The sequence below is a fragment of the Ranitomeya imitator genome, chromosome 2 (assembly GCF_032444005.1).
Source record: "Ranitomeya imitator isolate aRanImi1 chromosome 2, aRanImi1.pri, whole genome shotgun sequence".
Lineage (NCBI taxonomy): Eukaryota > Metazoa > Chordata > Amphibia > Anura > Dendrobatidae > Ranitomeya > Ranitomeya imitator.
The window spans coordinates 274640302-274712390 of record NC_091283.1 but is presented as its reverse complement, the minus strand read 5'-3'; the positions used below and the strand labels follow the sequence as shown (position 1 = coordinate 274712390).

At 49.2% G+C, this 72089-nt stretch overlaps 1 protein-coding gene across 4 annotated transcripts; it reads left to right on the top strand.

Annotated features, from left to right (window-relative positions):
* The first annotated feature begins 44375 nt into the window (after positions 1–44375).
* Positions 44376–68638, top strand: LOC138666906 (gastrula zinc finger protein XlCGF53.1-like). 4 transcript variants are annotated; one of them, XM_069755086.1, is made up of 7 exons: positions 44376–44484; positions 64124–64273; positions 64403–64582; positions 64666–64789; positions 64871–64968; positions 65167–65257; positions 67314–68638. In XM_069755086.1, the coding sequence occupies exons 2-7, from the start codon at positions 64202–64204 to the stop codon at positions 67673–67675; spliced, it is 927 nt and encodes a 308-aa protein (XP_069611187.1). In that variant the 5' UTR covers positions 44376–44484; positions 64124–64201; the 3' UTR covers positions 67676–68638. The 4 variants fall into 4 exon arrangements, with proteins under 4 accessions (XP_069611187.1, XP_069611189.1, XP_069611188.1 ...); XM_069755088.1 differs by having other exon boundaries at positions 44394–44462; XM_069755087.1 differs by having other exon boundaries at positions 44394–44466.
* Positions 68639–72089: the final 3451 nt, after the last annotated feature.

The following is a 72089-nucleotide window of genomic DNA, read 5'->3' as shown; positions in this document are numbered from 1 at the left end:
CTAAAGTGAAGGCCCGCGCATGCGCAATGATGTCAATTATGCTTTGCCCACAGATGGGCAAAACATAATGCGCAGGCGCCGGAGGCAAATTCACTGCGCAAGCGCTAAACATAACGCCAACGGCGGAACTAAACTTCGCAGGGAATCGCATGAGGTGGGGGAGGAACCGCTATTTTACAACGCCCATTCGACCTGACCAACTTGACTGACAGGACAAAACGGACACTTCACAAAGGTATTTCAGCAGCATCCCGGGGGAATAAAGGCACCAAAAGGACACTAATGTAAAGCCCAGCTCTGCCCCTATTTCACACTATTTATATCTCATCTTTCAAAAACGGGGTGACAGGTTCCCTTTAATATCATAATTGCTTGGTTTTTGATTGGACCATGGCCACGCCCCCAATGAATATATTATTTTCTCTTGAGATCCTTTGTGTAAAAGCTCTCCCAGAGATACTATCAGGCCGTAATTAACATCTCTCTTCCAAGAGCTAGGAGGTGTCAAATGTTACCTTTCTTCTTGGCTTCCAGCAGGACCCCCTGGTGAGATTGGAGACAGAATTCTACTAGTCCCAGGAAAATACATAATAACCCCTGGGTGCGAACCTGCAGCCTTCAGGACAGATGTTCCTAGTCACAGAATTCTTATACATAAGGTCACTGCACACATATATATATATATACACATATTTCACCACACTATTGTTAGACTCTTTTTGTATCTGCTTGAGAAACTTGCACAAACGCTAAAGTCTGTCATAATCGGCTGGCCAGGGAATTGGTTCTACTGCCGATTCCAGAAAGATTGTGAACTCATTTTCCATGGATTTCATTACTGGTTTGCCTTTGTATGGACGGAAGACTGTTTTTTGGGTAGTGGTTGACCGATTCAGTAAACAAGCTCACTGTAACGATCCATGTTTGGATCTGTAGCAAATCTGGTTTCCTCAGATTAAAACTTTTTTCCTTTCAGGTCGTCGGGGGTTAATGCAGTTTCCCTCCCCCCCACCGGTGGCCGCTGGTGTAATTACATTGCTGCCTAGTCTGCTGATGTGGTTGGTGACCACTCCCACCATCCTTCAAGAGGTCACCTGATGCATAAGCTGACTGTCGGTGTTAGAGTACATTCTGCAGCGACCAAGCTGGGAAAAGGAGCTTGCTGGGAAAAGGAGCTTGCTGGGAGCAGTTGCTTGTCAGCCGAGTCATTCCTGCTGTGCTTTTGCAGCAGTGAGCTAAGTGTTGTTTTTCCTTTACCTTGTCTGTCATACCTTCCCTTTGTGTTGTTTTAGTGCAGTGGTGGGACCAGTGTCCTCACTTGTCAATTCCCTGCTTAGGGATAGGTGCAGGGCAAGCGAGGGCTTGGGTGTCCTGCTCGGTGACAGGTTGAAAAAACCTGTATAGGGACGTCAGGGAGATCAGGGCACATCCTTAGGAGAGTGCAGGAGGTGTCCATCTCTCCGTTCCCTATCGCAGGGCCCACCAATGTAATTATGTCCCCAGTGTTCCCTTGTTTGCTGTGCTGTTGGTTACCACCGACCCACGGTTAGGTCGTGTCACACCGCTTCGGTCACATCGTGACACTCACTTTGTTCCATTATCAGGGTTACCTAATGCTGAAACGCATTCCAGGCAGTTTGTTAGTCATGTGGTAAGATTGCATGGAATCCCTCTGAACATTGTATCTGACAGAGGGGTGCAATTTGTCCTTAAATTCTGGAGAGCGTTTTGTAATAAAAATTGGGGATTGATTGGTCATTCTCCTCTACGTACCACAATGAAACCAACAGTCAAACGGAGAGGACAAATCAATCATTGGAACAGATTTTAAGATGTTTTGTTTCGGCTCAGCAGGAGGACTGGTCTTCATTTTTACCTCTTGCCGAGTTCGTTTTTAACAGTTGGGTCAATCAGTCCACTGGAACCTCACCTTTTTGTTGCAATTATGGTTTTCATCCCCATTTTGGTGAATTCTCCAGGATGATGTCTGGTTGTCCTGGAGTAGAGGTGACCCTACAGATACTTAGGGATATAATAACATACCAGAACTGATCATAAAGGACCATGTTAAACCGGAACACTCCTAAACAGCAATAAAGAACATACGAAAAAAAAACATGGAGTTTTTAAATTCCCCAATAATAGCTAGTAAGGATAAAGTAATGAATGCCTAAGCAAATAACTGTAAAAATATAACACTCTTTATTAATTATATAGCAAAGGAGTGCTCCAGGAGTGATAGGGGTGAATCCAACCAAATTAGATTTATCTCGACATATGTAACGCTCGCGCCGAGACTGGTTGGCGCGGGCACCTGGGGGTGTGGCCCCACTGGACCACAGACCGAACTTCCCTGGAAGGGGCGTAACTAAGTAGCTTCCTAGGTGTTCGCTGGAGCCTCTGATGGTGAGGTCAGACTTGTGCAATAGGAAGCTACCAGGTACCACTCCAGGGTGGAGTCGGACTGTGGATGCTGATCCCACCGGGGACAAGACACGGGCAGGCAGGCACGGCTGTGACACTGGCTGACAGACGGGTATGGCAGAGGCCCTGACGGGCGGACTGGCTTGACGGAGATACAGGCAGGCAGACGGGCACGGCTGGCACTCAGGCAGACAGGCGGGCACGGCTGGCACTGGCAGACAGGACTGATACTCTGGTAGGAACTGGTATTCAGATGGATGTGTGGAAACAGGTAAGAACCTGTTCAGACTGGAGAATATAAAGGAACAGGTAGAGACCTGTAGGGAAAGTTGCAGAATTAAGATAGAGCAAGAGTGGAAGAAAAGCTGAATCGCAGGAGGCGGAGTACGAGTAGAAGGTGGAGCTATGAGCAGAGAAGGAGAAGGCAGAGCAGAGAGTAGAAGAGAAGGCAGAGCCAAGGACGGAGCCGCTGGAGGCGGAGCCAAGAGCGGAGACGCTGGAGGCGGAGCCAAGAGCGGAGACGCTGGAGGCGGAGCCAAGAGCGGGGATGCTGGAGACGGAGCCAAGAGCGGGGATGCTGGAGGCGGAGCCAAGAGCGGGGACGCTGGAGGCAGAGCCAAGAGCGGGGACGCTGGAGGCGGAGCCAAGAGCGGGGACGCTGGAGGCGGAGCCAAGAGCGGGGACGCTGGAGGCGGAGCCAAGAGCGGAGATGCTGGAGGCGGAGCCAAGAGCGAAGACGCCGGAGGCGGAGCCAAGAGCTAAAGACGTAGAACTGCAAGGAGCGGTGCCAGGTGGAACCGCAAGGAGCGGAGCCGTAGAGCAAAGCCACAGAGAGCGGAGCAAGGTCAGAGAGCAGAGCTGAGAGAAAAGCTGAGAGACACAGAGCCACAGGTTGTGGTAGAACTGAGCAGAGAGAAGCAGAGCCACAGATAGTGGCGAACAGAGCAGAAAGATAAGGCAGAGGTACACACAGCTGAGTGGGAAATGACTAATGACAAAGAAGGAGCAGGGACGGACATAGACCAGAGTACAGACAGGAACGGATACACAAACAGAACACAGATGAAGGCCTGCAATAGTGCAGCCCTCAGAGACAGGAAACACACGACCTGGCAGCTCAGTAGCAAATGCTAACTGAGGGGAATAGTTTGCTCAGGCATCCTCCAATGGGTGAGGATGCCTTAAGTATCAGAGGCCTCAAGGCTATTGGCCAGAAGCACCTTAGGGAGGTGCACACAGTCTCAATAAGAATCCGGAGTGGCTGGCGCCGCCCCCCTATGCACACAGCCAGGAAGTGTACACAGAGCAGGCCGCCATGAAGCACATGGCATGGAACCAGCAGCAGACAGATCTCACAGCATGGCACTGGGTGAGTGAGTAGATGTAACAGGCAGGTGGGTAATGGAAGGCCATGTAGTGATGCCGGCAGGGTTGTTACAACATATAACAACAGATGGCATACTATTCGAAATATTCTTAATAGACATTGGTCCATTCTTAAGATTGAGCCTGTGTTGGGTGGGTTACTTCCTGAGAGACCGCTGATGACAGCTAGGCATAGCAAAAACTTGAGGGACCTCCTTGTTAGGAGTCACCATGTGTCTACCCCCCAGTGGCGTATCCAGGGGGGGGCAGCCGGGGCATGTGCCCCGGGCGCAGCCGACAGGGGGGCGCCAGCGGGCCGCCTGATGATGCGGCGGTCCAAGGAGGCTCGGGTGGGACTGCACTTGTCCCGCAGCTGAGCAGAGCCCCTCCACCGCAGAGAGCCGCACACCACAGCTATTGCCTGTGCAGCTCTGTGCTCACAGGACCTGTGATGAGGTCACGGGGGGGAGGAGTCAGGAGTCACATGATGAAGGGCTTCTGTGTAGTGCAGGACTCTGCTGATTGTCATGGTGCTCGGTGCTGGACGAGGGTAAGGGTCAGGAGTGGTTTGTGTGGATGTAGCAGAGCCATGTGTGTACTAGGTGTACAGAGCGGAAGCCGTGTCTGCAAGGTGTACGGAGCGGAGCCGTGTCTGTGTACAGAGCGGAGCCGTGTGTGTGTACGGAGCGGAGCCGTGTGTGTGTACGGAGCGGAGTTGTGTGTGTGTACGGAGCGGAGCCGTGTGTGTACGGAGCGGAGCCATGTGTGTACGGAGCGGAGCCGTGTGTGTTTACGGAGCGGAGCCGTGTGTGTTTACGGAGCGGAGCCGTGTGTGTGTACGGAGCGGAGCCATGTGTGTACGGAGCGGGGCCATGTGTGTACGGAGCAGAGCTGTGTGTGTGTACGGAGCGGAGTTGTGTGTGTGTGTGTACGGAGCGGAGCCGTGTGTGTACGGAGCGGAGCCATGTGTGTACGGAGCGGAGCCGTGTGTGTTTACGGAGCGGAGTTGTGTGTGTGTGTACGGAGCGGAGCCGTGTCTGTGTACAGAGCGGAGCCGTGTGTGTGTACGGAGCGGAGTTGTGTGTGTGTGTACGGAGCGGAGCCGTGTGTGTACGGAGCGGAGCCATGTGTGTACGGAGCGGGGCCATGTGTGTACGGAGCAGAGCTGTGTGTGTGTGTACGGAGCGGAGTTGTGTGTGTGTGTACGGAGCGGAGCCATGTGTGTACGGAGCGGAGCCATGTGTGTACGGAGCGGAGCCGTGTGTGTTTACGGAGCGGAGCCGTGTGTGTTTACGGAGCGGAGCCGTGTGTGTGTACGGAGCGGGGCCATGTGTGTACGGAGCAGAGCTGTGTGTGTGTACGGAGCGGAGCCATGTGTGTACGGAGCGGAGCCATGTGTGTACGGAGCGGAGCCATGTGTGTACGGAGCGGAGCCATATGTGTACGGAGCGGAGCCATATGTGTACGGAGCAGAGCTGTGTGTGTGTACGGAGCGGAGCCGTGTGTGTGTGTGTACGGAGCGGAGCCGTGTGTGTGTGTGTACGGAGCGGAGCCGTGTGTGTGTGTGTACGGAGCGGAGCCGTGTGTGTGTGTGTACGGAGCGGAGCCGTGTGTGTTTACGGAGCGGAGCCGTGTGTGTGTACGGAGCGGGGCCATGTGTGTACGGAGCAGAGCTGTGTGTGTGTACGGAGCGGAGCCATGTGTGTACGGAGCGGAGCCATATGTGTACGGAGCAGAGCTGTGTGTGTGTACGGAGCGGAGCCGTGTGTGTGTGTACGGAGCGGAGCCGTGTGTGTGTGTACGGAGCGGAGCCGTGTGTGTGTGTGTACGGAGCGGAGCCGTGTGTGTGTGTGTACGGAGCGGAGCCGTGTGTGTGTGTACGGAGCGGAGCCGTGTGTGTGTGTGTACGGAGCGGAGCCGTGTGTGTGTGTACGGAGCGGAGCCGTGTGTGTGTGTACGAGGTGTACAGAGCTGAACTGCGTGTGTGCAAGGTGTACATAGCGGAGCCGTGTGTGTACGAGGTGTACATAGCGGAGTCGTGTGTGTACGAGGTGTACAGAGCTGAACTGCGTGTGTGCAAGGTGTACATAGCGGAGCCGTGTGTGTACGAGGTGTACATAGCGGAGTCGTGTGTGTACGAGGTGTACGGAGCGGAGCCGTGTGTGCAAGGTGTACGGAGCTGAGCCGTGTGTATACGAGGTGTATGGAGTGGAGCCACGTGTGTACGGAGCGGAGCCGTGTGTGCAAGGTGTACGGAGCTCAGCCACGTGTGTAGGAGTAACTAGGTGTGGCCATTACATTACTGTACTCAGTGTGTGTGTGTGTGTTTGTGCGTGCATGCGTAGCGCTGCAGGTGAATGTGCAGAGACGTAAATGGTTTTGTGTGTGTACGGAGAGGAGAGGCGAGGGCAATGATGGGACTGACGGGGAGAGGGCAATAATTGGGATGGAGGGGGAGGAGGAAATGATGGATGTGGTGGAATGGGCAATAATGAGGGGGGGAAGAAATGATGGAGGTGGTAGAATGGACAAGGATGGTGGTGGTGGAAAGCACACTGATGATATTGGAGGGGGAGAAAATGATGGAGGTGGTGGAATGGGCAAGTATGGTGATGGTGGAAAGGACAATGATGATGGTGGTGGAAAGGGCAAAGATGGAGATGGTGGGGGAAAAGAAAATGATGGATATGGTAGAAAAGGCAAAGGAGGAAATGATGGAGGTGGTGGAATGGGAAATTATGGGGTGGTGGGGGACAAAGCAATTATAGTGGTGGTGGAGAAAGTAAAGATGGAGGTGGTGAAGAGAGCAATGATGGGGTGGGGTAGAGGAAAATAATGGGCATATATGAGGAAACAGTTCAGGAGAATGGGGGGCATATCTGAGGAAACAGTATGGGGGATGGGTGCAGACAGTATGAGGAGCGAACGGGGGAATGTATGTGGACACAGTATGAGTAGCAATGTGAAAAATGTATGTGGACAGAGTACGGGGAGTGAGGGTGATGGGATGTGTGCAGACACAATATAGGGAGTCAGGTGAGCAGGCAGTATAGAAAGCGAGGGGGTAAATATATGAGGGGACAGTTTGGTGAACAGGAGGGATGTGAGAGGAGACAGTATGAGGAGGGAAGGGAATAGTGTGAGGAGACAGTATGCGGGAGAAAAGTGAGTGGGCACAGAATAGAAACTGAGCAGTAGGGGTGTAGAATGAGGGGACAGTGTAAGGGCACAGCCAGCAGAGGACGGTATACCAAGGAGGGGGGAGTGTAATCAGAGTACAGTACAAATACTGGGCCCTATAGAGGGGGACACAGTGTGAGAGGACAGTGTGAAGAGGGGACCGGTATGGAAAGGAGAGGTTAGAGTGAAGAGTATGTACCATAAGAGGGACAGTGTGGGGGTCATATTTTGGGCAGACAATATAGTGAGGGGCAATTTTTTATTCAGGAGCATTATAATGACACTTGTATCTTTAAGGGCGTCATGTGGAGATTTTCTGCAAAAGAGCGGACAAGATGGAAGTCTGCAGAGACGGCTGTGGATGAGAAAACTCATCATGGGGTCTGGACAAGATGAAGAAAAGAAGTAGAACGACTCCAGAGATGACGACATCTATAAGGTACCTGGATGTAAATGTTATTTGTGTGTTGTGAATTCTGTGGCAGAGCTCCCTCCTGTGGTCACAAGTGGTACTGCGGCTTCTGAGTTTCCTTCCTCAGGTGATGTGGTGAAGTCGTAAGGTGTTGCTCTATTTAACTCCACCTAGTGCTTTGCTCCTGGCCTCCAGTCAATGTTCTAGTGTTGGTCTTGCTTCCTCCTGGATCTTTCCTGTGGCCTGTCTGCTCAGCATAAGCTAAGTCTGCTTGTGTTTATTTTGTTGCTATATTTTCTGTCCAGCTTGCTTTTTGGGTTTTGCTTGCTTGCTGGAAGCTCTGAGACGCAGAGGGAGCACCTCCGTACCGTTAGTCGGTGCGGAGGGTCTTTTTGCCCCTCTGCGTGGTTGTTTGCAGGTTTTTGTGTTGACCGCAAAGCTATCTTTCCTGTCCTCGATCTATTCAGTAAGTCGGGCCTCACTTTGCTAAACCTATTTCATCTCTGTGTTTGTATTTTCATCTTACTCACAGTCATTATATGTGGGGGGCTGCCTTTTCCTTTGGGGAATTTCTCTGAGGCAAGGTAGGCTTATTTTTCTACCTTCAGGGCTAGCTAGTTTCTCAGGCTGTGCCCGAGGCGCCTAGGTCTGTCAGGAGCGCTCCACGGCTACCTTTAGTGTGGTATTATAGGATTAGGGATTGCGGTCAGCAGAGTTCCCACGTCTCAGAGCTCGTCCTATGTTTTGTGGGTTTTGTCAGGTCACTTGTGTGCTCTGAACTTCAAGGTCCATTGTGGTTCTGAATTACCTAATCATAACATTGTGATACTGACTAACTCATGTTTTTATTTATGTTAGGAGCATTAAAGGGGTTGTCCAGGTTTGTAATGAGTCTGCAGTCATTCTTTGTGACTGCAGACTTCTGAATTCTCACAGTGCGCCCTGCACGCTGTCAGGATTCTCTCGTGCTGGTGATTTACATACATGCGGTCACGTGCTGACTAGACATGTGTGGCCTCACTCAATGAAAATGAACTGAGCGAGGCCGGCACGTCTAGTCGGAATGTGGTCAGAAGTATACAAATCACATGCTTTTGCTGACATGACCGTCCACCGGCAAGGGAGAATCCTAAAAGAATTCAGAAGCTGCGATGTCAGGATTCAGCTCTGCAGGTTCCAGTAGTCGTCACATGGACACTTCACTCACATGCGACTTTCAGACTTGTGGTCCTGTGACAACGAGCTTCTCTTCTGCTTCTCTCAGTTTTTCACTGAATATTGAGAGCATTAGGGAGAGGAGCTCGTGGGTACATGACTAAGTGTGAAAATCACATATGTCCTGGGGGGGGGCGCCGAAATGAATTCTTGCCCCGGGTGCCAGAAACCCTAGATACGCCTCTGCTACCCCCTCTCTCCCATTCTACACAGGGAAACCAAGACAAGGCTGTTTTCCGTGTGGGTCATGTTTGGCCTGCCGTAACATTATTCGTGCCACAGATTTTTGCTCATCCGATGGCAAAAGGAGTTACAAGATCAGGGAATACATTTCATGCAGCAGCAGCTTTGTTATCTGCATAGAAAAAGGTGTGACCAAATTAAACCAGTGGCCGCCATCTTTGAAAATACCAGAAGGAAAGATGGCACCTGCACATAACTCACGTCTGATGCAGCGGTCATGGTGGGAATGCTACTTGATTGCGTGGCAACACAGGAACCGTTTCCATTTAAATGTCCATGCTGGTTTTTTGGTGCTTCTTAAACGAGCTACAATCACAGAAAAATAAACGGCCTTTCAGTGCAGGCAAAGTAAATAGTTCCAACAATGGCACTTTAGAGACAGTCCAGAACACAGGCTGGATAGCATCCAGTATACAGTGCAGTCTGGAGATAACACACAGGAGGCCTTCTTACCTGCACCTTCTATTACAGATACAGGACTCTAGAGAGGTCATCGGCATTACCATCTAAGATGCCCAAGCCACAGGGCCGGACTGGGACTAAAATTCAGCCCTGGCATTTGAAGTTACACAGGCCCACTTGTCACATGGTAGCTGTATAATATCTTTGTACACTTGTAGGTTACAAGAAGTGACGGGAGTGTAACACGACTATATAACATATGATTACAGCTGTATCCAGCATTACAGCTCAGTCCTATTTATTGCTTTTAGTTGCAGTACAAAGAAAAGCCGCTACTTTAGCTACATAACTGGATCTCGTAGATAATGAATTGATGAGACGACCAAAGGCTATGGAACCTCATTCTGATGCTCCATAAACTTTGCCTACAGCCACTTTTGCGCAGCACGAGACCCAGTGACTCTGAAGAGCGGTGACATCAGTAACGTCACCACTCTTCAGATATTCCGGGTCTTGCGCTGAGCTCCGCGACTGTGAAGAGCGGTATTGTTACTACCGTCACCGCTCTTCAGAGTCGCTGGGTCTCGCCAGGTCTGGTAGTGGAGGTGTCTGAAAGACACCGCTCCATTACTTACACCTGGGATTGATAGCAGCTGACATCAACCCTAAAAATCATTACACATACCAGAATTAAATGCTTTGGCGGCTGGGGAAAGCAGTAGAGTTAGCGCTATTCCCAGGTGCCGGGTGCTAACTACAACTGTCTTCATCCTTGCCTGGTCTCCCTGCGAAGCATTTCTGCTGTATTTACATGCGCTGATCTCAGGCCACTAAACGAGTGTGATCGACAATAGTGAAGTCATTTGCTTGTTTCCCGGCCTCTTTACACCAACTGAAAAAGAATGAAGGGAACAGAACAATCACAATTAGATCACTCTGTCCCCATACAGTATCATGCTATCAGCAGCAAAACTACAGTTTACACCGGCGATGTGCTGCTGAGAACAAGGATTTCTGTTCCCACATTAACAATCCAATCACTCGATGAATAGGCACCATTTTGCTTGTTTAGTATAACACACCCCATAGTCCTCCATATATTATAATGTACACCTCAGTCCTCAATATAATATATTGCACTCCTCAGTCCTCCATATAGTGTAATACACTCCTCAGTCCTCCATACAGTATAATACACTCCTCAGTCCTCCATACAGTATAATACACTCCTCAGTCCTCCATATAGTATGATACACTCCTCAGTCCTCCATGTAGTATAATACACTCCCCATAGTCCTCCATATAGTATAATACACTCCTCGTAGTCCTCCATATATTAAAATACACTGCAATTCCTCCATATAGTACAATACACTCCTCAGTCCTCCATATAGTATAATGTACTGCCACAGTCCTCCATATAGTATAATACACTCCTCAGTCCTCCAAATAGTATAATACACTCCTCATAGTGCTCCATATAGTATAATGCCCCACCATTGTCATCCATGTAGTACAATTCACTTCCCATAGTATAATGCACCTCATAGTTCATATAGTATAATGTATTCCCCATAGTCCTCGATACAGTATAATGCAGCCCGAATATAGTATAATGCAGTCACCCCACAGAATATATTGTAGCCCCCTGAGTATAATTTAACCCCCAGAGAATATAATGCAGTCCCCTCATATAGTATAATGCAGCCCCTGCATATATAATATATGGTAGCCCCCTCATAGAGCATAATGCTGCCCCCCCGACAGAATATAATGTAGCCCCTTCATAGAATATAATACAGCACCCCATAGAATGTAATACAGCCCCCCATAGAATGTAATACAGCCCACCTCCCCATAGAATATAATACAGCCCCCATTGCATATAATGTAGCCCCCTAAGAATGTAATACAGCCCCCCATAGAATGTAATACAGCCCACCTCCCCATAGAATATAATACAGCCCCCATTGCATATAATGTAGCCCCCATAGAATGTAACGCAGCACAGCCCCCATAGAATGTAATGCAGCACAGCCCCGATAGAATGTAATGCAGCCAGCCCCCATAGAATGTAATGCAGCACAGCCCCCATAGAATGTAATGCAGCCAGCCCCCATAGAATGTAATGCAGCACAGCCCCCATAGAATGTAATAAAGCCCCCCATAGAATGTAATGCCGCCAGCCCCCATAGAATGTGATATATCCCCCCATAGAATGTAATAAATCCCCCCATAGAATGTAGAACAGCACAGCCCCCATAGAAAGTAATGCAGCCAGCCCCCATAGAATGTAATGCAGCCAGCCACCCATAGAATGTAGTGCAGTACAGCCCCCATAGAATGCAATGCAGCCAGCCCCCATAGAATGCAATGCAGCACAGCCCCCATAGAATGTAATGCAGCACAGCCCCCATAGAATGTGCAGCCAGCCCCCATAGAATGTAATGCAGCACAGCCCCCATAGAATGTAATGCAGCACAGCCCCCATAGAATGTAATGCAGCCAGCCCCCCATGGAATGTAATGCAGTCAGCCAGCCATGGAATGTAATGCAGCCAGCCCCCATAGAATGTAATGCAGCCAGCCCCCATAGAATGTAATGAAGCTGTTGAGGGAGGATCTAAAGTGATCCTTCACGGTTAACTCTGTGATTTCCAAATTAATTTATAGGGCGTTGCTGGCAAATGAAAATGACCAGACGGAGACGTGTGTCTCTGTATGGGGGATCGAGCAGATCTCCCCGTTTATTGCGTATCACTTTTTCATAATCATAGAAATTATACTTCAACCAGTCAGCATAAGAACATGCTCACGCTTCTTAATCTATAAGAATGCAGGAACAGTCTGTACGTCAAAGTCTCGTAGAACAATACACCCTCAGTCTCATGTCCTGTCCAGATTGCAACAAACAAGGTCTCATAACAACTGTGAACTTTAGTCTAGTAACAAAGTTTATCTTAAAACAGCTAAATGGAGTTGAAAAGCACAAAATGGAGAATCTTTCTTAATTTGTTCCTTCACATTCCCCCGTAGATAAATTTTGTTAATTAATGTCCAGCATCAGAGGTACTATCCCAAGCTATAAAATCGAGGGGTACTGGTCTTCACATGACTGGTGCCATGTTACCAGTCATGGCTGTTGCGGCGTACCCGTCCCCCCTGTATACTAGAATTTACGAATAACAATTATTGATAACAGTGGTGGGTATCTTTTGAAGATAGCCGTGCGCTTAAGCCCCCGTCACACACAGCGAGATCGCTAGCGAGATCGCTGCTGAGTCACAAGTTTTGTGACGCAACAGCGATCTCAGTAGCGATCTCGCTATGTGTGACACGTAGCAGCGATCAGGCCCCTGCTGTGAGATCGCTGGTCGTGTCGGAATGGCCTGGGCCATTTTTTGATCGTTGAGGTCCCGCTGGGTAGCACACATCGCTGTGTTTGACACCTTACCAACGACCTCGCTGACAGGACGTCCCATTGAATCATCATGAAATAGCATCGTTCTACAGGTCGCTACAGTTCGCCGCATCGCTGCTGCGTCGTTGGGGAGATCGCACTGTGTGACATCTCACCAGTGACCACATAGCGACGCTTGAGCGATCCCTGACAGGTCGTATCGTTGTCGGAATCGCTCAAGCATCGCTATGTGTGACGGGGCCTTTAGCTTCAACATCTTCATCAAGTAACTTTGTGAAATTGGTGTAGAGAAGAGCAGGGGTAGCAACACTTTTGGTATCATCATTAATTGTCTTAGTGCAGAATTTCCTAATACATATAGAAATATACAAAAGAATAAGTTTTAGTGTTACATACATAACAAAGATAAAGGCAGCGATGTATAACAAACTTTGCAAGATTCCAGCTATCCAGCCCCCAAGTTCCTTAAACCAATTGGCTGTATTATTATTATTATTATTATTATTTATTGTTATAGCGCCATTTATTCCATGGCGCTTTACTGTATCAAGAAAGGAGAAGGTGTCTGCCCACCAACTGTTCTTATTAAGGTCATTGTCTTTATCATATTGATCTCTGAGTCTTTTAATGTCCTCTAACTTTAACTTTAACTTCATAGTGCTATTGGGATCTATATAATGACAGCAAGCGGGTCCAATAACCTGACACATACCACCTTGTGCTGCTAAGTAATCCAGTACTACAGTATGTTGATTAGTGACTATGATAAGTTGGTTTTGGACAACAACAGTAGTATTAAGTATATCCAATATATCCCAAATTTGATCATCTAGAATGATAATCTGTGGCCCTAAGCAATTTATCCCACATTTGTGTAATCATAGGGTAAATGAAAATAGAACTGAGAATTTTATTGGCTGTACCCATCTGTACTACCAATCTTTCATGATATTGTACAAACTTATTATTCAAGGATGTTGGGGAATTTAGGCTGTCCCATGCGGTTACCAATATTATTATATGGAAATACGAAAAACCAAAACATGTCCCCTTATTTGCTACTAGTCTGTTTAACCAGCTTGCAGTGCGATATTTGGATCCACGTCGGCCTTCCTTCCAGCTTTACTGACATAGGAGTAATGAGGAGGACTTGGTAGAAACCGTCATACAAGGGTTCCAGTCCGTGTTTTCTGACATGCCTTTTCACGACTACAAAATCACCAGACTTCAAATTGTGACAAGTATCGGTTTCTGCTAAATCTGGAAGGGAAGAAGAAACTAAAACATGGGTGTTAGCAAGATTTTTACTAAGCTGAATAACATATTGAACAGCGCGGTCAGTTTCTTCTGATAACTACTGAGACTGGAAATTTGCAACTGGAAACCTAGCACCAAACAATATCTCATAAGAGGACAGGCCATGTTTTGCAATAGGGGTAGTACGAATGTGGTACAGTACAATGGGTAGGAAAACTGGCCATGGAGCCATAGTCTCCTGCATCATTTTGGTTAATTGTCCCTTCAGTGTGCCGTTCAGTCTCTCAACTTTCCCACTGGATTGTGGATAGTACGGAGTATGGAGGGCTACAGTGGATCCAAGCATTGTCAGAACCTCCTGATACACATAAGAAGAAAAGGCCGGGCCTTTGTCACTTTCTACGACTTCTGGAACACCATATCTGCATATAACTTCCATCACCAGTTTTTTTTCTGTGGTCTTTGCAGTCATGTTGGTAACGGGGAATGCTTTCTGCCAACTGGAGAACATGTCGACAGCCACCAGACAATATTAATACCTTCCAGAATTAGGCAACGTGATGTGGTCCACCTGGAGCCTTTGGAAAGGATAGTCAGGCTTAGCAAGGTGCTTCGGGGGTACTCGTTGAAGTTGACTGGGATTGCAGGTCTGACAGATATTACATGCATGGTTGAGTGCTGTCGGGACTGTAGAAATACCTGGAGCCCAGTGGAATTTTTGTACATTTTTTCCTCGATGTGTGGGCCCTTGTGACCACATGGCAATAGCAGGGTACATCCGCTTAGGGAGACACACAAGTTGGTCCTTTTTCCATAGATCATTGTCCATACGTGCTCCATCAGCTTTCCACTGCTTCACCTCTTCCTTTGGGGACATTCTCTGCATCGTCATTAAGCAGTCACGCAAGGTACGGCAGAAGACCTCAATCTGTCGTGGATCATCAGGTTTCTGTAGAGTCAGTGTATCTTGTTTACGCTGCGAGCGTGTGGTCACCATAGTTGGTATGGTCAGTTCAACGGGTAGGAGAGCAGCAGCTTTAGCTTGCATACATACGGAAATCCTACAGCCTGCACTGACCCCGCTGCCACCTCATCACTACCGAAGCTACCGCCTCACCAACACCGGAGCTCCTGCAACCCTCAACCTACTGTCTCCTTCCCCATAATCCTGTAGAATGTAAGCCCGCAAGGGCAGGGTCCTCGCCCCTCTGTATTAGTCTGTCATTGCTAGTTTGTTTACTGCAAGTGATATCTGTAACTTGTATGTAACCCCTTCTCATGTAAAGCACCATGGAATCAATGGTGCTATATAAATTAATAATAATATCCGCAAAGGTGTTACCAACAGTCTGTGGACTGTTCCTAGGAATGTGCACCTTAATGTTGATAATGGCCACCTGGATGGGTAATTTGATTGAGTCCATGAGGGTTTTAACAGCTTCAAAATTCTCCACTGGAGTCCCGGTGGTAGTAATAAACCCTCGAATGGCCCATAGGGCTCCGAAATCATGAGCAATACCAAATGCATACTGTGAGTCCGTGTATATATTAGCCCGCCTGTCTTTGAAACACATGCAGTAGATAGAGCCTGAAGTTCTGCTTCTTGTGCTGACAGTGAGGGAGGGAGTGCAGCTCCGTGCGCTACAGTGTCTTCCGTAGTAACAGTGTATCCGGTATGGAATCTGCCAAAATCATCAGCATATCTAGAACCGTCTTTTAGGGCATTGTAGAGGGGTTGCATTATGCGGGATGCGTCCGGTATCCACTGACGACAATAAGTACATAGTCCAACAAAATGCTGGAGTTCAGTCTCATCTTTCGGAAAAGGAAGGGAACTAACGGATATTTTTCTTTCTCTTGTGAGGTGTCTGACACCCTGAAGGAGACAGTGACCCAAAAATATCACTTGACCAAGGCAGAACTGAAGTTCCGAGGCACAAACCAACCCGACAGTTCAGATCTGCCAAATACTTGAGAAGGCTAACAGTGGCAGCAATGGCTTCCTGTCAATTGTCGTCCCTGATAAATAAATGCAAACAGAAACTGGCAATCTAGGTGTAATGGAATGCTGAAGAAGGCATTGGCAAGGTCGGTGACTGTGAACCAAGCAGCATCCTGAGATATCTGGGACAAAAGAGTATGTGGATTAGGCACCACCGGAGTTTCTAGAACAGTAGCTGCATTAACTGCCCGTAGATCTTGTACCAGCCGGTACACAAGGGGGTTGGCCGAGTGGGGTCTTTTTCTTAACGGGAAACAAGGGCGTGTTACATGGGGAAACACAGGGTACCATGGCACCATTATCAAATAACGTTTGCATTTGACCCTTGAGGCCCCGCTCCTGATCATGTTTCAACGGGTATTGATGGACTTTGGGAAAAGGGGCACCAGGTTTGAGAAACACTTTTACTGGTTCTACACAGGGCCGGCGTCAGCACCCGGCGCACCCGGGCAAATGCCGGGGCCCTAGCGAGACAGGGGGGCCCACTCACGCTGTCATAGATACAGCTGGGAGAGGAGAGCAGGAGAACATGCTCTCTCCGCCCACAAAGTCACTGCTGGCTGCGTTCTCTTAACCCCTATGTGCCAGCTCTGACACAAGCATCTTCTCACTCAGTCAGTGCAGCCAGGCAGGCACATAGGGGTTAAGAGAATGCAGCCAGTGTGACATTGTTTGTGGGCGGAGAGAGCAGGTTCTCCTGTTCTGGTCTCCGCCCCTGGCTGGCTGCAGTGCTGAAGTTTATCAGGCAGATTCCGGAGGAGCTCCTACCAGTGCCTGAGTGAGTGCAAAGGTATCCAGCAGTGGTTGCAGTTGGACTTGTGGCTCAGTCTGCTGCTGTCTGTCTCCGCTGCCTAAAAATGTGGGTGATGTCTGGAGGAGAAGCTGGTGGGGTGCAGCCTGCAACCTGCAGCCGCCCAGCTCACCCAGAACCCCACCAGTGGGGTAGGAAGAAGCTTAACTCCTTCCCATCTGTATGAAGGTTATTGCTGAACCTTAAAGATAACAATCCGACCCGCATAAATGGGGTTAACCAGATGCCAGGAGGAAGGGGAGCTGCTGCCATGGATAAAACGGAGCTGTGGGCTGTACGTTGGGGCCCTGTGGCCCCAGGCTGGAGACTGGAGGGACTCTGCCCAGTGCTGGCATGTGGGTGATTTCTGCTCCGGAGTCTCAGCTTCTCTCCTCCACATCACACTGTGCAGTCACAGCAACATTGGTTGTCTCTGTCCAGGTCCCAGCAGCTGCCACTGCTCCCACCAAGGACATGGCATCACTTAACCCTTCCCCTGCAGCCACCGGCAACAAATCCACATTATTCCTTGATTAAATCAGGTTCCAACCCAATAGAGGAGCAGACATTTCCTGCTGCCATTAGGGTCCGGGAGGGGGTGACATTGGCTGCCCTGCTACTCTGTAGTGGGGGTGACAAGTGTAACATGGGGTAACGATGACGGAGAAATGCACAGGATAATAGAGCGACAGAGGGCAGGGTATGGTATGGAGCAGTCACGGGTGGGCTGCAGGATCCCCCCATACTGTGCATGACTGCTCGGGACAGGGAGGCGTTTAATGAGCTTCTAATGACAGGGCACTAATTGGGTCATTAGGGTTTGTGGAAAGGATTCAGCATCAGGTCCCTCATTAATGCCCGAGCCGCCTGTTACTTTGTAGCACAGATCTGTTGGGGCCGCAAAACCAAACAACGTTGTTTATGTAGAAAAGTCTTTGTTTCATAGAAAAACTCAAAACAGAAAAGATTTTCTGATACAACAACGCCCTGCTCAAGACACTGCACAGCACCTCTCCTGTATATATACACTGCACAGCACCTCTCCCCCTGTATATATACACTGCACAGTACCGCTCCTGTATATATACACTGCACAGCACATTTCCTCCTGTGTATATACACTGCACAGCACCTTTCCTCCTGTATATATACACTGCACAGCACCTTTCCTCCTGTATATATACACTGCACCTTTTCTCCTGTCCTATATATACACTGCACAGTACCACTCCTCCTGTCCTGTATATATACACTGCACAGTACCGCTCCTCCTGTCCTGTATATATACACTGCAGAATTTACAATAGCTGTCACTCATGTAAGAAGTGAAATCTGGCATTGTACTATACATTTCTCTGCCGTATCTGTGCATCATAAATCGGGGTATGTGTTAAAGGGGGAGCCCACTGAGACTCTTTCGCCCGGGGCCCTCGAAAACCTGGAGCCGGCCCTGGTTCTACAGGCACTATTGGGGGTGGATCTGGGCCTATCAGGGCCATCATCACTGTGGGAAGGGCGTGTAAGATACAGTTCTCCTCATTATGTTCATCTGCATAGGGGTTATATAACGTAAGGACCATCTGACCATCATCTTGGAATTGTATTCTGGAGCGGACCTATGATAATAAATCTGCCCCCAGTAAATTTACCGGACATGTGGGAGAGATTAGGAACCGAGCAGTAACCTCAAGGAAATGTCCCACAGGGATGGGTTTTGTAAAAGTACTGTATATTGGGTCTGCCATCTACACCGATTAAAACAAGCTCTTGGTCTGAGAATTAACATGGCAGGGCTTGGGAGGGAGATTCCCAGACATAGGGTTATTGGCATGTGGGACTGGATTTGTGTATGGGAGGAGGGCTGGAGCTGGAGTCTGTTGCGTGGACCACTGATAAGGAACCAGCTGCGTCCTTGTAGCTGTGGTGGGGGCTAGAGAGCGAGCAAGAATCGCTGTGTCCATTGATTTAACCTTTGATTTCCCTGCTGATGCAGAGCGGGATAAATTCTTTTAAACACTTTGTACTACTTTTAATGCATCATCTGGAGTGGAAGTCTCAATATCGGATCTAATTGACATTATTGCCTCTTTCAATTCAGATTTAAGGCCGGACATTTAAGTTGCCACAAAAAGATGTAAATGGGATTTATTTTACAATGAGAATCCCAGGTCTTTAAATACTACCATAAGACGCCCATAGAAATTCTCGGCAGTCCAGGATATATTGGTGCCTTGGGGTTAAGGGGCATAGGGCTTACAATCGGGAGAAGAGGCTTAATTTCCTGGGGAGGGACCACATCTGGCAGGGAGACCCTCTGTCCCAAATTTTTAATTGTTTGCTTTCCTGACACACTAATCTCAGTCACTTTCTCAGTTTCTTTCTGCACCATAAAACATCCAGTTTTTTTTTTTGTCATAGTAATAGACAATTTTCCTTTTTTAACATAACAAAAACAAATCAGAATTCACTTCCTCTGTTAATTCGTAATTTGCTATATATCAAGCACTTAATTTAAAGCAGGTGAATCTTTTACCAATCTTTTAATCACACTGATAACCAAACAATTATTTACAAGTTTCCTTCTAAAATTAGTAACTAACTTCCAACTTCAACTTACAATATTTCTTTTTTTTTTAACCCCTTTCTGACATGGGACGTACTATCCCGTCGAGGTGGGGTGGGCCCCCATGACCACGGACGGGATAGTACGTCCAGCGCTATCGGCGGCGCTCACGGGGGGAGCGCCGCCGATCGCGGCCGGGTCTCAGCTGTTTATCGCAGCTGACATCCGGCACTATGTGCCAGGAGCGGTCACGGACCGCCCCCGGCACATTAACCCCTGGCACACCGCGATCAAAGATGATCGCGATGTGCCGGCGGTATAGGGAAGCTTCCCGCAGGGAGGGGGCTCCCTGCGGGCTTCCCTGAGCCCCCCGCAGCAACGCGATGTGATCGCGTTGCTGCGAGGGTCTCACCTCCCTCCCTGCTTCCTCCAGCCCCGGATCCAAGATGGTCGCGGATCCGGGTCCTGCAGGGAGGGAGGTGGCTTCACAGAGCCTGCTCAGAGCAGGCACTGTGAAGCCTGCACTGCTCTAAGTGAGATCAGTGATCTGACAGAGTGCTGTGCACACTGTCAGATCACCGATCTGTGATGTCCCCCCCGGGACAATGTAAAAAAGTTAAAAAAAAAAATTCAAAATGTGTAAAAAAAAAAAAAAAAAAATATTCCTAAATAATGAAAAAAAAAATATATATTATTCCCCTAAATACATTTCTTTATCTAAATAAAAAAAAACAATAAAAGTACACATATTTAGTATCGCCGCGTCCGTAACGGCCCGACCTATAAAACTGGCCCACTAGTTAACCCCTTCAGTAAACACCGTAAGAAAAAAAAAAAAACGAGGCAAAAAACAACGCTTTATTATCATACCGCCGAACAAAAAGTGGAATAACACGCGATCAAAAAGACAGATATAAATAACCATGATACCGCTGAAAGCGTCATCTTGTCCCGCAAAAAACGAGCCGCCATACAGCATCATCAGCAAAAAAAAAAAAAAGTTATAGTCCTGAGAATAAAGCGATGCAAAAATAATTATTTTTTCTATAAAATAGTTTTTATCGTATAAAAGCGCCAAAACATAAAAAAATTATATAAATGAGGTGTCGCTGTAATCGTACTGACCCGAAGAATAAAACTGCTTTATCAATTTTACCAAACGCGGAACGGTATAAACGCCTCCCCCAAAAGAAATTCATGAATAGCTGGTTTTTGGTCATTCTGCCTCGCAAAAATCGGAATAAAAAGCGATCAAAAAATGTAACGTGACTGAAAATGTTACCAATAAAAACGTCAACTCGTCCCACAAAAAACAAGACCTCACATGACTCTGTGAACCAAAATATGGAAAAATTATAGCTCTCAAAATGTGGTAAGGCAAAAAATATTTTTTGCAATAAAAAGCGTCTTTCAGTGTGTGACGGCTGCCAATCATAAAAATCCGCTAAAAAACCCGCTATAAAAGTAAATCAAACCCCCCTTCATCACCCCCTTAGTTAGGGAAAAATTAAAAAAATGTATTTATTTCCATTTTTCCATTAGGGCTAGGGTTAGGGTTTGGGCTAGGGTTAGGGCTAGGGTTAGGGTTAGGGCTAGGGTTAGGGCTAGGGTTAGAGCTAGGGTTAGGGCTAGGGTTAGGGCTATGGTTAAGGCTACAGTTAGGGTTGGGGCTAAAGTTAGGGTTAGGGCTAGGGTTAGGGCTACAGTTTGGGTTGGGGCTAAAGTTAGGGTTGGGGCTAGGGTTAAGGCTACAGTTAGGGTTGGGGCTAAAGTTACGGTTAGGGTTTGGATTACATTTACAGTTGGGAATAGGGTTGGGATTAGGGTTAGGTGTGTGTCAGGGTTAGAGGTGTGGTTAGGGTTACTGTTGGGATTAGGGTTTCAGTTATAATTGGGGGGTTTCCACTCTTTAGGCACATCAGGGGCTCTCCAAACGCGACATGGCGTCTGATCTCAATTCCAGCCAATTCTGCGTTGAAAAAGTAAAACAGTGCTCCTTCCCTTCCGAGCTCTCCCGTGTGCCCAAACAGGGGTTTACCCCAACATATGGGGTATCAGCATACTCAGGACAAATAGAACAACAACTTTTGGGGTCCAATTTCTCCTGTTACCCTTGGGAAAATACAAAACTGGGGGGCTAAATATAAGTTTTGTGGGAAAAAAAAAGATTTTTTATTTTCACGGCTCTGCGTTATAAACTGTAGTGAAACACTTGGGGGTTCAAAGTTCTCACAACACATCTAGATAAGTTCCATGGGGGTCTAGTTTCCAATATGGGGTCACTTGTGGGGGATTTCTACTGTTTAGGTACATTAGGGGTTCTGCAAACGCAATGTGACGCCTGCAGACCATTCCATCTAAGTCTGCATTCCAAATGGCACTCCTTCCCTTCCGAGCCCTCCCATGCACCCAAACGGTGGTTCCCCCCAACATATGGGGTATCAGCGTACTCAGGACATATTGGACAACAACTTTTGGGGTCAAATTTCTCCTCTTACCCTCGGGAAAATACAAAACTGGGGGCTAAAAAATAATTTTTGGGGGAAAGATTTTTTTTTTCAATTTTCACGGCTCTGCGTTACAAACTGTAGTGAAACACTTGGGGGTTCAAAGCTCTCACAACACATCTAGATGAGTTCCTTAGGGGGTCTAGTTTCCAAAATGGTGTCACTTGTGGGGGGTTTCTACTACCAAACAGTGGTTCCCCCCCACATATGGGGTATCAGCGCACTCAGAACAAATTGGACAACAAATTTTGGGGTCCAATTTCTCCTGTTACCCTCGGGAAAATACAAAACTGGGGGCTAAAAAATAATTTTTGTGGGAAAAAATTTTTGTTTTATTTTTACGGCTCTCCATTATAAACTTCTGTGAAGCCCTTGGTGGGTCAAAGTGCTCACCACACATCTAGATAAGTTCCTTAGGGGGTCTAGTTTCCAAAATGGTGTCACTTGTGGGGGGTTTCTACTGTTTAGGTACATTAGGGGCTCTGCAAACGCAATGTGACACCTGCAGACCATTCCATCTAAGCCTGCATTCAAATGGCACTCCTTCCCTTCCGAACCCTCCCATGCGCCCAAACAGTGGTTCCCCCCACATATGGTGTATCATTGCACTTAGGACAAATTGGGCAACACATTTTGGGGTCCACTTTCTCCTGTTACCCTCGGGAAAATACAAAACTGGGGGCTAAAAAAAAAATTTTTGTGGGAAAAATTTTTTGTTTTATTTTTACGGCTCTGCATTATAAACTTCTGTGAAGCATTTGGTGGGTCAAAGTGCTCACCACACATCTAGATAAGTTCCTTAAGGGGTCTACTTTCCAAAATGGTGTCACTTGTGGGGGGTTTCAATGTTTAGGCACATCAGGGGCTCTCCAAACGCAACATGGCGTCCCATCTCAGTTCCTGTCAATTTTGCATTGAAAAGTCAAACGGCGCTCCTTCCCTTCCGAGCTCTCCCATACGCCCAAATAGTGGTTTACCCCCACATATGGGGTATCAGCGTACTCAGGACAAATTGTATAACAACTTTTGGGGTCCAATTTCTTCTCTTACCCTTGGGAAAATAAAAAATTGGGGGCGGAAAGTTAATTTTTGTGAAAAAATATGATTTTTTATTTTTACGGTTCTACATTATAAACTTCTGTGAAGCACTTGGTGGGTCAAAGTGCTCACCACACATCTAGATAAGTTCCTTAAGGGGTCTACTTTCCAAAATGGTGTCACTTGTGGGGGGTTTCAATGTTTAGGCACATCAGGGGCTCTCCAAACGAAACATGGCGTCCCATCTCAATTCCAGTCAATTTTGCATTGAAAAGTCAAATGGCGCTCCTTCTCTTCCGAGCTCTGCCATGTGCCCAAACGGTGGTTTACCCCCACATGTGGGGTATTGTCGTGCTCAGGACAAATTGTACAACAATGTTTGGGGTCTATTTTCTCCTGTTACCCTTGGTAAAATTAAACAAATTGGAGCTGAATTAAATTTTTTGTTAAAAAAAGTTAAATGTTCATTTTTATTTAAACATTCAAAAAATTCCTGTGAAGCACCAGAAGGGTTAATAAACTTCTTGAATATGGTTTTGAGCACCTTGAGGGGTGTAGTTTTTAGGATGGTGTCACACTTGGGTATTTTCTATCATATAGACCCCTCAAAATGACTTCAAATGAGATGTGGTCGGGGGCGTGTCCGGATGCCGAGCTGAGCAGACGTTCCAGCTATAAATAGCATAATATCACCCTGCATCACTGGGTTCCACAGTCAGCATGGGGCCCAGGAAACCTAGAAACACACAGCAACCAGCGGTGGACCAGCCAGCGCAGCGGACAGCTCTGGACACCTTCCTGGGCCTTGAACAGGTCCAGGGAGATACTCAGGCACCATCTTTACAGAGGCAGGTCGGTGAGGAGGGGGTTTCCCGGCGTGACACTCTGCATCAGGACAGCATTCAGGAGGCAGATGGCTGCGGGGAGGAGGAGGAGATCTCCCCCTCTACATCGGGGGAAGAGCTGTGCACAGAAGGAGCTGAACTTCATGGAGACCAGACCAGCACCGCTGCTGACAGCAGCCACGAGGTGAGGGGGAGGGGGGATGTCTTATCAGCTCACACAAACAAACAGCTCCTCTTCACATCAGGAGGCCCATGGACGGAATATTACACAGGACACTGCCTATATCCAACCCCATCAGGGACACTACTCCTCTCATCATCCACATTCTTCAGTTAACTATCCTCCTAACTCACAGCCTGTTGGCAGCTTCAGGGGGCCTCCCCCTCCCTCCCAAGACTGGCAGTCTATTCTGGCATCCCTACCATCTAAAGAGGACTTTAAGATCCTTATCAGTGAGGTCAAAGACATATGCAGGGCAGAAATAGCCAATGTAAGACAAGATTTACAACACTTAAATGGGAGGATAGAAGCCCTGGAAGAGGAACATGACTCCACAAGAAAACACATGACAGAAATTCACCAGCTAGTGTCCTCACAACAAAAAGTGATGGAGGAAATGCAGTCCCACTTAGAGGATTTGGACAATAGAGGACGCAGATGCAACATTCGTGTGAGAGGAGTGCCTGAGGTAGAGGACTCTGAATCTCCTGATCTGATCCTGCAGGACATCTTTAATAACATTCTGGGTGCACCTTCAACCAATATAACTAAGTTGGACAGAGCACATAGGGCGCTAAAGCCTAAGAACATGTCTACTCAACCCCGAGATATTATATGCTGTGTTCACGACTTTACTACTAAAGAATTGATCATGTCCAAAGCCAGGACCCGGAACCAGATCCCCTCATTTCGGGGAACAGAGGTTCAGCTCTTTCCAGATCTCTCCCGTATTACCCTGCAGAAGCGGAGACACCTCAGGCCCCTGTTGTTAATACTCCAGGAACACCAAATTAAATATAGATGGGGGTTCCCATTTGCCCTGACAGCGAGGAAGGATGGAAAGTCTGCGTCTCTGCGCACCCCTGCTGATGTGACATCCTTCTGTACAACCCTAGAGAATCCAGCAGTTGACATTCCGCCATGGGTCCTGCATGTCCCTGGGGCTCCCCCTCCGCCGGTGTGGACCAAGATGGGGAGAGAAAGGTGCGGGGCGCGTGGGGGAGGTGGGGGGAGGGGTGGCTGCGCCCCGTCTTCCCCCCGTGCCCGTTGACTTGACTCTTAGTTTAGGCTTGTTTAGAACGGGCCGCGTACTCTCTTTTTTCCTAAGTCCCCCTTTCTGATTGGCCCCTCTGCTTTTTGGCCTGCGACGCTGGAAATGGGACATCCAAACCCCGCCGAGGGATGGATACAGTGCTACCCCTGTGTGTCTGGAGCCGCATCATTTACTGAAACAATTGAAGCAGGTCACCCGGGAAGGCGGGTGGCGGGGGCTCCACCAGGGCCACTTCGGTTGCTTCTCAGTTGCCCCTTTCTTCACGTTGGAGGGGCGGCTGGCTGGTGATGGACTGGCTCTCTCGGATTCGGAGACTTCCACCTATCCTAGGGCTTCCCTGGGATTGATATTGAGACCTACTATTTCTACCACTCTGGCCCTCCGAGCCAAGAGTGGGTTTCCTCAGGGGATCCCTCTCCGGATTAAACCCCGGGTATTGTTCTCAATTGTTCTTCTATGTTTTTTCACTTTTTGGATATGTAATTTACTAACTGAGTGTCTATGTCTTCCCTTTTCCCTGCTGTTTTTATCCTACCCAACCATCCAAATTTCGTTTTCACCCTCGGTTCGATCCTTGACAGCCTTCATCTGGTGGACCAGCCGCGCTGAGATAACCTCTATGTTAACCTACACCTTCAAAGGTAACGGTCCCGACACCTGCACTACATTCCACTCAATACAACTAAGATGACACGTATTGTATCTATTAACGTGCGGGGTCTTAATTCTCCCCGCAAGAGGAAATTGCTGTTACAGGAGCTGCGCTCCACTAGGGCAGATGTGGCCTTTATCCAAGAGACCCACTTTGACTCTACAGGCTCATTTAAGTTTGCCGCCCACTTATTTCCCCAACAATACCTAGCAAGCACGAATTCTAAAAAAGGGGGGGTTGCAATCCTGATTGCAAAAAACTGCCCCATACAAGTCACTGGAAATCACTCTGACCCTAAGGGACATTACGTGATCCTAGAGGCACAGGTGGGGGGCTCTCCTCATATTCTCGCTAACATTTATGCCCCGAATGAGGGACAGATTCGCTTTTTGAGGGGGGTATTCTCACTAGTGGGGGGGCTTCCCCGCGTGGCAACGATAGTGGGTGGGGATTTCAATCTTCCATTCTCTGAAACATTTGACAGGCTCTATCTCGGGGGGTTGCCGCCCTCTGACTCTGTAAAGAAGCTGTCTTTGGGCTTCCGGAGGATTATAAGATCTGAGGCTCTCTTTGACGCATGGAGGGTGGCACACCCTGGAGAGAGGGCCTTCACCTTCTTTTCGCACCCACACCGGACCCATACCAGGATCGATTACTTCTTTGTAAACTCTGCTATTCTTAAGAGGCTGGGGGGGGTGGAACTAGGCTCCATTACTTGGTCAGATCATGCTCCTGTGATCATGGAACTTGAGGGAACCCACTCACGACCTAGATTTGGCCACTGGCGCTTAAATGAATCTCTACTCAAGGACCCGGAAGTTAGGGCCTCACTGCATAAGCAACTGGAGGAATTCTTCCAGCTCAATACGGGCTCGGTCTCCTCCCTGGGAGTTCTGTGGGAAGCACATAAGGCGGTGATGAGGGGCCATTGTATTAGGGAGGGCGCCAGGGCCAAGAGATCCGCAGGGGTCCAGAGGGCACATTTGACTTCTCAATTAAAGCTTCATGAGAGGAAACTCGCTGAATCTCCCTCTCTGGCCGCTTAGAAAGCGGTGGTCAGACTAAGGGAAAAATTAAAAGATCTGGCGGTGGCGGGGGCGGAGAAGCTGCTAACTTTCTCTAGACAGAAATTCTATGAAAGGGGCAATAAGGCACATACCCTCCTGGCACGCCAGCTGAAGGAACGCTCCGCGGCTTCATGTCCTCAGGCCTTATGGGACGCTGCAGGGGTGACGCACTATCACCCTGATGCCATAGCTGACATTTTTTATAATTTCTACAAAAAACTGTACAATCTCGGTCCCCCATCGGCTGATGGTTCCCAGGGTTCAGGGGCTATTGGAGACTATCTTGCTACCTTAGATCTCCCCTCACTACCTAGTGAGGCGATTGAATCTTTAAATAGCGCAGTATCCCCCGAAGAGGTAGAGGAGGTTTTGGAGTCCCTACCCATGGGAAAATCACCTGGCCCTGATGGTCTGACGTATTTTTACTATAAGACATTCGCCAAAACACTTCTTCCTCACATGACCTCGGTATTTAACTCCTTCTTGCAAGGCGACCCAATCCCATCCACAATGCTACATTCCCACCTCATCCTCCTTCCAAAGCTGCCTAGGGACCCCTTGGACTGTGCAAACTATAGGCCAATAGCCATTTTGAATTTGGATTTGAAGGTGTTCACCAAGCTGCTGGCCTCCAGACTTAATAAATGGCTACCCTCGATTATTCATAAAGACCAAGTGGGCTTTATTCCATGCCGTCAGGGGGGTGATAACACTAGGAGGGTTGTCGACTTGGTGGACATCTCGAACCGAAAAAAATTGCAAACATTAGTACTGAGCCTCGACGCCGAGAAGGCTTTCGATCGCCTCTCCTGGCCATTCCTTTTTAGTACGATGCGGGTCTTTGGCATTTCTGGGGGATTTTTGTCCGCGCTGAGATCCCTATATAACCACCCTACAGCGGCCATAAAACTTCCTCTCTGTACATCTAAACCATTCACTATATCGAATGGCACCAGGCAGGGGTGCCCTTTGTCGCCTCTTCTGTTTGCCCTTTGCATAGAGCCCCTGGCAGCGTCCATACGACGGGACCCCAATATCTCTGGGGTGATGGTTGGGAGTAAATCTTTTAAGATCGCACTATTTGCGGATGATGTTCTATTGACGCTTACTAATCTCCACGTGTCCCTTCCGAACCTCATGACGGCTTTGAGGAGATACGGGGACCTATCTGGATATAAAATCAATTCCAGCAAAACGGAGGCTATGCCGCTGAACATCCCCCCTGAGGTATGGGACCATCTACGCCTGAATTTTAAATTCAGGTGGAAACAGGATGCTGTGAAATATTTGGGGGTGAATATTACGTCCTCATACGAGACCCTCTACAAACTAAATTTCCCCTCCCTCTTTAAAGAATCAAAAGCCCGCCTAACTAAATGGCAATCACTTCCTCTCTCGTGGATGGGTCGGATAGCGGCGGTAAAAATGAGTCTTTTACCCAGATTGATCTACGCCTTTGAGACCCTCCCAGTTGGAGTTCCGGTCTCGGAACTGAAGTCCCTTCAGGCGGCTATTATTAGGTTCATATGGCAACAAAAGCGCCATAGAGTGGCTAAGGAGGTTCTCACAGCTCATAAGACCAGGGGAGGGCTTTCTGTGCCAAATATTCTTAAATACTACTGGGCTACACACCTGAGGAGAATCCCCTGCTGGACGTCCCTATGGGCCTACAGCAGGTGGAATGAAATAGAGAAATTATGGCTTGCCCCAATACACCCTAACTCTCTTTTATGGTCGCCAGCACAATGTAAGTCCTTTCCACCCCTTCTAGGCCCCATGCAGTCCACTCGTGACATTTGGAACACCTGCACACGGAGATTCGCCCTCATGTCACCTTGCTCCCCCCTGGTGTCCTTCATCTATCATCCACAGCTCCCAGGCAGTTTAGAATCTCCTATGGTTCACCCTTGGCTTAAAGCAGGCCTATTTAGATTTGCGGACATTATAGACGGGGAGACCATGGAGATTCACTCCTTTGATTATCTTAAGCAACATTTCTCGATTTCCAACAGGGAATTCTTTCAATACCTACAAATTAGAGATTTTGCTAACTCCCTATATGGTAAAGCGGGAGCTTCTATCCCCACGGATTTCGAGAAAATTTGCAGGAGAGGTGTGAACATCAGGGGTCTGATTTCAGAAATTTACAACATTTTATCGGATCCACAGGATGGGTCTGGTGAATCTTTTCTATATATGCGCAAGTGGGAGGCCGCCTTGGAGCGGCGTATTTCTCCCCGAGAGTGGTCTGTCATTTGGAGGAATGCCGCAAAATCATCAGTGTGTACTCTCTATAGAGAAAATATCTATAAGATACTAATGCACTGGTATCACACTCCAGAGTTTCTGCATGGACTGAATCCCTCTATCCCTCCCTCCTGTTGGAGATGTGGGGGAAGCACTGGGTCTCTTGCCCACATATTTTGGTCATGCCCAAAAATTGTGCCCTTTTGGGGTCAGGTTAAGTCCCTCATAGATAAGGTATTGCATGCAGACATAGAACTAAACCCGCTAGTGCTTCTCCTGGGTCACGGGGCGCCGGGTATGGGCAAACTTTCCAATAGATTATTGCAACATATCCTTACAGCGGCCAGATGCCTGATTGCGCGTCTATGGAGACAGCCGAGTCCCCCTTCGCTTCAGATCCTCCTTGGACGGATCATGGATGTCAGAAGGATGGAACACCTTACAGCCTTACTAAATGACTCGGTGGTGCGCTTCCAGGCTATATGGTCCCCGTGGGATTATTATGCAGCGGGATCCGACCTGTAGTGCGACTGAGTTCGGATTTGATTAATCGATTTAACTGAGGTTTTTCCCTTTTTTTTTTCCCCCTCTCTCTTTCCTCCCTTCCCTCTACCCCTTATTGTCTTGTCTTTGTCATTTACGTCTTTGTAGAATTAAGGTCATTGATGGCCTTATATCGTCTATATTGTTTATATCATTTACTGTTCATGCATTCTATACAGAAACTAAATGCTTGTAAGACCCTGTTTTGTTCTAAAATGTTTAATAAAATAAAAATTTTATGGTTAAAAAAAATGAGATGTGGTCCCTAAAATAAAATGGTGTTGTAGAAATGAGAAATTGCTGGTCAACTTTTAACCCTTATAACTCCCTAACAAAAAAAAATTTTGGTTCCAAAATTGTGCTGATGTAAAGTAGACATGTGGGAAATGTTACTTATTAAGTATTTTGTGTGACATATCTCTGTGATTTAATTGCATAAAAATTCAAAGTTGAAAAATTGCGAAATTTTCATAATTTTCGCCAAATTTCCGTTTTTTTCACAAATAAACACAGGTACTATCAAAGAATTTTTACCATTGTCATGAAGTACAATATGTCACGAGAAAACAATGTCAGAATCACTGGGATCCGTTGAAGCGTTCCAGAGTTATAACCTCACAAAGGGACAGTGGTCAGAATTGTAAAAATTGGCCCGGTCATTAACGTGCAAACCACCCTTGGGGGTAAAGGGGTTAAATTCGTTTATTAACAACAAAATAGTAGTGTTACAAACATTTTGCATCCAAGATTGTCAAACATAAAATGTAATATATATAAATTGCGTATTATTAAGTTTAAAATAAAATACAGCTGTCATCTATAACCAACATTATATTGTGATTATTAAAGCTGTTGGATCAATGGTAACACATGAAATTCTATAGATAGAAAAAAAAGTTAAAACACCAGGACACTTGAATTGGAACTATATCTACGCTAACTGCTAACTGGCCGCCGTACTCTACGTTAGCCTTCACTCAATACCTCTACTACACAACAAATCTATAGAGTAAGATGGGAAGAATTCCACCTACCCCAAATTTTTTCAAATTTGCCCGGACACCCTCTGTTCTGATATAGCGTGCGCTCATATGGAATGATTGAGTTGACCAGTTCGATCCAAGCTCCCCTAGTTGGGCTTGTACTCCCCATCCATCTCAAAGCCAATACCTTCCTTGCCATGAAGAGCGCCTCACGTAAAAAAATATCAATATAGTGATCCCAAGTCTCCTCCTCCCATACTCCAAATATACATACTAATGGGTCAAGGGGAATCGGGATGGACAACAATGATGTAAGCAGTGAAGTCACCTCCTTCCAGTATTGAAAAACAACAGGACAACACCATAACATGTGAACGAAGTCTGCATCTAAGGAATGACAGCGCGTACATTCTGATGTTTGAAATCGACCCATTCTAAAAAGCCGTGTCGGAGTTAAATATGATTGATGTATTATGTATAGTTGAGTCATCCTATTATTAACTGATGGGGATACTTTGATTGGGGATTCAAGAATGTCCTCCCATTCCTCCCCCTGCATATTAGAAAGAAGTCCCTCCCACTTCCCCTTAACAGAGTTAACAGTAGACGCGTCTCCCGAAGATAGCATGTAAGTATATAGGGAGGAGATAAGACCCTGGGGACCTTGTGACTTGAGAATTCCTATCAAGGGTAGAGAGGATATAGCACGACCCGTACCTACCTGTCTCATATATGACTGTACGGCTGACCTTAACTGTAAATATCGAAAAAACTGGGATCTCTGTATACCATGCTTGATTTGCAATTGCTCAAAAGACATGAAGGACCCCCCATCATACAAATCACCTATTGAGGAGACACCATGCCCGAGCCAGAAGTCAGTGGACGGGTGATTCAACAAAGTTGGGAAATAGCCATTTTTCCACAGGGGCAAATCCGCCAGGATATCCGTGAATCCTACAATTTTTTTAATTTGCCTCCAAACCGATCTCGCCAGGCGAAGCAAAGGAAGCATACGAGGGATATTAATTTTCTCCAGTTCTAGAAAATTCAGCGGACAGTCTGTTTGAGCCACATGGAGAAGATGGCTTTCTGAATTCGGAAGGCGATTATCGGGCATCCATTTATTCAGAGCTTTAACCTGACCAGCCAAATAATATAAATAAAAATCCGGTAACGCCGCCCCACCGCCCGACTTTGGTCTTTGTAGCGTAGATAGCTTAAGTTTGGGCCTAGATTTCCCCCATATAGTAACATAGTAACATAGTTAGTAAGGCCGAAAAAAGACATTTGTCCATCCAGTTCAGCCTATATTCCATCATAATAAATACCCAGATCTACGTCCTTCTACAGAACCTAATAATTGTATGATACAATATTGTTCTGCTCCAGGAAGACATCCAGGCCTCTCTTGAACCCCTCGACTGAGTTCGCCATCACCACCTCCTCAGGCAAGCAATTCCAGATTCTCACTGCCCTAACAGTAAAGAATCCTCTTCTATGTTGGTGGAAAAACCTTCTCTCCTCCAGACGCAAAGAATGCCCCCTTGTGCCCGTCACCTTCCTTGGTATAAACAGATCCTCAGCGAGATATTTGTATTGTCCCCTTATATACTTATACATGGTTATTAGATCGCCCCTCAGTCGTCTTTTTTCTAGACTAAATAATCCTAATTTCGCTAATCTATCTGGGTATTGTAGTTCTCCCATCCCCTTTATTAATTTTGTTGCCCTCCTTTGTACTCTCTCTAGTTCCATTATATCCTTCCTGAGCACCGGTGCCCAAAACTGGACACAGTACTCCATGTGCGGTCTAACTAGGGATTTGTACAGAGGCAGTATAATGCTCTCATCATGTGTATCCAGACCTCTTTTAATGCACCCCATGATCCTGTTTGCCTTGGCAGCTGCTGCCTGGCACTGGCTGCTCCAGGTAAGTTTATCATTAACTAGGATCCCCAAGTCCTTCTCCCTGTCAGATTTACCCAGTGGTTTCCCGTTCAGTGTGTAATGGTGATATTGATTCCCTCTTCCCATGTGTATAACCTTACATTTATCATTGTTAAACCTCATCTGCCACCTTTCAGCCCAAGTTTCCAACTTATCCAGATCCATCTGTAGCAGAATACTATCTTCTCTTGTATTAACTGCTTTACATAGTTTTGTATCATCTGCAAATATCGATATTTTACTGTGTAAACCTTCTACCAGATCATTAATGAATATGTTGAAGAGAACAGGTCCCAATACTGACCCCTGCGGTACCCCACTGGTCACAGCGACCCAGTTAGAGACTATACCATTTATAACCACCCTCTGCTTTCTATCACTAAGCCAGTTACTAACCCATTTACACACATTTTCCCCCAGACCAAGCATTCTCATTTTGTGTACCAACCTCTTGTGCGGCACGGTATCAAACGCTTTGGAAAAATCGAGATATACCACGTCCAATGACTCACCGTGGTCCAGTCTATAGCTTACCTCTTCATAAAAACTGATTAGATTGGTTTGACAGGAGCGATTTCTCATAAACCCATGCTGATATGGAGTTAAACAGTTATTCTCATTGAGATAATCCAGAATAACATCCCTCAGAAACCCTTCAAATATTTTACCAACAATAGAGGTTAGACTTACTGGCCTATAATTTCCAGGTTCACTTTTAGAGCCCTTTTTGAATATTGGCACCACATTTGCTATGCGCCAGTCCTGCGGAACAGACCCTGTCGCTATAGAGTCACTAAAAATAAGAAATAATGGTTTATCTATTACATTACTTAGTTCTCTTAGTACTCGTGGGTGTATGCCATCCGGACCCGGAGATTTATCTATTTTAATCTTATTTAGCCGGTTTCGCACCTCTTCTTGGGTTAGATTGGTGACCCTTAATATAGGGTTTTCATTGTTTCTTGGGATTTCACCTAGCATTTCATTTTCCACCGTGAATACCGTGGAGAAGAAGGTGTTTAATATGTTAGCTTTTTCCTCGTCATCTACAACCATTCTTTCCTCACTATTTTTTAAGGGGCCTACATTTTCAGTTTTTATTCTTTTACTATTGATATAGTTGAAGAACAGTTTGGGATTAGTTTTACTTTCCTTAGCAATGTGCTTCTCTGTTTCCTTTTTGGCAGCTTTAATTAGTTTTTTAGATAAAGTATTTTTCTCCCTATAGTTTTTTAGAGCTTCAATGGTGCCATCCTGCTTTAGTAGTGCAAATGCTTTCTTTTTACTGTTAATTACCTGTCTTACTTCTTTGTTTAGCCACATTGGGTTTTTCCTATTTCTAGTCCTTTTATTCCCACAAGGTATAAACCGCTTACACTGCCTATTTAGGATGTTCTTAAACATTTCCCATTTATTATCTGTATTCTCATTTCTGAGGATATTGTCCCAGTCTACCAGATTAAGGGCATCTCTAAGCTGTTCAAACTTTGCCTTCCTAAAGTTCAGTGTTTTTGTGACTCCCTGACAAGTCCCCCTAGTGAAAGACAGGTGAAACTGCACAATATTGTGGTCGCTATTTCCTAAATGCCCAACCACCTGCAGATTTGTTATTCTGTCAGGTCTATTAGATAGTATTAGGTCTAAAAGTGCTGCTCCTCTGGTTGGATTCTGCACCAATTGTGAAAGATAATTTTTCTTGGTTATTAGCAGAAACCTGTTGCCTTTATGGGTTTCACAGGTTTCTGTTTCCCAGTTAATATCCGGGTAGTTAAAGTCCCCCATAACCAGGACCTCATTATGGGTTGCAGCTTCATCTATCTGCTTTAGAAGTAGACTTTCCATGCTTTCTGTTATATTTGGGGGTTTGTAACAGACCCCAATGAGAATTTTGTTACCATTTTTCCCTCCATGAATTTCAACCCATATGGACTCGACATCCTCATTCCCTTCGCTAATATCCTCCCTTAAAGTGGACTTTAGACAAGAATTTACATAGAGACAAACCCCTCCTCCTCTCCGATTTTTACGATCCTTTCTAAACAGACTGTAACCCTGTAAGTTAACTGCCCAGTCATAGCTTTCATCTAACCATGTCTCGGTTATTCCCACTATGTCAAAGTTACCTGTAGATATTTCTGCTTCTAGTTCTTCCATCTTGTTTGTCAGGCTTCTGGCGTTTGCGAGCATGCAGTTTAGAGGATTTTGTTTTGTTCCAATCTCCTCACTGTGGATTGTTTTAGAAATGTTCTTACCTCCCTTCTGAGTATGTTTTCCTGGGTCGTCTTTGTTCGAGTCTAATGTTTTTCTTCCCGTCCCCTCTTCTTCTAGTTTAACGCCCTCCTGATGAGTGTAGCGAGTCTTCTGGCGAATGTGTGTTTCCCAGGTTTGTTGAGGTGTAGTCCGTCTCTGGCGAGGAGTCCATCATACCAGTAATTCACACCGTGGTCCAGGAATCCAAATCCTTGTTGTCTGCACCATCGTCTTAGCCAGTTGTTTGCATCAAGGATCCTGTTCCATCTCCTGATGCCATGCCCGTCTACTGGAAGGATAGAAGAAAAAACTACCTGTGCATCCAGTTCCTTTACTTTCTTCCCCAACTCTTCAAAGTCCTTGCAGATTGTCGGTAGGTCCTTCCTTGCCGTGTCATTGGTGCCAACATGTATCAGAAGAAATGGGTGGACGTCCTTGGAGCTGAAGAGCTTTGGTATCCTATCGGTCACATCCTTGATCATCGCACCTGGAAGGCAGCATACTTCTCTTGCAGTTATGTCCGGTCTGCAGATGGCTGCTTCGGTGCCTCTCAGTAGTGAGTCTCCCACCACCACCACTCTTCGTTGCTTCTTGGCTGTACTTTTTGCTGTCACTTGTTGCTGTGTGCCCTTTTCTTTTTTGCTTGCTGGTATTGCTTCATTCTTAGGTGTGCCATCTTCATCCTCTACAAAGATTTGATATCGGTTCTTCAGTTGTGTGGTTGGTGATTTCTCCATGGTCTTCTTGCTTCTTTTGGTCACATGCTTCCACTCATCTGCTTTTGGAGGTTCTCTGACACTTTTTGCACCTTCTGTGACCAGTAGAGATGCTTCTGTTCTGTCTAGAAAGTCTTCATTCTCTTTGATGAGTTTCAAAGTTGCTATTCTTTCTTCCAGACCCCGCACCTTTTCTTCTAAAAGGGCCACTAGTCTACACTTCTGACAGGTGAAATTGGATTCTTCTTCTGGTCGATCTGTGAACATGTAGCACATGCTGCAGCTCACCATGTAGGTTGTCACATCTGCCATGTTGCTCCTAGATCCTGCTGACTTGCTGTGTGTTTTCCTTCTTGTGTAATCTACTCAGCCAAGCTCTCTTGCAATAATGTCCTACAGGCAAAAATTCGCGCGGTTTGGTGATGCTTTCGAAGCAGCTGGTCCCGGCTGTACCCAACGATCTTCTAGCTTAGGGAGACTTCGCTTCTCCCAGAAGGCACCTGGAATATGCAAATTAGCCTCCTGAAGCTTGAATCCCTGGTTTGGTGATGCTTTCGAAGCAGCTGGTCCCGGCTGTACCCAACGATCTTCTAGCTTAGGGAGACTTCGCTTCTCCCAGAAGGCACCTGGAATATGCAAATTAGCCTCCTGAAGCTTGAATCCCTGGTTTGGAAGATGTAATTTGAGAGTTCAAACTTGTAAAAAAAGGATTTAGGAATTAACACAGCGCTATGTTGAAGACAGTAGCTGAGCTTGGGGAGCACTATCATCTTGATTAAATTAATGCGGCCGGCTACAGACAACGGAAGTTTGCTCCAAGCTGTAAATTTAAGTTTAACTAATTCTGACAGCGGGAATATATTAAGTTATAGATCAAGTCTACTACTCTGAGAAATATATATGCCCAAGTATTTAAAGCTGGGTACAATAGGGAGGGAGGAGAGAGCCCCAAGGCCAGGTGATGAAACATGAGAAAGGGGCATCAATGTTGATTTATCCCAGTTTATATACAGGCCCGAGTGTCTACTAAATGTATCTATAGTGTCTATCACCCGCGGTAGTGTTACCTCCACCTCATCCATAAATATCACCATATCGTCAGCGTACAGACCAACAGTGTCCACCCGATCAGCTATATTTATATCTTTAATCTCAACAGAGGATCTTATGCGTATTGCCAGGGCCTCCATCGCAAGGGCGAAGAGGGCCGGGGAGAGAGGACACCCCTGATGGGTCCCTCTATATAGTGAGAAAGACTTAGAGATGGAGCCATTAACAATTATACGGGCCTTAGGTTTCATATACAATAGACCTACCCACTTCAAAAAACTATCCCCGAAGCCATATTTTTTCAAACATGCTAAAAGGAAGGGCCATTCAAGAGAGTCAAAGGCCTTGGCTGCATCCAGTGATGCCAATGCCCAGGTGTTATCTGGTACCAATGAGCTATACTGAACCACTGACTGGACCCGTCTAATGTTAATAGAGGTATTTTTACCCGGCATAAAACCCGTTTGGTCTGGATGTATAAGGTCAAGTATGATCGAATTCAATCTCGTGGCTAGAATTTTAGTAAAAACTTTATAGTCCACATTTACCAGTGAGATAGGCCTGTATGATCCACACTCCAATGGGTCTTTCCCCTCCTTTTTAAGTAAAATAATGTTTGCCTCGTAGAATGTGTCAGGCATAGAACCCCTCTCACACACCCCCTGGAACACCCTCAACAAGAGCGGTGCCAGTATATCTCGATACTTCCTATATAATTCAATGGGAAACCCATCTGGACCCGGGGCCTTCCCAGAGGCCATATCCATCAACGCCTTTTCAACCTCCTCCAAAGTAAACTCCGCATCCATAAAGGCCTGCTGAGCCGGGGTCAATAAGGGAAATGTTATATCTGATAAATAATCTAAATTATTAGGGATATCAAAGTCACATTTAGAAGTATATAATGACTTATAATAATCATGAAAGCAGCAAATTATCTCCTCATTCGAGGACACTAATGACCCATCTGGTGTTCGAATCTGTAATACAGTATTGGAGACATTATGTTGGCGTACCAAGAAAGCCAAAAATTTGCTAGCCTGGTTTCCCATTTCAAAATAGGATTGGCGAGTAAAGAATAGTTTATGTTTAGATTTAGTGTCTTTATACTGAACGTATAGCCTCTGGGAAGTTAGCCACTCAAGTCTATTACCACTGGTTGGGTCAGATATATATGCAGACTCTGAGTCCTTTAGTCATTGTTCCACCTCATCATCCTCCCGTGAGGTCACCCTTTTAATATAAGATATTGTGGAGGATAGACACCCCCTCAAATATGCCTTAAGGGCATCCCAAAATATATTAGTATTCTGGGGCTCCGGGTGGGATAAAATGAAACCCTTCAGTTGGTCCACAGTTCTATCATTGGAATCTATCAACTTGAGCCAAAATGGATTCAATTTCCAGACTATGCCGCCATTTGATTGCCTAAATTTAAGTTTAAGAACAACCGGGCTGTGGTCAGATATTCCCCTATTGCCATGCTCAACACTATCTATCCATGTTGCCAACCCCACTGATCCAAATATATAAACTAGGCGGGAGAGGGATCGTCTGGTAGATGAATGACAGGTATAGCCTCTTTCCCCTGGATGGCGCATTCTCCATAGATCCACCCAACCACTACCCTCCATGAATGAAGCTAATTGGGATGAAGTTTGAGAGGAGGGCTCCCCCACCACATCGTCGCCCAATCTCAGCCTATCCAAGCGAGTATCCATGACTAGATTAAAATCCCCCATGCAGATGATGTTCGCGTCTGGAAAGCTTAAGGCAAAGCTCATTGCCATTCGGAGTATTGATAAATTAGCTGGATTAGGGTTGTAAACACATAAGATGACGTATTCACGGGAGTTGACTAGCGCATTCACAAATACAAACCGACCCTCAGAGTCCCTCCTAGCCTCCCTCATCTCCCATCTAACATCTTTGTGAACTAACAGTGAGACCCCCCTTGAGTAGCTGGTATGAAATGCGTGTATGGACCATTGCACCCACGGTTTCTGTACACACCGGGCCGTGTCTCTAGTCAAATGTGTCTCAACCAGTGCTACAATATGTGGGTGATAGCACTTGATCTGTGAGAATACCTTAATCTTTTTCCGGGGAGATTTGATGCCGCGCACATTCCAGGTCATGTATATTATTTCAGACCCCATATTAACACAACACTATATAATAAGCAATAATTGTCCAGGCAAAACTTAGGGATAGCACATAGAGGTTGAGAGATCCATTGGCGGCGAGTCTGTCTACAAAACAAATAGAACAAACATAGAAAAAAGAACAAACCAAAAAACCAAACAATGTAGGAGCATACTCCCATGCTCCTATTATCAGATGAAAATGGGGATACCCTCGCTAAAATTAAGCGTTCGGTATTGTTAGTAGGTTAGGCACCCACAAGGAGAGCTTCATTATATAATCATCCACTCAAGTGCTTTAGGATGTCTTCATACTGGACCCTTCATGGACCCGCAACCACTCAGCCGCGTCCTCCGGATCAGTGAAGAATATAGAGGAACCCTCATGAACGACTCGCAAGCGGGTGGGATAAAGCATGGAATATATGACGTTCCGATCTCTGAGTCGTTTCTTAATTTCCAGGAACCGTGCTCGTTGTTTCTGAAGTTCCATGGAGAAGTCTGGGAAAATCGAGATTGTGGCATTGTGGAACTTGATAGGACTCTTTTGCCGTGCCAGACGTAGAATGGCGTCTCTATCTCTACAGTTGAGGATGCGTGCCAGGAAAGGTCTCGGAGGAGCCCCAGGGGGGAGGGGCCTCGTGGGGACCCTATGGGCCCTCTCCACAGAGAAGGTTGATGAAAATTCGCCTTCCAAAGAAGTTTTAAGCCAGTTCTCCAGAAATTCCTCAGGCCGCTGGCCCTCCGAGCGCTCCGGCAGACCGATAATACGAATGTTGTTCCGACGCAGCCTGTTCTCCAAGTCATCCGCTTTTTGTTTCCAGGCATTAATGGAACCTGCCACTTTTGTCAATTTAGCCTCCATGGGCGTAATAGTATCTTCTATCTGTGACACTCTCGTTTCCACCTCCACAATGCGTCCTCCCATGGTCTGCATATCTAGTCTCAGGCGACCCACCTCAGTGTGTACATCCTCTATTTTTTCAGTAAGAGAGGATCTGGTTAAGGAAGTGGCCTGCATTAGTTGTTCAGAGGCCTGTTTAAGAGTTAATTCCTCCTGTGCCCCCTCCTCATTACTATCAGAAGATTGACCCTTACGTTGGACCTGTGCGGGGGTATTTCTAAGTGTCCGCCCACTATCCGAAGGGTCCTCTCTAGCGAATTTTTTCAATCTATCAGTCGCCCCCGATCCTTTGGGGTGCTGCATTTTGAATAAAGATGAGAGGCAGCAGAGTAGCTGAGGTTATAATCCGGAACAGTGCCCAATTTCAGTCACAGATTATTAGCAAAGCCGGCAAGGGTTGTTGATGTGGTGTTATGAGACAACCACAGGTATATATAGAGTGTTTATGATTGCAGGTGCAGCAGCACTTAGATCTCAACGGATTCTATGCACCAGGGGGGGGGGAAGACCACAGCAGAGGCAGCAGGGGGGAGGGGTGCCAGACCCTCCAAATCACGTGCACTAGCAGGGTAGGTATCTTTAAATAAGGGAACGTGGGGCCCAATTTTCCAGGGCACTCACCGTTCGTTCCCGGATGTATTGCAGGATGCGTATCCACCTCCCAGACAGCGCTGTATATGTGGTGCACAGCGTCACGTCTCCTCTCACCAGAGCGCGCGCTTTGTACTGACCGCTGCCCCACCGGTATCGCCGTCCACAGTCCCCCAGCTCCAGCGCACCTGGATTCAATCGCTGGCTCCGCAGTCACTCAGAGGCCTCCAAAGCCCAGGGGGGAGTCCCGGGGGTGATAAGAGCCGGTACCGCGCTGTGTTTCCTCAGAGCGCGCTCACAAGATGGCCGCCGTCAGCACACCAGTCTCCTGCTCCGGCGGGCTTCGCTGGTTTCCCGCTCCTCTCCGGACCTCGCAGCGCTCCCCGCAGTGGCCCCGCACCTTCCAGGACCCAGTGGGGGGCACAAATTGTAAGCAGTCCACACTATGGGGGATTTGAGCGGCAGGATACTGACAGGATAATAGGAGCTCTCCCAGGGCACGTCTTCTCACTCCAGCTACATAGCCACGCCCCACCCTAACTTACAATATTTCTTTCTATTGCAAAACAATATTGTTGCTTTAAACAAAACACAGATCTCCCAGTGCGTATTACACCAATGATTGAAAATACAGAGAAACTTAGAACGCAGCTACTTGCCCCCTCCATACCAGAGATTCAACAGAGATAAGCACAGCATTCCTCAACACAGAAAGGAGAAGGCAATCGTGCAGCTGTTTGATTTCCCTTTCCTATCAGGTATTTTAGAAATTTCACACAGAAACAGAATACAGCAGTTCTCAGACTTAATTTCTACAAAATTTTTATTACATAATTCATGTGCCAGATTACCTTAGAAAAATTTATGATTGAGAATATTTTTCCTGCATTCTTGATAGATTTCTTTCCCCGTCTTTGGGCTAACAGTATTAGATTCATCACACAAATTCAAAGTCTTCTTTTCCTTCCATGGAAATTGATTCTTTTTTAGAGCTAAATATCCTTACTTTAGTCATAATACCAGAGCGGCCGTATAGTCTATTCTACCGGGTCTACCTGTCCCCCACAGGGACAACCCAAAATACGCGGTACTCAGTGAAAGGAGGAAGGCGTCTCAAATTAACCCTCTGGACACCTCTGGAACTATACATATATATCTATATATTTCTGAGTTACGCATCCTATTCATCTCACCGCACCTGATTCTAACAGTGATCAGGAATTTAGGATATTTTGATTATAAAGAGAATATAATTGGTCAATCTTGGGTGTCCGTCCCTTATGAGGTACGGTTCGAGCACTGGGCTCCCAATGGAACTACACCTCTATATGATTCCACCCAAGAATCACCCCACCATCGGGGACAAACCTCACATCATCTTTGCAGCACAAACACAGGAAAACCACACCAGTCAGTCTGGACAGTATAACTGCCAACTTACCGTGGTTGTTGTGGGGGATGATCAGTCCTAATTTTCCAGTGCCTGTGTCTGGTCCGAGGGTCCTTTGTCTTGTTGTCCTCCGGGGGGCAGAGGCGTTCCTGTTTGGGGCCTCATGTTTGGGCGCCAACTGTTGAGAGAGGATCTAAAGTGATCCTTCACGGTTAACTCAGTGATTTCCAAATTAATTTACAGGGTGTTGCCGGCAACTGAAAATGACCAGATGGAGACGTGTGTCTCTGTATGGGGGATCGAGCAGATCTCTGGCCCCCGTTTATTGCGTATCACTTTTTCATAATCATAGAAATTATACTTCAACCAATCAGCATAAGAACACGTTCACGGTTCTTAACCTATAAGAATGCAGGAATAGTCTGTACGTCAAAGTCTCGTAGAACAATACACCCTCAGTCTCATGTCCTGTCCAGATTGCAACAATCAAAGTCTCATAACAACTGTGAACATTAGTCTAGTAACAAAGTTTATCTTAAAACAGCAAAATGGAGTCGAAAAGCACAAAATGGAGAATCTTTCTTAATTTGTTCCTTCACAAAGCCAGCCCCCCATAGAATGTAATGCAGCCAGCCCCCCTTAGAATGTAATGCAGCACAGCCCCCGTAGAATGTAATGCAGCCAGCCCCCATAGAATGTAATGCAGCACAGCTCCATAGAATGTAATAAAGCCCCCCATAGAATGGAATGCAACCAGCCCCCATAGAATGTAATGCAGCACAGCCCCCATAGAATGTACTAAAGCCCCCCCATAGAATGTAATGCAGCCAGCCCCCATAGAATGTAATGCAGCCAGCCCCCATAGAATGTGATAAATCCCCCCATAGAATGTAATAAATCCCCCCCAAAGCACAGCCCCCATAGAATGTAATGCAACAGCCCCCATAGAATGTAATGCAGCCAGCCCCAATAGAATGTAACAAATCCCCCCCATAGAATGTAATACAGCACAGCCCCCATAGAATGTAATAGAGCCCCCCAATATCCCCACAATCCAGTTATCACTCATTGATATATTTAAAAAAAACAAAAAAAAAAACTCTCCTCACCTCTCCTCATGCCCCGCGCTGCTCCCTGCTCCGGTCTCAGCAGCTGCAGTCTGCCCGCCCGACACACAGCAGGTGCACGATATGACGTCATCGCGCACCCGCAGTGTCAGAGGCAGAGCGGGGAATGATGGGAGAGGGAGCGACAGCAGACGCTCTCTCCTCCATCCTTGCATTCAATTGTACCGCCGGTATAGTTGAATGCGGCGGGGCTGGTGGGGGGTGCGTCGGCGGAGGGAGGTGGCAAGTCGGTGCTGGCGAGCGGCCCATGATTGCCACCGGCCCTTCTGGCATTTGCCAGAAATGCCCGATGGCCAGTCCGGCCCTGCCAAGCCAGGTAGTCGTAGGCAAGCTTCTGTTCCCATTCGCTTCAGCATCCTACAGACATCTCATGTCCCACTTACTTTAGGACTGCAGGCCTCTTCTCCTTCTGAGTCCAGTAATCCCTCTTCTGGAACTAGGGCAGCTATTAATCCAGGAAACACAAGATTCGTAAAAACAACCAAACTTTTACTTGGTGATTTGCAGTATTTACATGCAGATGTAGAGGATAATTTTGTAGTTCACTTCACCAAGCTTTTCCACCACCTCATAGGGGCCTTGCCATTTGGCCAAGAACTTACTTTCCACTGTGGGAATTAGTACAAAGACTCGATCCCCAGAGATGAACTTCCTCACCCTGGCTGACCAGTTGTAGGCACTGGATTGAGTCTCTACAGGAGATGTTCTTTTACGATGAGCATCACCTTCACAATCCTCTCGCATCTGGGTGATGTGCTCGATGAAGCTCCGGTGGGGGGTGATTTTGGCTTCCAAGGTTTCCTTTGCTATATCAAGGAGACCCTGCGGATGTTAGCCATACAGAAGTACAAACAGAGAGAATCCGTTAGAGCTTTGTGGAACCTCCTGGATAGAAAGCAACAGATGAGACAGGAGACGGTCCCAGTCTCGACCGTCCTTCTCTATGACCTTCTTAAGCATATTCTTCAATGTTTTATTGAGCCTTTCCACAAGGCCCTCCATCTGAGGATGGTACATGGACGTCTTCAGTTGTGTAATTTGCAGGGTCTTACACAGTTCTCTCATCACCTTACTCATAAAGAGTGTTCCTTGGTCGGTCAGGATCTCCCTCTATAATCCTGTCCGTGGAAAACCATGTACCAAATTGCGGGCTATACTTTCACAGAGAAGTTTCTCAGGAGAAATGCTTCAGGTTACCACGTAGCATAGTCAAGGATGACCACCATGTATTGATGCCCAATAGCAGATTTAACCAGGGGACATAACAAGTCCATAGCAATTTGCTCAAATGGCACCAGTATGATAGATAATGGCACGAGGGGACTTCAAAAGTGAGAGGAGGGAGCAGATACCTGGCAGATGGGACAGGACCTGCAATGCTTTAAGATTTCCTGGTGACATACAGGCCAATAGAACAATCGCATTTCCCGTTCTTGAGTTTTGTCCACGACAAGATGGCCACCCAAGACATGTGAATGGGCCATCCCGTACACACGGCTCCGCTCCATACACATGCGGCTCTGCTCCGTACACCTCATACACAGGGCTCCGCTCTGCACTCATTGCACACACACGGCTCTGCTACATCCACACTGTAAACCCCTCCTGAATCCACATATAAACTTCCCCTCATCCAGCACCATGACAACCAGCACAGCAGAGTCCTGCATACACTGAGACCCCTGATCATGTGACCCCCTGACTCCTCCCCTTCTGTGACATCATCACAGGTCCTGTGCGCACAGAGCAGCCATATATGTGGAGTGCGTAAATGCTGGACTGTAGTGGCTTCTTCTAAGTGTGACGTCATTTCCGGGGGCGTGACATACTGGGGTGGGGGCGTATTCTGCCTTAGCAAAGACAGGAAGAGAAGCCGCCATTATACATTTCTCTGAACCGTCTAATCCCGGTGTAGGTGAGCAGCAGGGAGGAGGTCAGTGAGAAACAGGAGTGTTTATTAATTTACGGGTTGATGTTTCCTTAGACTTTTGTTTGCAGGAGCCTGATATTTGGGGCTATGTAGTGGCATTTGGGGGGTTAATGCAGTCATGACCTGGAAGTGTGGAGTGCGGCTCTGCGGGTGGAGGTAGGTGCTGGAGGCTCCATTATTCTCTATGTGGAGTGCGGCTCTGCGGGTGGAGGTCGGTGCTGGAGGCTCCACTATTCTCTATGTGGAGTGCGGCTCTGCGGGTGGAGGTCGGTGCTGGAGGCTCCATTATTCTCTATGTAGAGTGCGGCTCTGCGGGTGGAGGTCGGTGCTGGAGGCTCCATTATTCTCTATGTGGAGTGCGGCTCTGCGGGTGGAGGTCGGTGCTGGAGGCTCCATTATTCTCTATGTGGAGTGCGGCTCTGCGGGTGGAGGTCGGTGCTGGAGGCTCCATTATTCTCTATGTGGAGTGCGGCTCTGCGGGTGGAGGTCGGTGCTGGAGGCTCCATTATTCTCTATGTAGAGTGCGGCTCTGCGGGTGGAGGTCGGTGCTGGAGGCTCCATTATTCTCTATGTGGAGTGCGGCTCTGCGGGTGGAGGTCGGTGCTGGAGGCTCCATTATTCTCTATGTGGAGTGCGGCTCTGCGGGTGGAGGTCGGTGCTGGAGGCTCCATTATTCTCTATGTGGAGTGCGGCTCTGCGGGTGGAGGTCGGTGCTGGAGCCTCCATTATTCTCTATGTGGAGTGCGGCTCTGCGGGTAGAGGTCGGTGCTGGAGGCTCCATTATTCTCTATGTGGAGTGTGGCTCTGCGGGTGGAGGTAGGTGCTGGAGGCTCCATTATTCTCTATGTGGAGTGCGGCTCTGCGGGTGGAGGTCGGTGCTGGAGGCTCCATTATTCTCTATGTGGAGTGCGGCTCTGCGGGTGGAGGTCGGTGCTGGAGGCTCCATTATTCTCTATGTGGAGTGCAGCTCTGCGGGTGGAGGTCGGTGCTGGAGGCTCCATTATTCTCTATGTGGAGTGCGGCTCTGCGGGTGGAGGTCGGTGCTGGAGGCTCCATTATTCTCTATGTGGAGTGCGGCTCTGCGGTGGAGGTCGGTGGTGGAGGCTCCATTATTCTCTATGTGGAGTGCGGCTCTGCGGGTGGAAGTCGGTGCTGGAGGCTCCATTATTCTCTATGTGGAGTGCGGCTCTGCGGGTGGAGGTCGGTGATGGAGGCTCCATTATTCTCTATGTGGAGTGCGGCTCTGCGGGTGGAGGTCGGTGATGGAGGCTCCATTATTCTCTATGTGGAGTGCGGCTCTGCGGGTGGAGGTCGGTGCTGGAGGCTCCATTATTCTCTATGTGGAGTGCGGCTCTGCGGGTGGAGGTCGGTGCTGGGGGCTCCATTATTCTCTATGTGGAGTGCGGCTCTGCGGGTGGAGGTCGGTGATGGAGGCTCCATTATTCTCTATGTGGAGTGCGGCTCTGCGGGTGGAGGTCGGTGCTGGAGGCTCCATTATTCTCTATGTGGAGTGCGGCTCTGGGGGTGGAAGTCGGTGCTGGAGGCTCCATTATTCTCTATGTGGAGTGAGGCTCTGCGGGTGGAGGTCGGTGCTGGAGGCTCCATTATTCTCTATGTGGAGTGCGGGTGGAGGTCGGTGCTGGAGGCTCCATTATTCTCTATGTGGAGTGCGGCTCTGAGGGTGGAGGTCGGTGCTGGAGGCTCCATTATTCTCTATGTGGAGTGCGGCTCTGTGGGTGGAGGACAGGTAGGTGCTGGAGGCTCCATTATTCTCTATGTGGAGTGCAGCTCTGCGGGTGGAGGTCGGTGCTGGAGCCTCCATTATTCTCTATGTGGAGTGCGGCTCTGCGGGTGGAGGTCGGTGCTGGAGGCTCCATTATTCTCTATGTGGAGTGCGGCTCTGAGGGTGGAGGTCGGTGCTGGAGGCTCCATTATTCTCTATGTGGAGTGCGGCTCTGCGGGTGGAGGTCGGTGCTGGAGGCTCCATTATTCTCTATGTGGAGTGCGGCTCTGCGGGTGGAGGTCGGTGCTGGAGGCCCCATTATTCTCTATGTGGAGTGCAGCTCTGCGGGTGGAGGTCGGTGCTGGAGCCTCCATTATTCTCTATGTGGAGTGCGGGTGGAGGTCGGTGCTGGAGGCTCCATTATTCTCTATGTGGAGTGCGGCTCTGAGGGTGGAGGTCAGTGCTGGAGGCTCCATTATTCTCTATGTGGAGTGCGGCTCTGTGGGTGGAGGACAGGTAGGTGCTGGAGGCTCCATTATTCTCTATGTGGAGTGCAGCTCTGCGGGTGGAGGTCGGTGCTGGAGCCTCCATTATTCTCTATGTGGAGTGCGGCTCTGCGGGTGGAGGTCGGTGCTGGAGGCTCCATTATTCTCTATGTGGAGTGTGGCTCTGAGGGTGGAGGTCGGTGCTGGAGGCTCCATTATTCTCTATGTGGAGTGCGGCTCTGCGGGTGGAGGTCGGTGCTGGAGGCTCCATTATTCTCTATGTGGAGTGCGGCTCTGCGGGTGGAGGTCGGTGCTGGAGGCCCCATTATTCTCTATGTGGAGTGCGGCTCTGCGGGTGGAGGTCGGTGCTGGAGCCTCCATTATTCTCTATGTGGAGTGCGGCTCTGCGGGTGGAGGTCGGTGCTGGAGCCTCCATTATTCTCTATGTGGAGTGCGGCTCTGCGGGTGGAGGTCGGTGCTGGGGCCTCCATTATTCTCTATGTGGAGTGCGGCTCTGTGGGTGGAGGACAGGTAGGTGCTGGAGGCTCCATTATTCTCTATGTGGAGTGCAGCTCTGCGGGTGGAGGTCGGTGCTGGAGCCTCCATTATTCTCTATGTGGAGTGCGGGTGGAGGTCGGTGCTGGAGGCTCCATTATTCTCTATGTGGAGTGCGGCTCTGAGGGTGGAGGTCGGTGCTGGAGGCTCCATTATTCTCTATGTGGAGTGCGGCTCTGTGGGTGGAGGACAGGTAGGTGCTGGAGGCTCCATTATTCTCTATGTGGAGTGCAGCTCTGCGGGTGGAGGTCGGTGCTGGAGCCTCCATTATTCTCTATGTGGAGTGCGGCTCTGCGGGTGGAGGTCGGTGCTGGAGGCTCCATTATTCTCTATGTGGAGTGCGGCTCTGAGGGTGGAGGTCGGTGCTGGAGGCTCCATTATTCTCTATGTGGAGTGCGGCTCTGCGGGTGGAGGTCGGTGCTGGAGGCTCCATTATTCTCTATGTGGAGTGCGGCTCTGCGGGTGGAGGTCGGTGCTGGAGGCCCCATTATTCTCTATGTGGAGTGCGGCTCTGCGGGTGGAGGTCGGTGCTGGAGCCTCCATTATTCTCTATGTGGAGTGCGGCTCTGCGGGTGGAGGTCGGTGCTGGAGCCTCCATTATTCTCTATGTGGAGTGCGGCTCTGTGGGTGGAGGACAGGTAGGTGCTGGAGGCTCCATTATTCTCTATGTGGAGTGCAGCTCTGCGGGTGGAGGTCGGTGCTGGAGCCTCCATTATTCTCTATGTGGAGTGCGGCTCTGCGGGTGGAGGTCGGTGCTGGAGGCTCCATTATTCTCTATGTGGAGTGCGGCTCTGCGGGTGGAGGTCGGTGCTGGAGCCTCCATTATTCTCTATGTGGAGTGCGGCTCTGTGGGTGGAGGACAGGTAGGTGCTGGAGGCTCCATTATCCTCTATGTGGAGTGCGGCTCTGAGGGTGGAGGTCGGTGCTGGAGGCTCCATTATTCTCTATGTGGAGTGCGGCTCTGTGGGTGGAGGACAGGTAGGTGCTGGAGGCTCCATTATTCTCTATGTGGAGTGCAGCTCTGCGGGTGGAGGTCGGTGCTGGAGCCTCCATTATTCTCTATGTGGAGTGCGGCTCTGCGGGTTGAGGTCGGTGCTGGAGGCTCCATTATTCTCTATGTGGAGTGCGGCTCTGAGGGTGGAGGTCGGTGCTGGAGGCTCCATTATTTTCTATGTGGAGTGCGGCTCTGCGGGTTGAGGTCGTGCTGGAGGCATACCTCCCAACTTTTGAAGTTGTGAAAGGGACAAATTTTAGGCCACACCTCTGACCACACCCATTCACTAGTCACACCCATATCCACGTCCCAACCACACCCATTTAGCACTGCTGATCACACTGTTCATAAAGAATAATTATAAACAAAAAAATATGGCCACACTGCTCAATACTGTATAATGGCCACACAGTGCTCCATACTGTATAATGGCCACACATGATGCTCCATACTGTATAATGGCCACACATGATGCTCAATACTGTATAATGGCCACACATGACGCTCCATACTCTACAATGGCCACACATAGTGCTCCATACTGTATAATGCCCACACAGTGCTCCATACTGTATAACGACCCCACATGATGCTCCATACTGTATAATGGCCGCACATGATGCTCAATACTGTATAATGGCCCCACATGATGCTCAATACTGTATAATGGCCCCACATGATTCTCAATACTGTATAATGGCCGCACATGATGCTCCATACTGTATAATGACAGCACATGATGCTCCATACTGTATAATGGCCACACATGATACTCCATACTGTATAATGGCCACACATGATGCTCCATACTGTATAATGGCCACACATGATGCTCCATACTGTATAATGGCCACACATGACGCGCCATACTCTACAATGGCCACACATAGTGCTCCATACTGTATAATGCCCACACAGTGCTCCATACTGTATAACGACCCCACATGATGCTCCATACTGTATAATGGCCGCACATGATGCTCAATACTGTATAATGGCCCCACATGATGCTCAATACTGTATAATGGCCCCACATGATTCTCAATACTGTATAATGGCCGCACATGATGCTCCATACTGTATAATGACAGCACATGATGCTCCATACTGTATAATGGCCACACATGATACTCCATACTGTATAATGGCCACACATGATGCTCCATACTGTATAATGGCCACACATGATGCTCCATACTGTATAATGGCCACACATGACGCGCCATACTCTACAATGGCCACACATAGTGCTCCATACTGTATAATGCCCACACAGTGCTCCATACTGTATAACGACCCCACATGATGCTCCATACTGTATAATGGCCGCACATGATGCTCAATACTGTATAATGGCCCCACATGATGCTCAATACTGTATAATGGCCGCACATGATGCTCCATACTGTATAATGGCCGCACATGATGCTCCATACTGTATAATGGCCGCACATGATGCTCCATACTGTATAATGGCCGCACATGATGCTCCATACTGTATAATGGCCGCACATGATGCTCCATACTGTATAATGGCCGCACATGATGCTCCATACTGTATAATGGCCGCACATGATGCTCCATACTGTATAATGGCCGCACATGATGCTCCATACTGTATAATGGCCGCACATGATGCTCCATACTGTATAATGACCGCACACGATGCTTCATACTGTATTATGGCCGCACATGATGCTTCATACTGTATTATGGCCGCACATGATGCTCAATACTGTATAATGGCCGCACATGATGCTCCATACTGTATAATGACCGCACATGATGCTCCATACTGTATAATGACCGCACATGATGCTCCATACTGTATAATGGCCGCACATGATGCTCCATACTGTATATTGGCTGCACATGATGCTCCATACTGTATAATGACCGCTCATGATGCTCCACACTGTATAATGGCCGCACATGATGCTCCATACTGTATAATGACCGCACAGGATGCTCCATACTGTATAATGACCGCACATGATGCTCCATACTGTATAATGGCCACACATGATGCTCCATACTGTATAATGGCCGCACATGATGCTCCATACTGTATATTGGCCGCACATGATACTTTGTATCGTATAATGGCCACGCATAGCTACTCCTACACTTTGCACACATGGCTCCGCTCCGTACACACGGCTCAACTCCATACATCTCATACACACACGGCTCCGCTCCGTACACCTCGTACACATTCAGCTCTGCTCCATACACCTCGTAAACATTCAGCTCCGCTCCATACACCTCATACACGGCTCCGCTCCATACATCTCATACACATGGCACTACTCCGTACACCTCATACACACACCGCTCCGCTCCATACACATTGCACATGCTGCTCCGCTCCGTATACCTTCCACACACACGGCTCCGCTGCGTACACATACGGCTCCTCTCCATACATCTCATACACACACGGCTCTGCTCCGTACACCTCGTACACATTCAGCTCCGCTCCGTACACCTCGTACACATTCAGCTCTGCTCCATACACCTCGTAAACATTCAGCTCCGCTCCATACACCTCATACACGGCTCCGCTCCATACATCTCATACACATGGCACTACTCCGTACACCTCATACACACCGCTCCGCTCCATACACATTGCACATGCTGCTCCGCTCCGTATACCTTCCACACACACGGCTCCGCTGCGTACACATACGGCTCCTCTCCATACATCTCATTCACACACGGCTCCGCTCTATACACATTGCACACTCTGCTCCGCTCCGTATACCTTGTACATGCATGGCTCTGCTCCGCACACCTCATACACACGTGGCTCTGCTCTGTACACCTCGTACACACATGGCTCCGCTCCGTACACCTCGTACACACGTGTCTCCGCTCCATACACCTTTCACACTCTGCTCTGATCCGCACACCTCTTACACACGACTCCGCTCCATACACCTTTCACACGCTGCTCCGCTCCGTACACCTTGTACACATGCGGCTGTGCTCCGTACACCTCGTACACATGCGGCTGTGCTCCGTACACCTCGTACACATGCGGCTGTGCTCTGTACACCTCGTACACACGGCTCCGTACACCTCTTACACACCACTCCGCTCCGTACACCTCGTACACATGCGGCTGTGCTCCGTACACCTCGTACACATGGTTCCGTAGACCTCTTACACACGACTCCGCTCCGTACACCTTTCACATGCTGCTCCGCTCCGTACACCTCGTACACACGCGGCTGTGCTCCGTACACCTCGTACACACGCGGCTGTGCTCCGTACACCTCGTACACACGCGGCTGTGCTCCGTACACCTCGTACACACGCGGCTGTGCTCCGTACACCTCGTACACACGCGGCTGTGCTCCGTACACCTCGTACACACGCGGCTGTGCTCCGTACACCTCGTACACACGCGGCTGTGCTCCGTACACCTCGTGCACACGCGGCTGTGCTCCGTACACCTCGTGCACACGCGGCTGTGCTCCGTACACCTCGTGCACACGCGGCTGTGCTCCGTACACCTCGTGCACACGCGGCTGTGCTCCGTACACCTCGTGCACACGCGGCTGTGCTCCGTACACCTCGTGCACACGCGGCTGTGCTCCGTACACCTCGTGCACACGCGGCTGTGCTCCGTACACCTCGTGCACACGCGGCTGTGCTCCGTACACCTCGTGCACACGCGGCTGTGCTCCGTACACCTCGTGCACACGCGGCTGTGCTCCGTACACCTCGTGCACACGCGGCTGTGCTCCGTACACCTCGTGCACACGCGGCTGTGCTCCGTACACCTCGTGCACACGCGGCTGTGCTCCGTACACCTCGTGCACACGCGGCTGTGCTCCGTACACCTCGTGCACACGCGGCTGTGCTCCGTACACCTCGTGCACACGCGGCTGTGCTCCGTACACCTCGTGCACACGCGGCTGTGCTCCGTACACCTCGTGCACACGCGGCTGTGCTCCGTACACCTCGTGCACACGCGGCTGTGCTCCGTACACCTCGTGCACACGCGGCTGTGCTCCGTACACCTCGTGCACACGCGGCTGTGCTCCGTACACCTCGTGCACACGCGGCTGTGCTCCGTACACCTCGTGCACACGCGGCTGTGCTCCGTACACCTCGTGCACACGCGGCTGTGCTCCGTACACCTCGTGCACACGCGGCTGTGCTCCGTACACCTCGTGCACACGCGGCTGTGCTCCGTACACCTCGTGCACACGCGGCTGTGCTCCGTACACCTCGTGCACACGCGGCTGTGCTCCGTACACCTCGTGCACACGCGGCTGTGCTCCGTACACCTCGTGCACACGCGGCTGTGCTCCGTACACCTCGTGCACACGCGGCTGTGCTCCGTACACCTCGTGCACACGCGGCTCCGCTCCGTACACCTCGTGCACACGCGGCTCCGCTCCGTACACCTCGTGCACACGCGGCTCCGCTCCGTACACCTCGTGCACACGCGGCTCCGCTCCGTACACCTCGTGCACACGCGGCTCCGCTCCGTACACCTCGTGCACACGCGGCTCCGCTCCGTACACCTCGTGCACACGCGGCTCCGCTCCGTACACCTCGTGCACACGCGGCTCCGCTCCGTACACCTCGTGCACACGCGGCTCCGCTCCGTACACCTCGTGCACACGCGGCTCCGCTCCGTACACCTCGTGCACACGCGGCTCCGCTCCGTACACCTCGTGCACACGCGGCTCCGCTCCGTACACCTCGTGCACACGCGGCTCCGCTCCGTACACCTCGTGCACACGCGGCTCCGCTCCGTACACCTCGTGCACACGCGGCTCCGCTCCGTACACCTCGTGCACACGCGGCTCCGCTCCGTACACCTCGTGCACACGCGGCTCCGCTCCGTACACCTCGTGCACACGCGGCTCCGCTCCGTACACCTCGTGCACACGCGGCTCCGCTCCGTACACCTCGTGCACACGCGGCTCCGCTCCGTACACCTCGTGCACACGCGGCTCCGCTCCGTACACCTCGTGCACACGCGGCTCCGCTCCGTACACCTCGTGCACACGCGGCTCCGCTCCGTACACCTCGTGCACACGCGGCTCCGCTCCGTACACCTCGTGCACACGCGGCTCCGCTCCGTACACCTCGTGCACACGCGGCTCCGCTCCGTACACCTCGTGCACACGCGGCTCCGCTCCGTACACCTCGTGCACACGCGGCTCCGCTCCGTACACCTCGTGCACACGCGGCTCCGCTCCGTACACCTCGTGCACACGCGGCTCCGCTCCGTACACCTCGTGCACACGCGGCTCCGCTCCGTACACCTCGTGCACACGCGGCTCCGCTCCGTACACCTCGTGCACACGCGGCTCCGCTCCGTACACCTCGTGCACACGCGGCTCCGCTCCGTACACCTCGTGCACACGCGGCTCCGCTCCGTACACCTCGTGCACACGCGGCTCCGCTCCGTACACCTCGTGCACACGCGGCTCCGCTCCGTACACCTCGTGCACACGCGGCTCCGCTCCGCACACCTCGTGCACACGCGGCTCCGCTCCGCACACCTCGTGCACACGCGGCTCCGCTCCGCACACCTCGTGCACACGCGGCTCCGCTCCGCACACCTCGTGCACACGCGGCTCCGCTCCGCACACCTCGTGCACACGCGGCTCCGCTCCGCACACCTCGTGCACACGCGGCTCCGCTCCGCACACCTCGTGCACACGCGGCTCCGCTCCGCACACCTCGTGCACACGCGGCTCCGCTCCGCACACCTCGTGCACACGCGGCTCCGCTCCGCACACCTCGTGCACACGCGGCTCCGCTCCGCACACCTCGTGCACACGCGGCTCCGCTCCGCACACCTCGTGCACACGCGGCTCCGCTCCGCACACCTCGTGCACACGCGGCTCCGCTCCGCACACCTCGTGCACACGCGGCTCCGCTCCGCACACCTCGTGCACACGCGGCTCCGCTCCGCACACCTCGTGCACACGCGGCTCCGCTCCGCACACCTCGTGCACACGCGGCTCCGCTCCGCACACCTCGTGCACACGCGGCTCCGCTCCGCACACCTCGTGCACACGCGGCTCCGCTCCGCACACCTCGTGCACACGCGGCTCCGCTCCGCACACCTCGTGCACACGCGGCTCCGCTCCGCACACCTCGTGCACACGCGGCTCCGCTCCGCACACCTCGTGCACACGCGGCTCCGCTCCGCACACCTCGTGCACACGCGGCTCCGCTCCGCACACCTCGTGCACACGCGGCTCCGCTCCGCACACCTCGTGCACACGCGGCTCCGCTCCGCACACCTCGTGCACACGCGGCTCCGCTCCGCACACCTCGTGCACACGCGGCTCCGCTCCGCACACCTCGTGCACACGCGGCTCCGCTCCGCACACCTCGTGCACACGCGGCTCCGCTCCGCACACCTCGTGCACACGCGGCTCCGCTCCGCACACCTCGTGCACACGCGGCTCCGCTCCGCACACCTCGTGCACACGCGGCTCCGCTCCGCACACCTCGTGCACACGCGGCTCCGCTCCGCACACCTCGTGCACACGCGCTCGGCTCCGCACACCTCGTGCACACGCGGCTCCGCACACCTCGTGCACACGCGGCTCCGCACACCTCGTGCACACGCGGCTCCGCACACCTCGTGCACACGCGGCTCCGCACACCTCGTGCACACGCGGCTCCGCACACCTCGTGCACACGCGGCTCCGCACACCTCGTGCACACGCGGCTCCGCACACCTCGTGCACACGCGGCTCCGCACACCTCGTGCACACGCGGCTCGCTCCGCACACCTCGTGCACACGCGGCTCCGCTCCGCACACCTCGCGCACACGCGGCTCCGCTCCGCACACCTCGCGCACACGCGGCTCCGCTCCGCACACCTCGCGCACACGCGGCTCCGCTCCGCACACCTCGCGCACACGCGGCTCCGCTCCGCACACCTCGCGCACACGCGGCTCCGCTCCGCACACCTCGCGCACACGCGGCTCCGCTCCGCACACCTCGCGCACACGCGGCTCCGCTCCGCACACCTCGCGCACACGCGGCTCCGCTCCGCACACCTCGCGCACACGCGGCTCCGCTCCGCACACCTCGCGCACACGCGGCTCCGCTCCGCACACCTCGCGCACACGCGGCTCCGCTCCGCACACCTCGCGCACACGCGGCTCCGCTCCGCACACCTCGCGCACACGCGGCTCCGCTCCGCACACCTCGCGCACACGCGGCTCCGCTCCGCACACCTCGCGCACACGCGGCTCCGCTCCGCACACCTCGCGCACACGCGGCTCCGCTCCGCACACCTCGCGCACACGCGGCTCCGCTCCGCACACCTCGCGCACACGCGGCTCCGCTCCGCACACCTCGCGCACACGCGGCTCCGCTCCGCACACCTCGCGCACACGCGGCTCCGCTCCGCACACCTCGCGCACACGCGGCTCCGCTCCGCACACCTCGCGCACACGCGGCTCCGCTCCGCACACCTCGCGCACACGCGGCTCCGCTCCGCACACCTCGCGCACACGCGGCTCCGCTCCGCACACCTCGCGCACACGCGGCTCCGCTCCGCACACCTCGCGCACACGCGGCTCCGCTCCGCACACCTCGCGCACACGCGGCTCCGCTCCGCACACCTCGCGCACACGCGGCTCCGCTCCGCACACCTCGCGCACACGCGGCTCCGCTCCGCACACCTCGCGCACACGCGGCTCCGCTCCGCACACCTCGCGCACACGCGGCTCCGCTCCGCACACCTCGCGCACACGCGGCTCCGCTCCGCACACCTCGCGCACACGCGGCTCCGCTCCGCACACCTCGCGCACACGCGGCTCCGCACACCTCGCGCACACGCGGCTCCGCACACCTCGCGCACACGCGGCTCCGCACACCTCGCGCACACGCGGCTCCGCACACCTCGCGCACACGCGGCTCCGCACACCTCGCGCACACGCGGCTCCGCACACCTCGCGCACACGCGGCTCCGCACACCTCGCGCACACGCGGCTCCGCACACCTCGCGCACACGCGGCTCCGCACACCTCGCGCACACGCGGCTCCGCACACCTCGCGCACACGCGGCTCCGCACACCTCGCGCACACGCGGCTCCGCACACCTCGCGCACACGCGGCTCCGCACACCTCGCGCACACGCGGCTCCGCACACCTCGCGCACACGCGGCTCCGCACACCTCGCGCACACGCGGCTCCGCACACCTCGCGCACACGCGGCTCCGCACACCTCGCGCACACGCGGCTCCGCACACCTCGCGCACACGCGGCTCCGCACACCTCGCGCACACGCGGCTCCGCACACCTCGCGCACACGCGGCTCCGCACACCTCGCGCACACGCGGCTCCGCACACCTCGCGCACACGCGGCTCCGCACACCTCGCGCACACGCGGCTCCGCACACCTCGCGCACACGCGGCTCCGCACACCTCGCGCACACGCGGCTCCGCACACCTCGCGCACACGCGGCTCCGCACACCTCGCGCACACGCGGCTCCGCACACCTCGCGCACACGCGGCTCCGCACACCTCGCGCACACGCGGCTCCGCACACCTCGCGCACACGCGGCTCCGCTCCGCACACCTCGCGCACACGCGGCTCCGCTCCGCACACCTCGCGCACACGCGGCTCCGCTCCGCACACCTCGCGCACACGCGGCTCCGCTCCGCACACCTCGCGCACACGCGGCTCCGCTCCGCACACCTCGCGCACACGCGGCTCCGCTCACCTTTCACGTGCTGCTCCGCTCCGCACACCTTTCACGTGCTGCTCCGCTCCGCACACCTTTCACGTGCTGCTCCGCTCCGCACACCTTTCACGTGCTGCTCCGCTCCGTACACACGTGACTGTGCTCCGTACACCTCGTACACACGACTCTGCTTCGTACACCATTAACATGCTGCTCCGCTCCGTACACCTCGTACACACGCGGCTGTGCTCCGTACACACGACTCCGCTCACCTTTCACATGCTGCTCTGCTCCGTACACCTTTCACGTGCTGCTCCGCTCCGTACACACGTGACTGTGCTCCGTACACCTCGTACACACGACTCCGCTCTGTACACCTCGTACACACGCGGCTGTGCTCCGTACACCTCGTACACATGGCTCCGTACACCTCTTACACACGACTCTGCTCCGTACACCTTTCACAGTACGAGGTGCACCGAGCGGAGCTGCGTGTGTACGAGGTGTACCAAGCGGAGCCGCGTGCGTGTGTGAGGAGTACCAAGCGGAGCCGCGTGTGTGTATGAGGTGCACCGAGCGGAGCTGCGTGTGTGTGTATACACGAGGTGAACCGAGCGAAGCCGCGCGTGCGTGTACGAGGTGCACCGAGCAGAGCCGCGTGTGTGTGTCTGTGTACGAAGTGTACCGAGCGGAGCCTCAGCCGCGTGTGTACCGAGCGGAGCTGCAGCTTGTAATTAGCACATGATGATAGTCTACGTTCACATTAGCGTCGCGTCGCCGTTGCGTTTTGCGACGCGTGCGTCGTTTTTGACGAAAATCGGACGCACAGAAAATGCTACATGTAGCGTTTTCTTGCGTCCGACGCTAGCGTCGGAAACGACGCACGTGGCGAAAAACGCCACCAAAACAACGCACGCGTCCCCTATGTTAAACATAGGGGCGCGTCGCCGACGCAACAGCGACGCACATTAGCGTAACGCTAATGTGAACGTAGCCATACAGTGACTGACTGTCATAGGGGCTTAGGCTTAGCACTTTTATGCCTGGGGAAAAAAAGCAGCCACATTGATGTGTTGTCACTATCTCCCAGGAGGCTGCAGCTGCTCCTCCTCCACAATGCACTGGACGGAGTCATCTCTGTGACATCCACTACTCACTGATCTGCATCTGTCCCATTAGCAGCCTCCAGTCCACTCATGGTCTGCTGCTTACATTGCCGCCGGCACCCAGGTTGTGTCCGGCTGTGTTATGTTCACCTCAGGTGTCTCTCTCTGAACTGTGAGGCACACTGGAAGACTCAGGAACATACTGACGAGGAAGGGGCGTGGCCTAACAAAAGGGGGCGTGTGACAGCAGCATCAACTGTTCTTTCTGCAGGACGCTCTGCGTCCCGTGCAGGACAGCCGGGGCAAGCATCAAATCCGGGGCAGTGCCGCACAATGAGGGACGGTTAGGAGGTATGCTGGAGGCTCCATTATTCTCTATGTGGAGTGTGGCTCTGCGGGTGGAGGTCGATGGTGGAGGCTCCATTATTCTCTATGTGGAGTGTGGCTCTGCGGGTGGAGGTCGGTGCGGGAGGCTCCATTATTCTCTATGTGGAGTGTTGCTCTGCGGGTGGAGGTCGGTGCTGGAGGCTCCATTATTCTCTATGTGGAGTGTTGCTCTGCGGGTGGAGGTCGAGGGTGGAGGCTCCATTATTCTCTATGTGGAGTGTGGCTCTGCGGGTGGAGGTCGGTGCGGGAGGCTCCATTATTCTCTATGTGGAGTGTTGCTCTGCGGGTGGAGGTCGGTGCTGGAGGCTCCATTATTCTCTATGTGGAGTTCGCTCTGCGGGTGGAGGTCGATGGTGGAGGCTCCATTATTCTCTATGTGGAGTGCGCTCTGCGGGTGGAGGTCGGTGCTGGAGGCTCCATTATTCTCTATGTGGAGTGCGGCTCTACAGGTGGAGGTCAGTGCTGGAGGCTCCATTATTCTCTATGTGGAGTGCGGCTCTGCGGGTGGAGGTCGGTGCTGGAGGCCCCATTATTCTCTATGTGGAGTGCGGTTCTTCGGGTGGAGGTCGGTGCTGGAGGCTCCATTATTCTCTATGGGGAGTGCGGCTCTGCGGGTGGAAGTCAATGCTGGAGGCTCCATTATTCTCTCTGTGGTTTGCGTCTCTGAGGGTGGAGGTCGGTGCTGGAGGCTCCATTATTCTCTATGTGGTTTGCGTCTCTGAGGGTGGAGGTCGGTGCTGGAGGCTCCATTATTCTCTATGTGGAGTGCGGCTCTGAGGGTGGAGGTCGGTGCTGGAGGATCCATTATTCTCTATGTGGAGTGTGGGTGGAGGTCGGTGCTGGAGGCTCCATTATTCTCTATGTGGAGTGCGTCTCTAAGGGTGGAGGTCGGTGCTGGAGGCTCCATTATTCTCTATGTGGTTTGCGTCTCTGAGGGTGGAGGTCGGTGCTGGAGGCTCCATTATTCTCTATGTGGAGTGCGGCTCTGAGGGTGGAGGTCGGTGCTGGAGGATCCATTATTCTCTATGTGGAGTGTGGGTGGAGGTCGGTGCTGGAGGCTCCATTATTCTCTCTGTGGTTTGCGTCTCTGAGGGTGGAGGTCGGTGCTGGAGGCTCCATTATTCTCTATGTGGAGTGCGCTCTGGGGGTGGAGGTCGATGGTGGAGGCTCCATTATTCTCTGTGGAGTGCGCTCTGCGGGTGGAGGTCTGTGCTGGAGGCTCCATTATTCTCTATGTGGAGTGCGGCTCTACAGGTGGAGGTTGGTGCTGGAGGCCCCATTATTCTCTATGTGGATTGCGGCTCTGCGGGTGGAGGTCAGTGCTGGAGGCTCCATTATTCTCTATGTGGAGTGCGGGTGGAGGTCAGTGCTGGAGGCTCCATTATTCTCTATGTGGAGTGCGGGTGGAGGTCGGTGCTGGAGGCCCCATTATTCTCTATGTGGTTTGCGTCTCTGAGGGTGGAGGTCAGTGCTGGAGGCTCCATTATTCTCTATGTGGAGTGCGGGTGGAGGTCAGTGCTGGAGGCTCCATTATTCTCTATGTGGAGTGCGGGTGGAGGTCGGTGCTGGAGGCCCCATTATTCTCTATGTGGTTTGCGTCTCTGAGGGTGGAGGTCGGTGCTGGAGGCTCCATTCTCTATGTGGAGTGCGGCTCTGAGGGTGGAGGTCGGTGCTGGAGGTTCCATTATTCTCTATGTGGAGTGCGGGTGGAGGTCGGTGCTGGAGGCTCCATTATTCTCTATGTGGAGTGCGGCTCTGCGGGTGGAGGTCGGTGCTGCAGGCTCCATTATTCTCTATGTGGAGTGCGGCTCTGAGGGTGGAGGTCGGTGCTGGAGGTTCCATTATTTTCTATGTGGAGGTAGGTGCTGGAGGCTCCATTATTCTCTATGTGGAGTGTGGCTCTACAGGTGGAGGTCTGTGCTGAAGGCTCCATTATTCTCTAAGTGAACTATAGCCCCTGTAATACACCGATATGGACCGTGGACAGGTCGTTCTGTTTCATGGACGTGTTCACTTCAATGAAGGAGTTTAGTCCACAAGTCGCCATCCGGTAGGATAAGAGAATATCCCAAAATAATCGTGTAATATGTTCTTGTTCACATCACAGGCGCAGCATTTAGGTCTCAGAGAGGAGATCCAGCTCTTGCCTCTTACACCTAAAGAACATCTCTAGAATTCGCCCTTTTCTCACCATAGAAACAACAAAAACCCTCACTGTCGCTCTGATCCACTCTCGCTTGGACTACTGCAACGCTCTATTAATTGGCCTCCCCCTCACTCGACTTTCCCCTCTCCAGTCCATCCTTAATACAGCAGCCAGGGTAGTCTGTGAGGAAAATGTATATCATAAGTTAGTTTTCTTGCTAGCCTGCGTGGGCTAAGCCCCCCTTCTTGGAGGGATGCTGCAACAGTTGGGAGCTTCAAATCCCTTCCCTTTCATTCAGCCAAGAGATGCTTGCCAGTGTATGGGGGAAGAGAGGTTTTATTGCCCTGGGGTCGTAAATTCCAGGCTCGGACGAAAGTCCCTCACCCCTCCCACCTGCTCTGGTTAGAACTGGAAAAGTGGCTCCAAAAATTCATGAAAGATTCTTTGTTTAGTTTTTGTTAGATATTAGGCAAACGTTTTAAGCTAGAAATACGAAACTATATATTCTTATTCTCACTCGGTGTATCTACACATCCCGCGAAACACGGGCTTCTAACTTCATCTGGTAAAGAAGTAGGGATTTCTCTGTAAATATGTATCCCAGATCGGACCTATTTGATCTCATTAGAATGCCCACGTTAATCTGAGATGAATGATGAGTTTGTTAGAACTATGGCGTGTTTTGTAGTGAAGTTATAGAAATTAGAGAGAATAGTTTAAAGTTTTGGCAGAATGTAGAGAGAGGAGGGTCTGGATAAGCCAGCCTTTCTGTGATGTCACAGCCTTAATGTTTTAAGTGTCTGGCAGGCTCTGAGGAGTCACTTTCTGCTTGATTTCTTGTCTTCTCCTGGAAGAGCCCTGCTCACGTCCAAATGAGCTGGGACGTATGGGAAAAACTTCACTAGCCTGATTGCCTGTCATGCTTTGAACATGTAAGAGTTGCTTTTTTCTCATTTATTCCCTTTATGTTATAATTACCCTTGTACATATTTGCAATTGTCTCATTTATAACATCTTTATAAAATATTTTTGATAAAGCACTGCCTAATTTTTATGGGATATAATATTCTATATTAGTCCGTTCTCCTGTTCTAAACCGTACCCTAAGTCTCTTGAAGGGAAAATACGCTACTGTTACTGTTGTGTTGGGTTAGCTTCGGACCCGTTTAATCGAAGCTGGTGGCAGCGAGAGTGTGCTGACTTTTGGGGGTTATTCTGAAGCGACTGCGGCATTGCTAATTATTGTTCCTGCCTGAGTGGGAGTAGTTATCGCGTCGCTGCAGGGTGCCCAATAGCCAGTACATAGCAGGCGGCCTTTCTGGCGACTAATTACCCAGGGTGCAGTACCTAATCTGACCTGAGAGTAAGGGGGCGCCAGAGAGCTGCAAGTGTTAAGTGGAACTGTAAGCGGGATATACATAAATCCCTGCAGTTTGTGGTATATTGAAAGCAGTGGGATACCTAGAATAAGCCCCTGCTGTAAACTAAGAGGTCAATAGCCTTGTGTGTGGTTTTTCATCACATCGTGGAGGGATAACTAAGATAAGCCCCCCTGCACATGTGATCGCCGTCTGTTGGCCTAAAGTCACCTCAATCCGTGACGTAGGGGTGACGGTCACGGTGTGAATCCTGACCCATTGGTGACAGCGGTCAGGGGAATCGTGACATAGTCCATCTGGCTAATCATTACTTGGACGCGTCTGTTCTTCGCCATTCATTACAGGATACAATTCAAAGTACTTGTTCTCACCCACAAAGCTCTCCACAGTGCGGCACCCCCATACATCTCCTCCCTCATTTCTGCCTATCCGCGCGACTTTCAACTAACCTCTGCACTAATCCGTACCTCCCACTCCCGACTTCAAGGCTTCTGCATTGCGCCAATCCTCTGGAATGCTCTACCCCAAGACATTAGGACCAGCCACAACTTGCATACTTTTAGGCGCTCCCTCAAAACATATTTTTTCAGAGCGGCCTATCACGTTCCCTAATAAGTCATTTTATGTTTGTGTGTGTGTGTGGCCCATTCACTATCTATCTGAGAATAACCCACTACCAAAGTCCACCGCACCCAACAGCACCACACATACTGGCTGATGACTACCTCATGCAGCCTTTTATGTATCCCCCACTCCCTCAAGATGGCTGGACTATCATTGTAAATACACACCTGTACTTTATATCTTCCCCACCTCATTGTAAAGTGTAAGATCTCATGATCAGGATCGTCTTAGGGTACCGTCTCACAGTGGCACTTTGGTCGCTATCCGATCCGTGACGTTCCAGCGATATACTTACGATCTCGCTGTGTCTGACACGCTACTGCGATCAGGGACCCCACTGAGAATCATACGTCGTAGCAGATCGTTTGAAACTTTCTTTCGTCGTCAAGTGTCCCGCTGTGGCGGCATGATCGCATCGTGTAACAAAGGTGTGCACGATATTCTCCACCTCTGCTGATTCTACATCGCAAATACGTCATGAAATTATCGCTCCAGCGCCATGCATTGCGAAGTGTGACCGCAGTCTACGACGCTGGAGCGATAATGGAGCGACGCTGGGCCGTCACGGATCGTACCGTCATAGCGACCAAAGTGCCACTGTGAGACGATACCCTTACTTTGCTTTAATTATTAACGTTGTTTCTTATTACTGTTGTATATGAACTGTAAAACTGGAAAGTGCTGTGGAATAATATTGGCCCTACATAAATAAAGATTATTATTATTATTAGATCATTAGTGGCCGCCATAAACATATACTATTCACTAGTGTCTTTTTCCAGCGTCATACAGGATCAGATCCATAGATTACGGCTTTATACCGGAATCACTGTTCCGGTGATTATTTATGACTAGATGGTGACCCGATTCTAACGCATCGGGTATTCTAGAATATGCATGTTCACGTAGTGTATTGCCCAGCCACGTAGTGTATTGCCCAGCCACGTAGTGTATTGCCCAGCCACGTATGTCACAGGTTAAAAGGTAAACATATACTCACCTTCCGAGGGCCCCTTGTAGTTCGGTCACATGACCGTGAAGTCATGGCAGGTCCTTCTCCCATACCATCATTGGCACCGGAACCTGCCGCTTGCATGGAGCGGTTACCGGAGCGTCGCGAAAGGTGAGTATATAGTGATTTTTTATTTTTTAAATTATTTTTAACATTAGATGTTTTTACTATTGACGCTGCATAGGCAGCTTCAATAGTAAAAACTTGGTCACACAGGGCTAATAGCGGCGGTAACGGAGTGAGTCACCCGCGGCATAACGCGGTCCATTACCGCTGACATTAACCCTGTGTGAGCGGTGACTGCGGGGAGTACGGAGCGGGCACTGACTGCAGGGGAGTAGGGAGGGACTAATCGGACTGTGGCCGTCGCCGATTGGTCGCGGCAGCCATGACAGGTAGCTGGCGAGACCAATCAGCGTCTTGGATTCCATGACAGACAGAGGCCGCGACCAATGAATATCCGTGACAGACAGAAGGACAGAAAGACGGAAGTGACCCTTAGACAATTATATAGTAGATGTTACATCGGCTCATCTTCTCATTCAGGTCTCTACAATATCGGATCCTCTCAGTGAAGATCTTCTATAGAAGAGAATTTTCCTGATTTACCCATCAAGGACGGATATGGACAGAGACAAGATGGTGGAGAGAATATTACACCTCACCTTAGAGATCCTCTTCCGTCTTACTGGAGAGGTGAGAGATTCTGATGACATCACATTAGATCATTCTTATCTATGGGAATAACAGATGGACAGAACTGGAGAGGTGAGGACTCTGGAAATGTCTGTAGTGAGATTTATTCATGTGTCTCTCTATAACCAGGAATACACAGTAGTGAGGAAGACCTCTAGTGAGTGCTGTCAGGACCCTGTGTCTGAGGGATGGGGAAGACCCCTGAGCTCAATCACGGGGCCTCCACCTCACCCCATGATACATGAGGACCTCAATGACCAAAAGATCCTAGAACTCACCTACAAGATGACTGAGCTGCTGACTGGAGAGGTGACACTGCTGGGAATGCTGGGACATTATACAGTAACGCTATGAAGGAATCGGAGGGATGACGGTATCATTGTATGTGACAGGTTCCTATAAGGTGTCAGGATGTCGCCGTCTATTTCTCCATGGAGGAGTGGGAGTATTTAGAAGGACACAGAGACCTGTACAAGGACGTCATGATGGAGGTTCCCCAGCCCCTCACATCACCAGGTAATAGACAGGACTAAATACACACGGCCTATAATTATCTGTATGTGAAGAATGAACTCAGTCCCTGTATGTTTCCTCCAGATCTATACAGTAAGAGGACAACACCAGAGAGATGTCCCCGTCCTCTTCTTCCACAGGAATGTAAACAAGAAGATCCCAATGTTCCTCAGGATCATCAGGTAGATGGAGAGAAGGAGTCATGAGATCTCCCCTATGATGTGTAGATGGCTGTGAAGGTCTTGTGCTCTGTCTTGTTTTATCCACCAATATTATATGTTTTATACTTGTGTAATGAGAACGGTGGAGATGGCAGGATTAGAGCTGATCATAGATGTGCCTTCTCATCTATCTGTGACTTTTACAATATTTTGTTTCAGGGTGAAGTTCTGACCTATATTAATACTACAGGGACATACGTGAAGGGTGATGAGTGGTGTAAAGAGGAGATTCCTACATATGACTACCCAGGTGAGTAGTGACCACTAAATACAGAGAAGTCACAGATTCTTCGCATTGACGGGCCGAAGTAATTTTGTGCTACATTTTTTATGCACTGTCCTCTCAGTATTTATCTTTACATTTATAGTTTTCTGAATTATTCCTCTACTTATGTAAGGCAGTCATGGATATTGTTCTCTTGTCGTGTGTTGTGTTTGTCTCAAATATTAGATATAATTCAAACAATGAAAATATCTGGAATGAGTTTGTGAAATTAATGATGATGAATTATATAAAATGAATCCCCCTTTATTCTACATACAAATAAATAACTTTTATAAATATCTTAGAAAACATTGGAAACCTTATCTGAACTTTTCTGGTCCAGGAATAATGTAAATACACCCAATAACATGAAACTTGCAACAAGAGCAAAGAAAAGTTCACAGAATTAATGATCTGCACATTTTGTAAAATTGAAACCTTTTCATAACCTCTCGATCTATTCAGTATGGAGCATGAGCGCCACGAGGCTCAATTGAGCCACAGATGATCAGTGAGCTCCGGAGCTCTAAGAGGGCCATCAAATCTTTGCAGTCAGAGCCCCTGAGCTCACTGATTGACTGCCACGCTGTCAATGTAATGTCATAGCAGCTGTCGACATCCGACATTGTGATCAGTAGCAGAGAAGCATCGGTTACCCCAGGGACAGAAAGAAAAACACAGATAGTTTGTTAAAAAAAGAAACTGGGCTCAAGGAATTTTCTAAAAGAGGAAAACCCCTTTAACAATAAAATGTTATAGTTATATTATTACATAATAAATTTGCTTTATTTTGATATCCTGAGAATGTGAAGTGGAAGTTCGTGGTATCCCCCCCAGTTTCATATGAAGTGCTTGCCGTTATTCCAAATACACCCTCAGCCCTCCAAAGCAAAGATCTATAGTCTGATCAACAGGTCCTGTCATCTGATTCGTTAGACTGTCAAGCAAAGTAAAAGATACAGAGATAAGGAAAGAAAAGCTCACATAGGGGAGAAGCCATACTCACGTTCAGAATGTGGGAAATGCTTTATATGTAAGACAACTCTTGTTATGCATCAGAGAATTCACACGGGGGAGAAGCCATTTTCATTTTCAGAAAGTTTTTCCAAAAATCAATTCTTAATAGACACCGTCTAATTCACACATGGAAAAAGCCATCTTCATTTTTATGTTCTGAATGTGGAGCATTTTTTAAAATGGAAATCAGATCTTGCTGCACACCAGAGAACTCAAAGGGGAGAAAACATTTTTTTTTTGTTCACCATTTGGAAAATGTTAAAGAAGAGTTTATTAAACATCAATGAAGTCACACAGGGGAGAAGCCATATTCATGTTTAGAATGTGGGAAATGTTTTAATTCAAGATTAGATCTTGTTAATCATAAACAAAAATCACACAGGGGAGGGGCCATATTCATGTTTAGATTGTGGAAAATGTTTTAAACAGAAATTAACTTTTACAATACATCAGACAATTCACACGGGGAGGGGGAAAGCAAATTTCATATTTAGAATGTGGCAAATGCTTTAGTCATAAATCCACTTTTGTTATACATCAGAGAAGCCACACAGGGGACAAGCCATATTCAGAATGTGGAAAATTTTGTAGGACTAAATTAGATCTTGTCAGAGATCAAAGAAGTCACACAGTGGGGTAGCCGTTGTCATGCACACAATGTGGGAAAATTAATAGGCGATCATATCTTATTGACCAGCAGAGAACTCACATAGGTGCTATGTTATTATATTCTGTATTTTTAGAAATGTTTTACCCATATATTATAACTTCATGAACATCAAAGAGCTCACACAGAGAAGTATATTTTATTTTCTTTGTTTCTTCTACTGCATTCAAAGATCCAAAACATTTTTGCTTTAATTGCTTGAAATGTATGGTGGCTTCTTTTTTGGGGGAAAAAAAAGAGCAAGATTTGAATTAGGTTTTTATTTGTTACAATTTGAAAAACTTAACATTTTGATACATTTTTGTTCTGTTTTCATTGTAAGCTTAGTGAGCTGTAATATTTTTTTTTTCCTTCAAGCTCCAACACGAGAGATGTCAATTGAAACAAAGGAGAGGATTATCAAACTCTTAAAAGAGGGTAAATCATCACGCAATGTTGCAAAAGATGTTGGTTGTTCACAATCAGCTGTGTCTAAAATCTGGGCCAAATACAAACAACATGGGAAGGTTGTTAAAGGCAAACATACTGGTAGACCAAGGAAGACATCAAAGCATCAAGACCAGAAACTTGAAGCTATATGTCTCCAAAACAGTCTCCAAAATAGTAAATGCACAACAAAACAAATGAGGAATGAATGGGAGGAAACTGGAGTCAACGTCTGTGACCGAACTGTAAGAAACCGCCTAAAGGAAATGGGGATTTACATACAGAAAAGCTAAATGAAAACCATAATTAACACCTAAACAAAAAAAAAACAGTGTTACAATGTGCTAAGAAAAAACAATCGTGGACTGTGGATGACTGGATGAAAGTCATATTCAGCGATGAATCGCGAATCTGCATTGGGCAAGGTGATGATGCTGGAACTTTTGTTTGGTGCCGTTCCAATGAGATTTATAAAGATGACTGCCTGAAGAGAACATGCAAATTTCCACAGTCATTGATGATATGGGGCTGCATGTCAGGTAATGGCACTGGTAAGATGACTGTTATTACATCTTCAAGAAATGCACAAGTTTATGTTGATATTTTGGACACTTTTCTTATCCCATCAATTGAAAGGATGTTTGGGGATGATTAAATAATTTTTCCATTACATCCCTCAGGACAGCACCATGGAGGACGTCCTTCCTTGACCTATAGCGGGACAAGATCATAGGTTAAAAGGACCCTCCCACCTCCACCCTGCAGTGTTTTTCCTGTCCCTACAGGGACGGTTGTATGAGAGGTTGCTCCTAGAGCGAAGATAGCCTGGGAGCAGAAAATCCCACGAGTTGTAAAGAAGGATTCCTTCTGCTCGGAATGCTTTGCCCTAAGATATTAGGACCATCTACAATTTGCAAAGTTTTAGGCGCTCCCTTAAAACACATTTGTTCAGAGCGTCCTGTCACATTCCCTAATCAGTCATTTTATGTTTGTGTGTGTGTAGCCCATTCACTATCTCCATCTATCCCCCACCCCCTGAAGATGGCTGTGCCATCATTGTAAATAAAACACTGTAAATACACACCTGTACTTTGTATCTTCTCCGCCTCATTGTAGATTGTCAGCTTTCACGAGCAGGGTCGTCTTATTTTGCTTTAATTATTATATGGTTGTTATTTTATGACTGTTTTGTTTGAAACTGTCAATCTGTAAAGCACTGCGGAATAAGTTGGCGCTATATAAAGTTTATTATTGTTGTTATTATTTTTTTCCCAAACTCCACATTCGGCACTCAGTTAGTCAGATTCTTGTCCCATAAGTCTGCTGCGTTTTGTTTACCATGGACATCAGCACTGCCATCTGTACCTTGTGGTGAAGCAGCAGCACTGTGTTGTGTGGCAGAGGATCCCATACTCGCGGCTCCTACAGCAGTCACGGCTCCTAAGATAAATGAAACTGTATCCACGGCTCTTACTGTTAAGACCCCATAGTCTCACTGCCTCTTAGTAGATAATCTCCCTCTGTGATGAGGAAGGAACCCAATTTTTTTCTAGCCATGGAATATGGTTACTCCCACCATGACAGTCTGAGTGTATAAAGATCTCTGAGAAGATTGCCTCTTGGAATATGTATGTGCATATATGCAGATATGGACAAATAAGTTGACATACTTATAATGCCTGGACTAATGACTCGTATAAATGCAGTTTCGAATAATTTCAAGTGTCGGAAGATTTTTACCACCACAACCACCACCACCTTCACTACCACCACCACCTTCATCGATTCAGAGTCCAGACTCCCTGTGTCTAACATCAAGTAGAACAGGAGTGATGATCCACGTTCTCTTTCAGCACTTAATGAGAAGCCCGACGTTGGTAATGGCAGGAGATATTACCTGCCGGATGGTGTATTCCTTAGTTTCAACAATATATAACCCTTACTTATAGGCTGGACCACGGTGAGTCATTGGACGTGGTATATCTCGATTTTTCCAAAGCGTTTGATACCGTGCCGCACAAGAGGTTGGTACACAAAATGAGAATGCTTGGTCTGGGGGAAAATGTTTGTAAATGGGTTAGTAACTTGCTTAGTGATAGAAAGCAGAGGGTGGTTGTAAATGGTATAGTCTCTAACTGGGTCGCTGTGACCAGTGGGGTACCGCAGGGGTCGGTATTGGGACCTGTTCTCTTCAACATATTCATTAATGATCTGGTAGAAGGTTTACACAGTAAAATATCGATATTTGCAGATGATACAAAACTATGTAAAGCAGTTTATACAAGAGAAGATAGTATTCTGCTACAGATGGATCTGGATAAGTTGGAAACTTGGGCTGAAAGGTGGCAGATGAGGTTTAACAATGATAAATGTAAGGTTATACACATGGGAAGAAGGAATCAATATCGCCATTACACACTGAACGGGAAACCACTGAGTAAATCTGACAGGGAGAAGGACTTGGGGATCCTAGTTAATGATAAACTTACCTGGAGCAGCCAGTGCCAGGCAGCAGCTGCCAAGGCAAACAGGATCATGGGGTGCATTAAAAGAGGTCTGGATACACATGATGAGAGCATTATACTGCCTCTGTACAAATCCCTAGTTAGACCGCACATGGAGTACTGTGTCCAGTTTTGGGCACCGGTGCTCGGGAAGGATATAATGGAACTAGAGAGAGTACAAAGGAGGGCAACAAAATTAATAAAGGGGATGGGAGAACTAGAATACCCAGATAGATTAGCGAAATTAGGATTATTTAGTCTAGAAAAAAGACGACTGAGGGGCGATCTAATAACCATGTATAAGTATATAAGGGGACAATACAAATATCTCGCTGAGGATCTGTTTATACCAAGGAAGGTGACGGGCACAAGGGGGCATTCTTTGCGTCTGGAGGAGAGAAGGTTTTTCCACCAACATAGAAGAGGATTCTTTACTGTTAGGGCAGTGAGAATCTGGAATTGCTTGCCTGAGGAGGTGGTGATGGCGAACTCAGTCGAGGGGTTCAAGAGAGGCCTGGATGTCTTCCTGGAGCAGAACAATATTGTATCATACAATTATTAGGTTCTGTAGAAGGACGTAGATCTGGGGATTTATTATGATGGAATATAGGCTGAACTGGATGGACAAATGTTTTTTCGGACTTACTAACTATGTTGCTATGTTACTTGGGGTTAGACATCTAAGGATTTGGAATAGACGTGATCTCCTGGATGAGTAATGTGCGCACATCCCAATGCTCTGCAATTATCCACGTACTAACTGTTATTGGTTTGATCTTCCCGCAGTCCAGGGCCTCTGTCCTGCAGGTCTCCTTGTAGTATGGTAAGCAGTACTGTAGCCAAAGTTTGACCTGAGCCCAGAGGGACCGATGAAGGAACAGTCCTGTGTTATAAGCACATGCAGCTTATTATTGGTCGGTACAGTCCTCATTGTGCGGTAGCTGTGACTATCACCATATTTTGCTGGGCAGTAAGGTTTTCTAACCCTATTCTGGAGCTGCGGTGTTTATAAGTATTTATCACAATAACTGTAATAACTCACTGCGGTTCATTATTGGTATTGGGTGTATTTCACTCTCTGCTTCTGATGCTTATTTTGTTTACCACATTTCATACTGAAATTGGCCATTATAGATTTATATCAGACACTACGGTGATTTTCTTTGCGGATCTCTTTAAATATCTATGGTTTTTCTGATCTTTCAGATCATTTATATATTTAGTCTGGTTTTTTTTGCCTGGGACTTTGATTCCTGGCTTCTGTACCCACTCGGGGAGAGTTGCTTTGTTATTCTCCATGGTGCTGTCCTGAGGGACGTAATGGAAAAAGGGAATTAGACCTACCGGTAATTCGGTTTCCAGGTAGTCCTTCAGGACAGCACCCATAGTTCCCTCCCTTATGTTTCTCTTTTTAGGCTTGCACGGGATTAATCTACCGGCAGATTGTTCATCCTTTGGGTCACTATGGCTTGAAATTAAGATGGAGCCGTTAAAGGGTTTATTACACGTGTTTGTAAGGGCACGTTTAGACCAATTATTTCTATTCTTCGGTGGTACTTTGAAAAACACTGGAGGGTGGAGGTGGGAGGTTCCTTTTAACCTCTCTATGATCCTGTCCCGCTATAGGTCAAGGAAGGAGGTCCTCCATGGTGCTGTCCTGAGGGACTACCTGGAAACCGAATTACCGGTAGGTCTAATTCCCTTTTTCAAGATGATAATGCATCCTGCCATAGAGCAAAAACTCTGCAAACATTCCTTGAGAATAGACACATAAGGTCAATGTCATGGCCTGCAAATAGTACGAATCTCAATCCAATTAAAAATCTTTGGTGGAAGTTGAAGAAAATGGTCCATGACAAGGCTCCGACCTGCAAAGCTGATCTGGCAACAGCAATCAGAGAAAGTTGGAGCCAGATTGATGAAGAGTCCTGTGTGACACTCATTAAGTCCATGCCTCAGAGACTGCAAGCTGTTATAAAAGCCAGAGGTGGTGCAACAAAATACTAGTGATTTGAGTGTTTTTTTTTTTTTATTTGTTTTTCATGATTCCATAATTATTTCCCACAAAGTTGAGCGAGTCCATAATTTTTCCCCTCTGCTTGTTCTAAAAAAAAAGGTAACAAATACCGACTACATTTTTTGTTCTTAATTTATTTTAGTGTTTATTAAAGCCAGAAAGTTGTCATTTGAAATGACTGTAGTT

Bases quoted from the DNA above. Each gene is read 5' to 3' on its own strand.
- LOC138666906 (XM_069755086.1), top strand. From the start codon at position 64,202: ATGGACAGAGACAAGATGGTGGAGAGAATATTACACCTCACCTTAGAG. The intron at 64,274-64,402 runs GTGAGAGATTCT...CTCTATAACCAG, and splicing joins TCTTCCGTCTTACTGGAGAG to GAATACACAGTAGTGAGGAA. The intron at 65,258-67,313 runs GTGAGTAGTGAC...TTTTCCTTCAAG, and splicing joins TCCTACATATGACTACCCAG to CTCCAACACGAGAGATGTCA.